Here is a 72,089-nt window from a genome sequence, read left to right on the forward strand (position 1 = left end):
ACGTCGGAGCTCGACGGTCTTTCGCTCGGAAGGTTTATAGACGCCGGCTAGCGGAACGTAGAGTCGTCGACGGTCTTGGCCGAACTTATAGGACGCTTGCGCCTCGATATTTAACATCGGAGCTCGACGGTCTTCCGCTCGGAAGGTTTATAGACGCTGGCTCGTCTCTCGATATTTAACGTCGGAGCTCGACGGTCTTGGGCTAATCTTTAACATAGCCGCTCGGCAAACACATTAGCCATCCTTTAATTTCATTTCTGCTTCCTGCATTACAAGGACATGGGCGACTAGAATATACACAAAAATGAGTTACACCAGTGCACCTTTCATCCGGCACGATAAGGCTGGAGATGATTCGCACTCCATGGCCGATCCAGCTGTCGCCTGTCTTCATCCTCCAAATAGTAAGCGCCCGAGCGGAGCTTTTCAATGATTTTGAAGGGGCCTGCCCAAGGAGCTTCTAGCTTGCCGATGTCGCCGACCGGCTTGACTTTCTTCCAGACAAGGTCATCGACCTGGAACGATCTGGGGATTACGCGCTTGTTATAGTTTTGCTCCATCCGTTGGCGGTACGCCATCAGCCGGACGGACGCCTTGGCTCTCTCTTCATCAACCAAATCCAGCTCCATGTTCCTCCGCTCGGCGTTGCCTTCATCATAACTCTGGATCCGGACGGATTCGACACCGACTTCGACGAGAATCACCGCTTCGCCGCCATATACCAGATGAAAAGGCGTGACGCCCGTTCCTTCCTTTGGAGTCGTTCGGATGGCCCATAGGATGCCCGGCACTTCATCCACCCAACTTCCTCCCAAATGGTCGAGCCGAGCGCGCAGAATACGATTGACCGTTGCTTTGGGGGTAGGCTACAGATGTGAAGTGTTGCTCAATGCCAAAGCTTTTGCACCAATCTTCAAGCAATTTTCCTGTGAACTGTCGCCCGTTGTCGGAAATAAGTCGACGGGGGATGCCGAACCGACAGATGATGTTCTGCCAAATAAATTTCTTGACCATCTGCTCGGTGATTTTGGCTAGCGGCTCGGCCTCCACCCATTTGGAAAAATAATCAACTGCCACAAGTAAAAATTTCCGCTGTCCGGTCGCCATAGGAAATGGACCCACAATATCCATTCCCCATTGGTCGAACGGACAAGAGACAGTAGCGGCCTTCATTTCCTCCGCCGGTCGGTGGGAGACATTGTGATACTTCTGGCAGGATAGGCACGTCGACACGGTCCGAGCGGCGTCTGCTTGTAAGGTTGGCCAGAAGTATCCGGCCAGCAGGATCTTCTTAGCTAGTGATCGTCCGCCCGGATGCCCACCACATGACCCTTTATGCACTTCTTGGAGGATGTAAGCCGAGTCTTCCGAGCTCACGCATTTCAGCAGTGGGCGAGAGAAAGCCTTCTTGTAGAGTTGATCCCCAATGAGTGTGAACCGACCGGCTCTCCTCCTTAACAGCTCGGCTTCATTCCGGTCGGACGGGGTGGCGCCCAAGCGCAAAAACTCCGTGATAGGTGTCCTCCAGTCGCTTGGCCACATGAGGCCCTCCATCCGGTCGACGTGCGCCACCAAAGATACTTGTTCAACTGGCTGCTGGATGGCGATCGACGTTATTGAGCTTGCAAGTTTGGCTAACTCATCAGCCGCTTGGTTCTCCGCTCGGGGTATCTTCTGGATAATAACCTCTCTGAAGTCGGCTTTGAGTTTCTCGAAGGCTTGAGCGTAAAGCTTGAGCCGAGTGTTGTTGATTTCAAAAGTACCTGTGAGCTGCTGAGCGGCCAATTGGGAGTCTGAATGTAGCGTTACTCGTCCGGCCCCTACATGCCGGGCGGCCTGTAAGCCAGCTATTAGGGCTTCATATTCTGCCTCGTTATTCGTAGCTCTATAATCCAGCCGGACGGATAAGTGCATCTTCTCTTCTTGGGGAGACAGCAATAAGACACCAATATCGCTCCCGAGCCGAGTGGAGGATCCGTCTACAAATACCTTCCACATGGCTTCGGGCTCTGGCCTTTGTACCTCGGTGACGAAATCCGCCAAGGACTGCGCTTTTATCGCCGACCGGGGCTGGTATTGAATGTCGAACTCGCTTAACTCGGTTGTCCATTTGATGAGCCATCCGGACTCTTCGGGATTCGACAGCACTCTTCCCAACGGGCTATTCGTCCGGACGATGATAGTATGAGCCAAGAAATACAGACGGAGGCGCCGAGCGGCGAGGACCAAAGCGAAAGCAAGTTTCTCGAGCCCGGTGTAGCGAGATTCAGCATCTTTTAAAATATGGCTCAGAAAATACACTGGCTCTTCTCCGCTCGGCATTACTAATGCTGAGTCGACGGCTTGTTCAGTAGAAGATAAGTAGATACAAAGTGGCTCACCCGCAGCTGGCTTGGCTAGTATCGGAAGAGAATTCAAATATGTCTTCAGCTCTTCGAACGCCCGATCGCATTCTTCGTCCCATTGAAACTTGGCGGCTTTGCGCAAGATTTTGAAGAAAGGCAGGCTCCGGTCGGCGGTTTTGGAGATGAACCTAGACAGGGCAGTTATCCGACCGGTCAAACGCTGCACTTCCCTCAGATTTCTTGGAGGCGGCATGTCTTGTAGAGCTTTCACCTTGCTAGGATTTGCTTCAATACCCCGCTCGGTCACTATGTAACCTAAGAAGCGTCCTCCTTTTGCTCCAAATAGACACTTCTGGGGATTTAGTTTAACGCCATACCTCCTCAGTGTTCGGAAGGTTTCCTCCATGTCTTTGAAGAGGTCTGCCGCTCGGACGGACTTGACGAGAATGTCATCCACATACACTTCCAGATTTCGCCCGATCTGCTCTCTGAATACTTTGTTCATCAAGCGCTGATATGTGGCCCCCGCATTCTTCAATCCGAACGGCATCACATTATAGCAATAGGTACCATCGGCCGTCACGAAGCTGACTTTTTCTTGATCTTCACGGGCGAGCGACACTTGATGATAGCCTTGGTAAGCGTCGAGCATACATATTAATTCGCAGTCGGCCGTAGAGTCCACCAGCTGATCTATCTGGGGCAGAGGATAAAAGTCTTTCGGGCAAGGTTTGTTGAGATCTCGAAAATCTATACATACTCTCCACTTGTTGCCCGGCTTGGAGACTAATACTACGTTAGCCAGCCAGCTTGGGAACTGCACCTCACGTATATGGCCGACCTCCAGAAGCTTCTCCACCTCCGCCCGGATGATGACATTCTGCTCGGCGCTGAAATCCCTTTTTCTCTGCTTCACAGGTCGAGCGTCCGGTCGGACATATAGCTCGTGCTGCGCTATGCTCGGCGAAATTCCGGGCAGCTCATGCGTTGACCAGACGAAGACATCACAATTTCTCTTGAGACATTTGATAACTTCCTCCTTCTGGTTGGCCTTCAGATCAGACGCAATAAAGGTCGTGGCCTCCGATCGGGTTGGGTGAATCTGCACTTCCTCTTTTTCTTCATAAATTAAAGAGGGTGGCTTTTCAGTGATGGCGTTTACCTCGATCCGGGCCGTCTTCCGAGCGGAATTGGCTTCTGCTCGGACCATCTCGATGTAGCATCGCCGAGCGGCCAGTTGATCTCCCCGTACTTCTCCCACTTTGTCATCCACGGGGAACTTGATCTTCTGGTGGAAGGTGGAGACGGCCGCTCGGAATTCGCTGAGAGCTGGTCGCCCCAATATGACGTTGTAGGCCGACGGAGAGTCCACCACGACGAAGTTTGCTGTGCGCGTCCTTTTGAGCGGCTCCTCTCCCAGAGATATGGCCAGACGGATTTGTCCGACCGGCAAGACTTCATTACCCGTAAACCCATAGAGGGGGGTTGTCATGGGCAGCAGCTCGGTTCGATCAATTTGTAGTTGATCAAATGCCTTTTTGAAGATGATGTTGACCGAGCTCCCTGTGTCAATAAAGACGCGGTGGATAGTATAATTTGCTATTACCGCTTTGATGAGAAGGGCGCCGTCATGGGGGACTTCAACTCCTTCCAAGTCCCTGGGTCCGAAACTAATTTCTGGTCCACTCGCCCGTTCCTGGCTGCAGCCGACCGCATGGATCTGGAGCTGTCGGACGCTCGCCTTCCTTGCTCGGTTAGAGTCGCCTCCGGTCGGCCCGCCAGTAATGATGTTGATCTCGCCTCGGGAAGTGTTGCTTCTATTTTCTTCTTCCCAAGCGGACAGTCGAGACCGTTCTCTAGACATTCACCGATTATCCCGCCTCTGAGAGCGATGCCGATCGGGAGTCTGTTGTTGTCGCCTATCGGCTTGAGTCCGATCGGCTTCGTGAGTTCTCTGCCGCCTATCGGATGAGGGAGATCGCCGACCGCCATTCCAGGGCACGGGCTGAGCAATCAAGGGAAGACTTCGACAATCCCTTGTGTTGTGCGTATCCGTCCGGTGGAAAGAGCAGAACATCGGGGTCCATTTTTTCTTTGGTTTGGGTCGGGCGGCCGCTACTTCTTGTACGTGGGACCTCACATGGGGGGAGCGGATTGCTTCGGCCCTCGATCCTCTGGGTGGCTGAGCAGCATGCTGTTTCCGCTCGGCAGGAGGAGCCCGTTCGGTTGGAGATTCTTTTTTCCGGGCCGCTTGGGCTTCCTCCACGTTGATGTATTCATTGGCCCGATGAAGCATGTGGTCGTAGTCTTGGGGCAGCTTTCGAATGAGCGATCGGAAAAAATCCTCATCCACTAGGCCTTGTGTGAAGGCATTCATCATGGTCTCCGAGGTGGCCGTTGGAATGTCCATGACCACTTTGTTGAACCGCTGGATGTAAGCTCGGAGTGATTCACGGGCTTCTTGTTTGATGGCGAACAGGCTCACGCTCGTTTTCTGGTAGCGCCGACTGCTTGCAAAATGATGGAGGAAGACCGTTCGGAAATCCTTGAAGTTTGTGATGGACCCGTCCGGCAGCCTCCGAAACCATCGTTGAGCCGATCCAGAGAGGGTGGTTAGAAAAACTCGACACTTCACCCCATCCGTATATTGGTGAAGGGTAGCTGTGTTGTCGAATTTACCCAGATGATCATCTGGATCAGTGGTCCCATTGTATTTGCCGATCGTCGGGGGCACGTAGTGCTTTGGCAAAGGATCCTTCAAGATGGCTTCTGAGAACTGGCGATTAATTCGCTCGGGCGATGTATCCGCTCGGGGAGCTTTCCCTTTTCTGTCGTCTCGTTTTGGCCTTTCATCCGAAGAAGATCCCCGATCCCGATTAGTTGCTGCGGCTTCAGGAGTGCGGAATAGGGCCCGATGAAATGCAACGGTGGCCTGCGGTGCCTCCGCTCGGCCATTGGACGCGGACGTTGCTTGCTGCTCCGGCCGCTCGGCTGCTGCTTTCTGTTTTTACTCCACAAGCTTGGCGGCCCTTAACTCGATCAAAGTGTCGAGTTCCTCCGTGGAGAGCGTCCAGTCTCGTCCATTGTTTCCATTCGGATGCAGGAGCGTTCCCACAGACGGCGCCAAATTGATCCTGTCCGAATCGCTGAACCAACGGACGCTGGGCACGTGACGCTCTCCTGGCAGCTGACGTAGATCCTCGGCCGGTCGGACGACGCTCCGGCGGACCTGCACAGAAGTCGGGCCGGGAAGGGATTCCCGGCGGTGACCCTCCGACGCTCAAGTCAGGCAAGCAAGCAGTGAAAAATTAGCTCTCCAAATATCAGAACGCGTACCTCCGGCGAAGGGTGAGGGCCTTTATATAGGGCAGCGGAGAAGCGAGTGTACACATACCGAGGTGTACACGTGTCCGCGGCCCATACCCCAGTAAGGGCTTGTCAGTGAGCTTACCTGACCCATACTGCTACAGTCCAAGCATGTCCTTGATGGGACAGCGGAACCCCCTGTCATAAGATTTGAAGTATGGCCTACACGTGGAACATACCCGCTGTCAGAAAAAGATGTCACTTGTCCTCTTGCCATTACTCCCCGGAGAGAGTCCAGACGGCCAGCTTCTGCGACATCCGGCCGGACGTATGCGGTGGTTTACTTAGGGAGGTTCTCAATCACGTGTTTTGTGGAGACTATTAGCAGTATGCTACCTGATCGTTTTGGCCGAGCGTGCAATCCGATCGGCTCTGCGATCTCGTCCGCTGAGCACCGGAACCCTGACTTTCGACGAGACGCCTTTAACCATCAACTAGACACCGGCCGGCCGCTCGGCCGGTCGAACTCGCCCCTCGCCGCCCGGCCACCTGCCACTTTGCCTTACACGTGGCGTTGACCCCACCGGACGGGGGGCCCCTGTTCTTACAACCGGATCAACAAGTAATAAATGCATCATGCATATGATGCCAATGATGCGTCCTGGTCACCCCTGACGCCAGTCAGCCATCTCACACAAAAGTGAGGCCGAGTGGGTAGGGTTGTGACAACCATGCACTCTGTCGTCACTACTCCTGATGAGTGACCGAGTGGACGGGATGCTGTCGGAGTACACCTATCCTCCTACCCCAAATCATAAATGGGGGAGCGCAATGCTCTCAACTCCCGGTACACAATGACGGGGAGGAATCCCGCCGGATAACACTTGTAGGACCGTTAGATTCGATAGAGGGGGGGGGTGAATATCGATTCGAAAAAACAAGAGTTTAAACGCAGCGGAAAAGTAAAATAGACACAGTGGTTTTACTTCGTTCGGAGCCTGTGACGACTCCTACTCGAAGGCCCGTGGTCATTGACCACTTTCGTTGGGCAATCACTAGCAATTCGGAATAATAATTACAAAAGAACCGTACAGGGAATGCTAATGAAACTGAAAAACAAATACCTACAAAAGGGAAAAGACGAAGCATAGTGTCGATCGGAGCTTTGTTGGCGTCGCACTGAGCGTCGAGCAGCAAGACCAGCAGTAGAAGAGTTCTCAACTTGATTGATTTCTGAAGCTCCTGCCTGGGGCTTCTTTTATATGCTGTTCCGGGCGTCTGGATTCCTTCCGGGCACTTGGAGTGTGACGTAACTGCTCAAACCAAGATGCTCCACGTGGCGACGACTTGGCTAGATAAAATTCGCCTTCCGGGCGCCCGGATCCCCTCCGGGCGCCCGGACTACCTTGTTCCAGAAAACTCCCTTTTCCTGCAAAACAAAGTTAGTCCGAGGTAAATGTATATCCTGTAAAACAGATTGTCAGCACAGTTAAAGTTCAACAGATAATTAAAAAGAGTATGACTTAGATTCCGTCTCTCCGAGACCGGAATCTAGTCACGATCTCGACTTAGACATCCGAAATGGATCTAAGCCGGATCGACGCCTAATGTCCCCTTCCCGAACGCCCTCACACCACCCTTCCAAAGGACTTACCTTTCTTACCGCCAGACGTCCGGCCAGCCACAACCTGTCTCGACTTCTCGCCAAGCGTCCGGCCAGCCCGTCCCTTGGACTTCTCGCCACCTATCCGGCCACCGTCGACCTAGCTGGACTTTTCCTGCACACTCGATCAAAGTGTCAGACAACAACAAAACTAACTTAACCTATTTGTCATTCATCAAAACCTGGGTTAAATCATTAGTGCTAACCGCACCAACAATCTCCCCCTTTTTGATGGAATGACAACCTGGTTAAGTTAGTGAAAACATATGCAAGAAACAACATGCATTTATGTGGTTTTAAGTTAGTTTGTATTTTCAAATTGGTTTAGCTAACTTAACCACCTAACCCTCCTCCCCCTTTGGCATTCATCAAAAAAAAATGAACAAAGGTAAATAACCATAGTGAAGAGTTGCTGTAACAGGTAATCAAATTTTGAAAGATAGCTAAGTTTGGTTCAAAATTTGAAAAAATGCAATTTTTAACACCAAGTTAAAAAAAATTGTCAAGTTGACTTGGGGTAGACAAGTTGAGTTTTGAAAAGTTAAAGTTAATCAAGTTTAACTTTTCAAGGGTGTAGAAATTTTCAAGACAGGTTTTTCAAATTTAAGTAACATTTAATTTTCAAAAGGTAAATTTTTCAACTTCGATTTAAAACAAAGCAAAATTTAAACTTTTCAAGAAATAAAATTTTGTCAAAATTAATTTTTAAGGCTAATTTTAGAAATAGTTAATTTTTCAAATCAGGTTTGAAAATTAGGTGGGATTAAACTTTCACATTTTTCAAATACTTAGTTAAATTTAACTTCTTTTTTTTTTGTTTTTGTAAATCAATGTTCAAACATAGGTTAGGTTTTAAAAGGCATTTTCAAACATACAAAATTTGAGTTTATTCTCCCCCTGAACTTGATACTTACTCTAACCAGCTGTCTAACCAATTAGCTACTAACTGACTATCAGAAGATAGTAGCTTTCACTTGGTTAGTCAGATTAAGTTAATTATAACCATTCAGTGTTTGACTTGACTGATTAACTTTAATCTGATTAATGTCTGAATTGTATTTAACGTCCAGACTTATGTTGATGCACTGAAATAAGCATCTTAAGTCCAGACAGTTGGCCTATGCATCTCACCCCTTTCTATGTTTGTCAAACACAAGCAAGGTAAACCTAAGGTGTTGGTGAGATGCTCAAAAACTAGTCTTATGGGTACATGCTTTCTAAGGATTCAAAGCTAGTCTAAGGCCAAAACTGTTTTTGAAAATCTAAAAATGGAAAGTTTTGAAAACAACCAAATTTGACTTATAATTTGAAAGAGTGATTTTTGAAAGCAATTTTGAAACTTAAAATTTCTAGTCTATTGAGCACATTCCTAATTTTCGGCGTAAGTTGCTAAACTCACTTTCAGGGAGTGGTTTTGTGAAAATGTCAGCTAAATTTGATTTGGACTCAATGTATTTGAGTTCAATATCACCTTTAGTAACATGATCCCTGATAAAGTGGTGCCTAACTTCAATATGTTTGGTTCTTTAATGATGCACAGGGTTCTTGGTTAAGTTAATTGAGCTTATATTGTCAATTAATACTTTTACATTTGTAATGTTTAAGTTGAAATCTTTTAGAGTATGCATCATCCATAGTAATTGTGCAACACATTCACCTATGGCTATGTATTCTGACTCAGTTGTAGATAGAGCAACACAATGTTGCTTTCTACTAAACCAGCTAACAAGTGATGAACCTAATAATTGGCATCCTCCACTTGTGCTCTTGCGGTCTAATTTACATCCAGCATAATCTGAGTCAGAATACCCTATTAGTTCAAAATTATTGGTTCTAGGATACCAAATTCCTACATTTATTGTTCCTTTAAGATATCTAAAATTTCTTTTAACTTGTGTCAAGTGGGATTCCTTAGCACAAGTTTGGTATCGTGCACACATACTAACTGCAAATAAAATATCAGGTCGGCTTGCAGTTAAGTATAGTAGGCTACCTATTGCACTCCTATAATATTTTAGGTCAACTGATTTTCCATTTGGGTCATTATCTAAGATTGTGTTTACTGCCATAGGTGTTTTTATTTCTTTTGTATTTTCCATTCCGAATTTTTTAAGTAATTCTTTAGTGTATTTGTGTTGATAAATGTAATTTCCCTCATTTGTTTGTTTGATTTGTAATCCTAAGAAATATGTTAATTTTTCTACTAGGCTCATTTCAAATTCTTTTTCCATTAGATTAATAAATTCCTCTAAAAAATCTGAATTTGTTGAACCAAATATTATATCATCTACATAAATTTGTGCAATAAATATGTTTGAATTTAATGATTTAACAAACAAGGTTGGGTCAATTTGACCTTGTTTGAACCCTTTAGATGTTAGGTAGGATGTTAGCCTTTCATACCATGCCCTGGGTGCTTGTTTAAGTCCATATAATGCTTTCTTTAACTTAAATACATAATCAGGGTGTTCTAGACTTTCAAACCCAGGAGGTTGACCTACATAAACTTCTTCTTTTATTAGTCCATTAAGAAAGGCAGACTTAACATCCATTTGGTAACATCCTAATGGATTCTAATCTGGCTACTGGGGCATATGTTTCATCATAGTCAAGTCCTTCAACTTGACTAAATCCTTTGGCAACCAGCCTAGCATTATTTCTAGTAATTTCCCCAGTTTCACTTAGTTTGTTTCTGAATACCCATTTTGTTTCTATTATTTTCTTATTCTTAGGTGGTGGAACTAGGTCCCAGACCTCATTACGCTCAAATTGGGCTAGTTCTTCTTGCATAGCTATTATCCAATCTGGGTCTAGTAGGGATTCATCCACAGAGGTTCAATTTTTGAGATTAATGAAATTTGACTTAGGTTTCTAAAGGATGATCTGGTTTGAACTCTTAAGTCTGGGTCACCGATTATTTGATCAATTGGATGATTTGGGTTAACCCTTATTGTTCTAGGAGGTTGATTCTCTTGATGTTGTTCCTCTTCTTCATGACTTAGAGTTTGGTTGGTTTCTGGAACAAACTCAGGTGTTTGTGTAGATCCTATGTCTTGTTTAGTTTCTTCAAACTTTACATTAGTAGTTTCTTCAATTTTTAAGGTAACCTTATTGTAAATTCTGTAGCCTCTACTATTTAGGGAATATCCTACAAAAATTCCATTTTCAATTTTAGAGGTGAATTTTCCTAAGTGTTCTCTTGTATTTAAGATGAAAACTGGGCACCCAAATACCTTAAAATATTTTATATTTGGTTGTTTATTATAAAACAATTCGAAGAACGTTTTGTTATGAGTTTTATTTATTGTTGTTCTGTTCTGTACATAGCAGGCTGTACTAACGGCTTCTGCCCAAAAGTATTTAGGTAGGTTATACTCATTTAACATTGTTCTAGAAGCTTCAAGTAAGGTTCTATTTTTTCTTTCTACAATTCCATTTTGTTGGGGGGTTTTAGGGCATGAGAACTCATGATGGTAACCGTTTTCTAGACAAAAACTGTTAAAGTGGTGATTTTTAAATTCTCCCCCGTTGTCACTCCTAATTCTTTTAATTTTGATATCTTTTTCGTTTTCAATCTGTTTGCAAAAATTTGAAAAAATTTCAAAAGTTTCATCTTTATGTTTTAAGAATTTGACCCAAGTAAACCTAGAATAATCATCTATAATTACTAAGCAATATAAGTTTCCATTTATAGATTTGACTCCATGGGAGTCAAAAAGGTCTAAATGTAGGAGTTCTAAGATTGAGATAGTTTGTGGTTGATTTGTTTGTTTGTGGGTTGATTTAGTTTGTTTGCCTTGTTGACAAGCATTACATATGGTTGAATCTAAGTTAGGTAACTTTGGTAATCCTTTTACAAGTCCATTTAGTTTACTTATATTTCTAAAGTTGGTGTGAGACATCCTCCTATGTCATAACCAAGTTTCTTCTTTTTGTGTTAAATAACACTTAATGGAAGAAATGGTTAAGTTGATGACATAGATGTTGTCTTTTCTAAAACCTTTTAGGCTTATGGTAGGATTATCTAGATGTTTGATTGAGCATTCTGTAGATAGAAATTTGACCTTATACCTAGTATCACACAATTGACTTATACTTAGAAGATTATATTTAAAGTTTTCAACAAGTAAGACATTTGTAATTATAAAGTCTAATTTTAATTCAATATTACCTATACCAATTACCTTGAGTTTGCCGTTGTTTCCAAAGGCAACTGTTCCTAGGCTTTTGTAAGTGAGTTGAGTGAACTTGGTGTGATCTCCAGTCATATGTTTGGAGCAACCACTGTCCAAAATCCACATTTTGAAAGTAAGTTTTAAAATTAAACTTTTGAATGTATTAATTTTTTAAATTAAGATTTTGAAATTAATTTTTAAGTTAAAATTTTGAAATTAATTTTTAAGTTAAAATTAAAATTTTGAAATTAAAATTAAAATTTTGAAATTAATTTTTAAGTTAAAATTAAAATTTTGAAATTAATTTTTAAGTTAAAATAAAAAATTTCGAAATTAATTTTTAAGTTTAAGATTAAAATTTTGAAACTAATTTTTAAAGTTAAAATTAAAATTTTGAAATTAATTTTTAAGTTAAAATTAAAATTTTGAAATTTTTTAAGTTAAAATTAAAATTTTGAAATTAAAATTAAAATTTTGAAATTAATTTTTAAGTTAAAATTAAAATTTTGAAATTAATTTTTAAGTTAAAATTAAAATTTTGAAATTAATTTTTAAGTTAAAATTAAAAATTTGAAATTAATTTTTAAGTTAAAATTAAGATTTTGAAATTAATTTTTAAGTTAAAATTAAAAATTTTGAAATTAATTTTTAAGTTTAAAATTAAAAATTTTGAAATTAATTTTTAAGTTAAAATTAAAAATTTCGAAATTAATTTTTAAGTTTAAAATTAAAAATTTTGAAACTAATTTTTAAAGTTAAAATTAAAATTTTGAAATTAATTTTTAAGTTAAAATTAAAATTTTGAAATTAATTTTTAAGTTAAAATTTTGAAATTAATTTTTAAGTTTAAAAATTTTGAAATTAATTTTTAAAGTTAAAATTAAAATTTTGAAATTAATTTTTTAAGTTAAAATTAAAATTTTGAAATTAATTTTTAAGTTAAAATTAAAAATTTTGAAATTAATTTTTAAGTTAAAATTAAAAATTTGAAATTAATTTTTAAGTTAAAATTTAAAATTTCGAAATTAAATTTTAAGTTTAAAATTAAAAATTTTGAAATTAATTTTTAAAGTTAAAATTAAAAATTTTGAAATTAAGTTTTAAGCCTTATTCATCTCACCCGAACTATGTTATCAATCAGTGAATCCTATGATTTTGTGAGATGAAATTGGTTTGATTACAGACTTTTGATTTAACTTGTGTTAGATTCAGACTTAGCTTTGGTTTCCACAAATAGGCATTCTTCGGATAAACTTCTAAGCTTGGTGAGTCACAGGGACATCATTAGAAGTAACCAACCTTTCGAGGTTTTCCGAATAGTCCTATCCACGGAACTTAGTACTAAATCTTGGTCTAACTAGTTAGGATTCGTTTAAGGGTAGCTTCGGTCAGTTCCACTTGGCCAAATGCACCAGATCGAAACCATATCTTTCTAGACATGCGATGCCCAAGTTTCCCTAACGTACTATCATCCAAAAATTTCACCAATACCATGATTCAAGTTAAACTTGGTCTCTAATTCTAATTGCCCTGCCGGGTTTGTTAGTTTTGGGTTACCCTGTCGGGTAAGTTAGTTTTGGAGGTGCCAGCTATTCCCCTGAATTATTGGCCATTAATTTAAGTTTTAATTTTAGGCTTGTGTCGATTCTTTTTATAGTTATAGTTAACTTGGTGATAATTTTGTTGTTTCTTAAACTGTTTAGATTTTGAATTTGATTTAGGTTTGTATTTTGGATTTTGGTTTGGTTTATTTAATTTTATATAATGTATTTTTTCTTTAGGTATATAATATTGATTAAGTCATACTTGCGTGGTCAGACACGCTTTCGGAACCCAAGCTAAATTGGTTGACTTGTATTGGGTTATTAATGATTTGAAGGTTTTATTTGAATTCGACTTATATCCTAGTCCGGTTTTATTATAACATGCTTTTTGATTATTTAGGATTAAGTCTAGATTTTTTAATCTTGTTGTAAATTTTTCTAGCATTTCTTTTAAATCTTTAACATCATTTTTAACGATAGATTTTCCTCTTCAAGTGTTAGATCTTGAGTTGGATTCAAATTTTTTAATTGTTCCTTGAGGTTCTGATTTTCCTCAAGAAGTGATTTGTTTTCATTTTCTAATTTAGTTAATTTACTATTTAAACAGGAAATGATTCTAAAATTTTTTTTGTTTAAATTAAAGTATACCTCATTCGGGCCTTCGGAAACGAGTACGGACTCGTGGCTTGTTTCGGGTTCAGACCCGTCTTCATCTTCTGTTTCGGCTTCGCGGGCCATCAGTGCGAGGTGGCTTTGATGTTTCTGCTCTTCTTCCTCCGATTCGTCCGAGGAGTCATCCCACGTTGCTTTGAGTGCCTTCTTTTTGGTTGGCTTTGGTTTTTCAAACTTTAGTTTTGGACATTCGTTCTTGTAATGTCCCTTTTTGTTGCAGCCGTAGCAAGTCACGTTCTTTTGTTCTGAGGGAGAGCTGATCTTTTGAAGATCCTTTTTGAAGCTCCTCTTTCTCCGGTGAACATTTTTCTTACCAAGTTCACCGGGTGTTCTTCGTCTTCAGAATTTTGATCGGAGTCTTCAAGTTCAGGCTTGCTTTTCTTCTTTGGAGGAACCCGCAAATAGAGCTATACCTTTCTCGGCTCCAACATTAGTTTGTTCGTGTAATTCTAATTCACAAAACATTCATCTATTTAAGTTGGAAAGATTCTTAGAAATTTTGTAGGCATCCACTATTGATGCCCACAAACTATTACGTGGAAAGGCGTTTAAAGCGTACCTTATTAAGTCTCTGTTCTCCATTTGGTGACCTATCGCATGAAGCCCGTTGAGGATGTCCTTGATCCTCGCGTGTAGTTGATTCGTTGTTTCGCATTTTTATATTAAAAATTCTATTTAGAAGCAGGTCTCGTTTTGTTACCTTAGCGTCGCTCGTTCCCTCGTGCAGTTCGATCAGCTTGTCCCATAGCTCTTTAGCGTTTTTGTGTGGACCGACTCTGTTCAGTTCTTCTCTTGTCAATCCGCACTGTAGAGTGTTGATCGCTTTATTTTCTGTTGATGCTTTTTTCTTGAGATCTGCTGTCCAGTCTTCAGGATCCACTAGATTCCCGGCGTTGTCCACTGGAATTTTGTAAGGTTTCGTAATGCTCATCCACTGGTCGAAGTCTGTTTTGAGGTAGACCTCCATGCGCTTCTTCCAGTAAGGGAAGTCGTCCCCGTTGAAGAGTGGAGGTCGCACTGTGCTGAATCCTTCTTGTTGGGACATTCTGTGCACAGGTAAATAACCAAAAAAAATCCCAAGACTTGGTCTTGGATTAGTAGTGCGGGAAGAGAAAAATAGAGAGAAAAAAAATCTAGATTCGTGTTGCACTAATTTAAATTGATTAGAGAAATATTAAGTTAACGAAACACCAGTTTTAAAATTAATTAAAAAAAACAAAAAAACCCCCTACTCGATTGGTGGTTGCACCAAATAGAGCGATACCTGCTCGATACCACTTGTAGGACCGTTAGATTCGATAGAGGGGGTGAATATCGATTGAAAAAATGTTTAGTTTGAAAGTGAAAAACAAGTGGACTTCGGAACTCGAGACTCCTACTCGAAGGCCCGTGGTCCTTGACCACTTTCGTTGGGCAATCACTAGCAATTCGGAATAATAATTACAAAAGAACCGTACAGGGAATGCTAATGAAACTGAAAAACAAATACCGACAAAAAGGAAAAGACGAAGCGTAGTGTCGGAGCTTTGTTGGCGTCGCACTGAGCGTCGAGCAGCAAGACCAGCAGTAGAAGAGTTCTCAACTTGATTGATTTCTGAAGCTCCTGCCTGGGGCTTCTTTTATATGCTGTTCCGGGCGCCTGGATTCCTTCCGGGCGCCTGGAGTGTGACGTAACTGCTCAAACCAAGATGCTCCACATGGCGACGACTTGGCTGGATAAAATTCGCCTTCCGGGCGCCCGGATCCCCTCCGAGTGCCCGGACTACCTTGTTCCAGAAAACTCCCTTTTCCTGCAAAACAAAGTTAGTCCGAGGCAAATGTATATCCTGTAAAACAGATTGTCAGCACAGTTAAAGTTCAACAGATAATTAAAAAGAGTATGACTTAGATTCCGTCTCTCCGAGACCGGAATCTAGTCACGATCTCGACTTAGACATCCGAAATGGATCTAAGCCGGATCGACGCCTAATGTCCCCTTCCCGGGAACGCGTCCTCACAGTCACTCCCTTCCAGTGACTTACCTTTCTTACCTGCCAGACGTCCGGTCAGCCCGTCGACCCGTCTGGACTTCTCGCCAAGCGTCCGGTCAGCCCGTCGACCCGCTTGGACTTCTCGCCAGCTATCCGGTCAGCCCGTCGACCTAGCTGGACTTCTCGCCAGCTATCCGGTCAGCCCGTCGACCTAGCTGGACTTTTCCTGCACACTCGATCAAAGTGTCAGACAACAACAAAACTAACTTAACCTATTTGTCATTCATCAAAACCTGGGTTAAATCGTTAGTGCTAACCGCACCAACAACGTTGTGTCACACTACCCATGAGCGGACCAACGGTGCCTAACAGAGTCCCTGCTGCAATACACTCTGCTTGAATCGACCACTAACCCATGAGTGGTGGTGTGTGCAGATCCATGTAACTGGCGATGTGCTCAACAATAATGGAGCGAACTATCGCACAGCATGCAATCATGCAAATGGTGCATGACACTAACCACAAAATATCCTGACCGAATCCATGTATATATATAAGTGCACTATAGGTCAACGAGTCAAATCAAATCAAAGGTACACAAAAGGTATAAAACCTAGGTCCTAAACATGGTGAAGCATGGTATATCACTACCCATACAAGTATGTATAAACAGGTAATGTACACATGAGATGCAAACCAATCAATCAATCAAGCATGTATCAAGTTTTGGGTAGTGATTAACCGAAACAGAATGAGAAACATAATTAATGCAATTTGTTATATTCACTACAATGTATATCAAATGACATAAGTCAAAAGTACCCGCCTCCGATAAAATGGTCCAAATCTGACTCCGAGATACTCGTCTCGCGTCAAAGTCCTGTGTCACCAAAATATATATATTTTATTTAGCTAATATTCAAATGAATGGCTAAATAAAATCCTTAAGGTTAAATTATGATAAAACCCTAACCAACCTAACCATCGAGTATAACCCACCTACAACAAAATAATAATACCTAACTAATATCAAGTTCGAAACATGAACTATAATTTACCATGTATCAAAACGTACCTAAATCACTTCATAACCAATTCCACAATATTCATTGATCGGATTAGTGCTCAACATGGAAACTAACCTTAGTAACCTCCTTCTTTCAATCCTCTACTGAAGCAAGATCGCTGCAATAAATCAACAAGCCCCAAAACTGAATGTCCAACTATTAGGTCACTTCCGGATAGGATCTGTTATAGAGCAAAGTGATTAACCCTAAGAGATGTTACTGCCAAAACAAATTACGCCAATTTTCACAACATCACTTACAAAAATCTAATATCAACTATGTCTTACCTAAAGCGGTGCCAATGGCTTCCTCTTTGGCAAGTTGTGCATCTAACCAATAACACCCTACTGTTGGCTCATGATCCGGAAAACCCACTGCTGAATGCTGGAGAGACTCTTGCTCTCGGAGCCGAAACCAAAGTTGAAATGGTTGCTGCGATGGGTGACGAAAGAACCCGTCAGTGGAAATCTAGTGCTCGGCAGAACCTGGTGGCCGACTGTCGTCGCTAGGGCAGAGGCTCTGCTCGACAATCGGAGGGAAGGCTCTAGGGCTGAGGAAGGCCGGCGGCAGCGCTGGGTCGGTGGCGGCGAAGCAAACTCGGTGGCGGCACAACCCAATCTAGGGCACGGCTGGCGCTGCTCCGGTCCATAGAGGGCAGCGGCGTCGGCAGGGCTCGACTAGGGCACGCGGTGGCCGCCGCTTGGGAGAAGAGAAGAAGATAAAGAAAATATCCAGCAATTTGGGCGGCACCGTGAGTCGATCCCACGACCTCGAGGTCATGGGAACACCACCGGCTGAGGAGGACAACCCGACAACCGTACCCCTGGTTGGCGGCGAAGACGCGACAGTGTGGATCGGTGCCGGCGAGTCATCCGCAAGAGAATAGAGAGAGGAAGAAGGGAGGTCGCGTCGGGGAAGAGAGGAAGAAGAGTCAGGATCGGCGTTTGGGGGAAATAAAAAGAAAAGGAAAAAGTTTTATAAATAAAACATTTCCTTCATTAAACGGGTATCCCAAACAGGCTTAATCCGAACCCGAAATTGATCCCCTCAAAACCCGTCTTACGAGCTCCGAAAAATTCCCAGAAAATTTCTAAAAATTCCGAAAAAATTCCTTATTAATATTTGCCTATTTTTTCGGTATTTTACAGTTTTTCTTTGTGCATTTCACTTCCTGTAAGGCATATTAGCCCAAATATAAAATAAACCCCACAAAATAAAGTTAGCATAATAAAATATGATTAATAAACTACTTGACAGTCTCTGGATTATCCGATTCTGATTTTCAGATTTTCCAAAAACCCTAGGTCAAATCGACACATACTGTTCCCTCAATGGGAAACACGTCCTCAACCTACTCCTCTCAGGAGAGTTTTGTTGGAGCAATCTTGCTCTAGACATTGCTCACTGTTGATGTTTGATTAAATAAGTTTAAGTTAGACATTATTTGTGATCTAACATAAATGTTGAGTAAACAGGTATGAAGAAAAGTATGAAGACTTGGCAAGGAAAGTCCAAGAAGATAGTCTTGGCGGATGAAGTCTCGGAGGTGCGATCTCCTGGCAAAAGAAGACTTAGCATGACAAAGCCGAAGGTAGCACTTGAAGGCAAGCGCAAGAATGAGGAGCCGTGGAAATGGAAGCATCCTAAGGGCGCAAGACTTTTGAAAGATGCTTGGAGGTATAAAGTCTAAGCTAAAGGAATGGTTTAAGTGTAAAAAAGAAATATGTAAAGTGTTGTAAATCTAAGGTTGTTAAATGCTATAAATCTCAAGCTATAAGGTACCAGTCAACTGGTACCTATATCAGTCAACTGGTACCAGGTAACAAAATGAACAAAGAGTAGTCAGATGGATTGAAGCTCAGTACTAGTCGACTGGTACCGGTACTAGTCGACTGGTACCGGTACTAGTCGATTGGTAAGTGACCATTATGGAATAACGGCAGAAAATCTTACCAAATCTTAAGTACCATTGAAACCCATCAGTCGACTAATTTGTACATCAGTTGACTGATGTCGGAAAAAACTATAAAAACAATTCTTGAAGCTTGGAGAAACTAGTTACTTTTCTAATCGAAAGTGCTCTCCAAGTGATTCCTAAGCTGAGAAAATCTCAATCTCCTCCTCCCAAGCTTAGCTCTAATCTTGTAAGAGGAAGGTATAATCATGTAAAGGTTTCTCCACTTTCGTTCTTGGTTCAAAAAGGAGAAAGTCTTAGTGAAGCTTGACTGTGTGGGTGTGTGTCTTGAATTAGTCACCTCATGGAGGTGGAGGCCAAGTAAATCGAGGAGTTAGCATTGTTTTCTTAGTATTTCGCTATTTCTATTATATTTACTCCCGCTAACAAGTTGTAGGTGAAAATCGAAGAAAATCTATTCACCCCCCTCTAGCCAGATGCAAAGGTCCTATCAAGTTTACCTTTTACCAAACCGATCCTCCAGACCGTCTGGACTTTTGCTTAACATTCAAGACATCAGGATTTTCTGCTAAACGTCTAATCACTGACCCGTCTAGTCTTCCGCCTGGTGTCCGCGACTCCAGGTCTTTCACCTAGCATACTTGATCATAGGATTTCATCTAACATCCTTGACCAGCCAATAGTTTGCCCAATCCCCTGGACCAGGACTTCGTTGTCTAACCGTAGCTAGAACTTTCCATCTGCCTAGTCTCAACTAGGGTTGTTTTCTACCTAATATCACTTAGGACTTTCCTATGCACTCAGTTCAACTTGTTAGAATAACAATAACCCTTAACTTAGAACTCTTTCCTATTATCAAAACTCAGGTTCAATCATCTGGTACTTTTTGCACAAACAATATGTTCTTCGCTAATCGAGATTTGAGCCTAAGGTTGAGTATTCAATTGAAACCAAATCGGCCAAACTGAACAAATCAAAAAAAATTTGAACCAATCGAACCGACCAAATTTCCTATAAAAACTGAATTGATCAAACCCATAAAAAATAGATTAATTTAGTTTTAACCTAATTAATTGAAATTTTAAAACCTTATTCGATTTTAACTTTAAAAAATAAAATTTTATTTAATTAATTATATTTTTAAATAAAAATAATTAAATTAACATTCAATTAATTTAACTAAATTATAAAATTTAAAATCGAACCGAATTAATCGAAAATTAAACAAATTTTTTTTAATAAAAATTAAATTAACTAAACCAACTAAAATTCTAAATTCGATTAGTTTGGTTTGATTAATTTATCTTTTTTATTAAAATTGTATTCACCCCTATTTGAGGCAGTTGAAGTTGGTTGAGTTTCTTGTGTTGAGTTGAGCGAATCAAGTTTGTTCAACCATGCAAGATTGAGTTAGGTCACCTTGACTTTTCAAGGCCCTAGTAGTGGGCCAGATAAGCCCAATTTGGATTGGCCCAAATTTCTATCTTGTCATTGTTAAAATTTGCTTTAATTAGAATTTAATTTTATGGTATAATTATAATATAATATTTTTGAAAATGATGTTCCATTCAATTGCATCCTTCTGTCGCAACATCTAGCAAAGTGTTGAAACATCAGCATTATACTACACTAAGTTTTCGGTGATCACATATTCAAATAATGATAAAATTATTATTATGTGATCTTTGTGATTAAAAACTCGGACCGGAAAGATACCTCTTACTATATAGAACAAAATTATATATAATAAATTCAATATGATTTGATCCTTCTCCAACATCTTCTAGTATGGAAACTTCTTGTATCGGACTATCATTTAAACTTTTCATGATCATGACTATAAATCATAATCTATTATTGGATGTTGAAGAAAGGAGCTAATCATTTGGATAGTGCCCGAGATGACTATCAAAATTATTGTTGCTCTACTGAAATAGTTCGATGAGGACTATAATTGGATTTGGACTATACCATTCTCGGCATGATCCAACATTGCAAGCTTGTGTTGTATCTCGTGTGGCCCGATAGTTTGGACAAGTCTAATTAATGTTACATTTGTTTAATAATTGATCCAGTCTAAAATCTAGAATAGAATGCCTAAGTAAAGTAGCTACTATCAAGTACTTTTGACTTACAAGATGCAAGCCAGATCCATCTTTGTCAAATAAATCTTTTGTCAAGTTAGGCTTCTCAGGAGGTTGGTTTCCTTTCAGTTAGGCTTCAATAGTCTGCCTTCCTTCGGGTTGTACTTTTAAATAAATTGACTTTCTTCAAGTTGACTTTCAGGATGTCGAGTAACCAAGAGATCCTTGGCTATGTCCTTCTCCTTCTGACATTCAAGTTAAACCTTTGAGAAAAGGGGAAGAAAATAATAAGGAAAAGTAAAAAGAGTAAAGAGTTATAAGATGGTGCTGCAATTGATTATCTGTGAAAAGATGACCTTAATTTTCAAAGGACACATCCTTTCTTTTGTTACCTCCTAGTCCTTTATTGGACCACAAATCCACAATCAGATGTCATTTGGACTGAATTGACTTGAGGTCTTTGTTTTAGGCTGCTTTGATTTGAACTCGGTTTGATTTGACCTAGACTCAGTCTAAACTGATAGCTTGGTCTCACTCAATTTGAGTTTGGTTGACTTTGACCCTAATCAGTTTGACTTGAGCGGAGCTCTACTTTGATTTGTTTGTCCAGCGATGGTTAACTATCGAAATAGCTCGATGAGGACAACAATTGGACTATACCATTCTCGACATGATCCGACATGGTCCAGCTTGGGTTGGGTCTTGTGTGGCCCAATAGTACCGACGGGTATAGTTAATGGTGCATTTTGTCTAATGGTGAAGGGCTAATTGAGAATGATTGAAAATCATGGGAGCGAAATGAAATTTTCGGATTTTTTTTAATAATATACAATTAATTTACAGTGCGAAGAAAAAAAAAATACACAGATAATTTAAGGGCCCCACATCTCCTGAAAACTAGACTGGAAGTACACCATGACGAGCAGCAGGACGACGACGAGGGCGATCGTCCACGGCGAGCCTCCTCCCTCATCCGACTGGCCGCCGTAGTCGTAGTACCCTCTCCGGCGGTGGTGGCCTGGAAAGAACGCCCCGTAGAAGGCCTCATCCAGGCTCTCCATGGAGGACACCCAGCGGATGAGGAAGACGAGGAGGACGGGGAGGAGCAGGAGGAGCCAACTCATCTGCTCCTCCGCCTCCTCCACGAAGGTCTCGTAGTCGAAGAACCAGGAGAGGCCGAGGAGCAGGAGCACCATGAGCAGGACGAGCAGGACGGGGTAGGGGAGAGGCGACAGCGTGAAGCCCTCCACGAGAGCAGAGGAGGAGTAGCCTCTTCTCGGATCGTACGCCATGAGAGAAAGCAGAGGAAAAACAGAGGAGAGGGCGGCGCGCGCTCCCCTTCCCCTTCCTTCCCCGACGATTAATCGATTATTGGAGGCGGAGACGATGGAGAGAGGTCGAGACAGATGGAAGGCCGTCATTCGCGAGGCATTTAATGGTGATTGACGATGAGTTCGGCGTGGGACATGGATTTTGCTCACTGAACACAGACGAGCCACGAGGCCTGCGGCCATTGAAGAACAGCGAGAGCTTCCTTGACCGTAAACAAGCTGTTCATATTTTTTTAAAAATATAATTGAAATTTAATTATTTCTCTCTGCATCAAAGTGCCACGTCCTAAACCCAGTCACAAGCATCGGCCACGTGGCGGATAGAAAATGATGTCCGACCAAGGTCGGTTGTGGGTCCCGCACACAAATAATTTCAAAAGAAAGAGATATTATAAATTAAAGTTAAAAAATAAAATGTTTTTTAATTAATAAAAAAAAAAGGTGCGCTTTTTAATTTTTACCCAATAAGAGTTTTAAAACCTAAAGATAGGACTTTTATGTGAATTAGTATAAATGATGGATCTTTGTGAGAAAAGGTTTCTCGTTTTGGTGGAGTTGTACGCTGCCTTCCATTATGTTGTGCCCCCTCCCCAAAAGAGGAGGTTCTCGTCCTCGCTTTTCTTCCCCCACAAGAAATCCCCAAATTGCCGTCCAAATTGTTCCCAAGATCTCGTCTTGGTGTCGTCGGGAGACGCCTCTGTTGGATCCCGGCGAGTCCTCCAGATTTCTCCGCCGGATTCCGGTCGTACAGCGTATGGGGAACGCCGGGAGCAGCGGTAATGGCGTCGGCGGCGGTCGGAGGAGGGCCTCGGGTCCTCACCACCATCACCATCACCACCAGACTCCCTTCGGCCCCGCCCCTTCTCCGCCCCAGCCTCCGCCGCCGACACAGCAGCAGCAGCCGATGGAGGTGACTGCTAATCGCTACGTGTTCGCCGCCGCGACTCCTTACCCGCCGCAGTACCCTAATCCGAACCCGCCGCAGTACTACCAGTACGGGTACTACCCGCCTCCGCCGATGGCGACGCCGGTGCCTCTCCCTGCGCCGTTCGATCACCACCACCGCGGAGTCGTTGGGCCTCACGGGGAGCACCCACCCCACCATCTGGGGTGGGTGGGTGGCGGGAGGTATCCGGCGCCCTGTGGTCCTCCTCCCCTTCCTCCTCCTTATGTTGAACATCAGAAGGCCGTTACCATCAGGAACGATGTTAATGTCAATAAAGAGACCATCAAAGTTGAGCCCGATGAGCAGAATCCTGATTGTTTCCTTGTTGCATTTTCCTTCGACGCCACCGTAGCTGGCAGGTGATCCTTTTCTTGCCCATTTATAAGAGGATTTCTTTCTAGAACATATATATGCATTTATTTCTGCTTCTGTCTTCCTCATGTGATTCAAAAATTTCCACTTTGCTCTGACTTCTTGTTCTCCTTTTATTATTCTTATTTCTACGTCTCACATGATAGATTGACTAGTTCAAAGTAAACTCTTTTCTGCGGAGGTCGTTGGACAAAGAAAATTTCTTAGCGTAAGTTCATTTTATTTGTCAGGTGCTGCTAGATAACTGATAATCATAATAAATGCTCGTTAATCGTTTTCTTGCTCTGACTTGTGTTTGTTCATCTTGAATTCTCCAATATGAGTTCCAACTCCGCACTATTTCGACAAACTGTCTCTCTGCAGCAGTAATCTTTTTATGCCAAAGTTGCTATCATATCAAATATGAACTGGTCTAAGAAACATTGAAGCTCGTATACATTTATAGATTAATGAACTACTATTTTTTGTAATGGATATTTATGTGTTTAAGTGCAACATGGACATGTTTTTGGATGATTATCATACAGTATGCCATTCTAAAAGTCATTGCTAGTTATTTTCCATGTCCAAGCAAACAAGGAATGCTTACAACTCAGTGACGTAGGAAAATGTATACATTAGAAAATATTGTCTCAATGTTTTTTTGCTCTTTATTACTTTTAGTATTTTCACAATTTCCACTAAACGTAGGAAACATTATTTGATATTATCTAGTCAAAATCAATTATAGAATGGTGGTTTTATGTCAAGTAATGTTTAATGTTAAGAAAGTTTTGTTCCATTGTGGCAAAGTTTTTTATGTTTTCCTCCATAAAACATTTATCATAGACCGCGCTAGTTTTTGACGTGATGCCTTTGTATTTAGTTACACACATATTTATTTGATTCATATATAAAAATTCTTCAATTCTAGGTTTTGATCGTAGATTTTATGGTGTACTGATTAGTGGTGGATGTGTTGTCTTATTGCCCTATTGCGTTCCCATGACAGAGAATATTGTGACCTCATATTAATCTACATGGTTGATATGACTTCTGTCCGAGTCCGAGGAAGATGAGGCCATGATTAGTTGGGGAAATGTGGAATTGAAATAGTCAAACATTTAACAATAAAAGCCGTTAAGAGTGGCTGAAAGATAATCCGTTTTAAGTTGTTTCTTTCAGTTTTCTAGGTTTATAGTTGTTACAATTTGTAAGGGAGCTTGTTTTAACTCTATTTTGATGATTCTATTATTTCATCCAAAACAGGTGGATGCCTTGTGGTTCTCTTATAGAGTTGGCTATGGATTTTAAATTTTTATGTCTCATTTAAATTCATTTAATAACTTAATGTACTTTATCTGTAGAGGCTTAAGTGCTAATTTATATTGATCGTGAAAAGTTATGTTAAGAATCTGGAACATTAAAAACCATACAAGCAAACATGGACCTGTTTACCTTAGTTATCAAAATGATTATTTGACTATAGTTTGAGTTATTGGATTTAAGCCTAGTGTACAAATTGAGCCCTTCAAGTCATTTGTTATTTTGATACTTGGACACTTGATCTATCCCCATGTACACCAACCTGTTCAACACTAACACTTAGAGTGGACACTCGACAAACATTTGATTGATTAGTTGGAAATGATTTTTGGAAAGTACTCAGAGCCAGATTGATCCAGAGGATAATTAGTGGGCGCTATGTTGATAAGAGAAGATTGGTGACCGTGCTGAGATGGTTCTAGCAAAGGGGAAACCGAGTCAACCCCTGGCTTCTTAGCACTCCGATTTCTTGGGTGCACCCCGACTTCTCAGGCACCCTCGACTCCTCAATGCCCTGATTCTTGGCCTCATGACTCCTCAGCATCTCGTCTCCTTGGCAACTCAACTCAGAATTCATGACTATTTCAGGAAAAGGATAATTATTATGTAAATCTCAGATTAATTCAGGAAAAGGATAATCATTGCATAAATCTTGGATTATTTCGGGAAAAAGGCAATGATATGAATAAGTCTTGGATTATTTAAGAAATTAAATAATAATAACATGGAAATCGGAATGGGAGGAAAAATACCCTTTCCAGCATCCAAGGTACATGCACACATACACATCAAAACCTTAATTTTGCTCTTTTTCTTCTTCATTATCTAACTTGAGTGCCAGAGTGGCTGAGTCGGGAAACCTTGGCTGTCATTCTAACCATTTTCTTCTTGTTTGCCTTCATCCAGGCTCGTAGAACCGCATCATCATCCTCTTTGTCATTTAGCAATTGATGATTAAGTTGGCAACAAAGCCAACTCACCGGTGATTCACTCGTCGACGTTTGTGGGCAGGATCAAATTGGCGCTGTCGATGGGAAAATTAAGTTAAAGACCTAAACTGGGACATTACGATGCATGATGCCAGAAGACCTAACGTCATCGCCATGACAACATAGGATTTCGACAAATTGGTAGCGGTGATGGTGCAAGCAGTATTAACGGGGCAATCCTTGCATCCTCTACCAATGCTCAATTCCTTAACCGAACCTCCACCCCGTCGGTTGAAGCAACATCGACACACCAAAATGTACCTTGGCCTACGGGAACGTTGTAGATTGCTTCTCCCATAGCAATCGGTAAGTCCATCGCGAGAGAACATTTTGGTGAAACCCCTCAAAGAGATTTTCTAAGGGAAAAAGACCATGGAACGAAAGCTCTTCGAGGCCCTCATTTTCAAGGGACATCCTCCCAGATGAGTTGTCAAGACACTTTCAGGTGTTGTAGATCGAGAAATATAATGGTACTACAGATCCTGAAGATCACATTTGCAAATTTGAGAATGCTTCTTTATTACATCAATATATGAATGACGTCAAGTGTCGAGTTTTCTTGATCACGCTTTCGGGCTCAACACAGAGATGGTTTAGTCAACTCCGTGCTTCTTCTATTAAAACTTTTGAGGAGTTTAAAGCTGTCTTCATGCAACACTTTGTAACTCGACTACCAAAAAAACGCTGCATGATTTGTTCACCCTCGGGCAGAAATTCAAAGAACCCCTGAAAGAATATTTGCAACAATTTAATTGGGAATTCCCTACTTAGCTTGCTAATGCGGTGTTGGTGTCCAAACCGGGGGGCAAATGGAGAATCTGTATCAATTTTCGGATCTCAATAAACTTGTCCAAAAAATTGCTACCCTTTGCCTCGCATGGTAGATTTTATTCCGGTTGTGAATTCATATGTATGTTGTATGCATATCAAGGTTATCATCAGATTCTCTTTGTGTTTGAAGATCAAGAAAAGGTCAGTTTCATAACCACTAATGGAATCTTTTATTGTACTGCCATGTCGTTTGGTTTGAAGAATGTAGGGGCAATCTATCGACTCATGGATCAAGTCTTTAAGCATTAAATCGGAAGAAATATCTAGGTGTATGTTAACGACATTTTAATCAAGTTTGTCCAAATTGGATCTTGATCTCAAATATCGAGGAAACATGTCGTACGCTTAGGGGCTTAAACTTAACCCCAATACATGTTTGTTTCGAGTCAAAAGCTGTAAATTTCTTGGATACATAGTGACCAAGTGAGAAATTGAGGCAAACTTCGAGAAAATCTAGACGCTTGAGAACATGCCTCCCTTCACAACCTCAGGAAGGCACAGCGATTGGTTGGGCATATTATAACAGTTTCGTTATTCATCTCCCGCTCAGTTGATCGTAGTTTACCCTTTTTTAAGGTATTGAGGCAAACTTCTAGGTTCGAGTGGGACGTAAAATGCAATAAAGCTTTCGTCAAATTGAAAGAGTATTTATCTCGACTACCTTTACTCTCCAAACCGGTGGTGGGAGAAATACTATGGGTATACCTATTAGCTTCCGAAGGAACAGTCGCCATAGTCCTACGCCGATAGGAATATGTTATACAATACCCCATCTATTTTCTAGGCCACTTGTTGAAAGATGCCGAAAATAGATACACTAATTTAGAGAAATTAGCTCTCAGGTTAGCCCTCGCTGCCCACTAGGGGTGTCAAAAATGAACCCGACCCGACGACCCAACCCGAGTCGACCCGAAAAAAATCAGGTTCGGGTTGGGAATTTTCGGGTTCGGGTTGGAGGGTTGGAGAGTAAAAAAGTTTCGGGTTGGGTCGGGTCGGGTTCGGGTTCGGGTTGACTCGGGTTGACCCGGGTTGACTTAAATATAGGGTTTTGTGAGTTTTTTTGGGGTTAAATCAAATTTTATTTTAAAAATTTAGATGTTTTTATGTATATTAATATCATGTTTGTATGATAATGATGGAGTATTGAGATAAAAGTGAAGAATTATAGGGAAAATAACCCAAAAAAATCATTTTGAATCGGATTTTCGGGTTATATGGGTCGGGTTCGGGTTGGTCGGGTTCGGGTTGAGGTGTTTTGGGTTGAACTCGGGTTCGGGTTGGGTTAAAAAAAAAAAAAAACTCAACCCGACCCAACCCGACTCGACCCACCCGAATTGACACCCCTACTGCCCACCGACTAGGCCATATTTTCTCGCTCGCCTGATCACAGTCCTCACCAATAGTACTTTGGGCCCGGTGCTAATGAATCCTCAAGCCTCTGGGAGGCTGATCAAGTGGACCACCAAGTTGAGTGGATATGAGTGAGTACCGTATCACCTTGTCCTTTTAGGCCCTAACTCCCTCGACTTGGACATAGTTGGGGTTGAGAACTTCCAGGCCGTGGTAGCGGACTTCCCTTTGCATAAGGGTCGAGCGAGTATTGTATTGCCTTGGACTTTAAGTGCCCAAATTGCTTCGACTCAGATATAGTCGAGGTCGAGATCCTCTAGGCTGCGGTAACAGACTTCTCTTTGTACAAGGGTTAAGCGAGTATCATATCGCCTTTTACTTTTCGAGGCTCAAACTCTCCTGACTTGGACAAAGTCAGGGTCGAGATCCGCACACTCCCCTTTGCACAAAGGTTGAGTAGACAAAATGTCCTCGCCCCTACTATGGTAATGGTGAGGAACAAATTTTTCAATCTTTCATCATGTTCAAAAGAAAAACTGTTACAAAGGATAAGTTCTCAATCAATACATCTAAAAAAATCCATGGTATCTTCATTAGGGATGCTCTCATTGATTTTCAGCAACTCGATGTCTGGGAGGGGAAGTCGGCAGGAAGCTTTCCATTCTCCACCAGCTGCTTGAGGGTGCCATCAATTTCATACTGCACTATTGATACAAAAAGGGTGTTGACCATATTATAGAACTCCTATAATCGCTGGAATTCTTTCTTTTCGGTGGTTCAACGCTCGTCCTCTCCTGCGTGATGCTCCTTAAGCTTAGACACCGGGTCCTTCTGGGCTTCCAGCTTCAGCATGGCATAGCACGACACGAAGGCTTGTAGTTTCGTTAGGGAGACCTCCTGGCTGTCTCCAACTCACATCATTGAGCTTCTGTCAGGGCTTGGCCGACTTGGTCTCCTCTCAAGTGGCTCCAAGTTCCACTTTCAGGATACCGAGATCCTTCTGGTTGGCCTCCAAATTAGCCTGGACGACCATCGCCTTAGTATTGCAGCCTCTAATTTTATTTGATGTTTGTCATTATGTCTATCTCCACTTGCAGTTGACTTACCTTATGTGCTGCACTAATCCTTTCCGTCGTTGCCTCCGATATTTCCCTCTTTAGTCGGATGATCGTCACCTTATCAGAAGTAGGGTCAGTTGTCGCTTCAGGCCGTCGATCTTCGACTGTGCGAAGGCCATCTCCTCCTAAGCCACGATTAGAACTTCCTAAGAAGCGGCCGTGGTTAACTGGTTTCCAGTTCAACTATGCGGACCTACAACTCTCGCTTGACCTACCAGATCTTAGGGTATCACTTATCGAATACCATTATTTAGGACATATGCTTAGCCGTATTTAGCAAAAGTTCCTTTGCTAAAACTCGGATGGGCATGTCCTTAGCCGCTTCTTCGGCGTCCCTCCAACTGATGGCTGCTGGACCATAATGGTGAGGTTTAGCCTATGCTCTTCTTGAACTAGCTCTTGGGATAGCTCCACGGCGACTAGGATGCCCTCTTCAGCCGACAAATCCCCCTGACGATCTGCAAAACCTGGATCCATGGGAATGCGCGAATGATCCACCCCCATACAAGAATCTCCTGACTCTATAGGGGCATAAAAGTTGCGATCCTAGGAGATGGTAGGATGTGCACTAAGGGAAGATTGATCAGACGATTGTCCAACTCGATTGGCGTGCTTGATGATTGAATTGGCTAACGGATGAATGGACCTGGGGATTCAATTGGGACTCGTGTGGGGGCGGATGGAGTTGAATGGCCAGCTAAGGGTCTAGACGGGCGACGCCTCTTCCTTGAAATTCTATGGGTGAGCCTTTGACTCCGTAGATGAAGTCGGTCTCGATGCACTAGATCGATGAACTGGAGACCTCCTTGACTCCTCGTCGGGCTTGGTGCTCTCGCCACCGATTGGGAAATCACATCCGTTGGAGCTGTAGCCGGAGTCGGAGGTGCTCTTTCCTTGGGTGCTACCTCGGTGAGATCAACAATGATTGCCCTGTGCCCCTCCAGCTAGGCCGCAGTAAGTTTCATCACTTTATTCAGTGATGCCCTCATTGTCGTGTTAGCCGCAAAAAAAAAAATAATGACTTTAGTTAGATATCAAAACTCATGATGATGAGAAGTCTTACCAAATGAAGCATTGAGGGGAGTTGGTTTAGAGCTCAACCTGAATCATTCCTTCCTCGATTAGGACATTGTTGCTAAATTGCAAGCCCAATAGCTTCTGGGACACATTGAAGTAGCCTCGCTCCAAGTGGTAGTCCTTCAAAGCGGGAGGTAGGGACAGTTCTTGCTGCCATCGAGTTAGCCAAGATATGAGACCCAGGGGTTTGTGCACCCCTTGTGTGATGAAGGGAGCTCCTTGATCAAGTTAATAACGGCTCGGGAGAAAAAGAAGAAGACTCTATCTTCCATCTTCTTCGGGTAAAAGAAGAAATGGAAGATGTGAGGAACGGAAAAGGATCACCACCCTAGATAAGATGTGGAAGGCATTGGGTGATAATGGGATACGAAAATATTGTGATACTTTGATAAAGAAAATTGGGATAGTGAAACGCAGACCACTCAACATGTGACTTCAGAAGGTCACAAAACCCGGAGGAGGACGATCTGACCGATTGTTACCATTCGGAAGCCCTAACAGATGATCGGTCGGAATCCCATAGGTAGTCCTTAATCGAAAGGATACATCGGTAAAGCTTGAAGTGGTGGATCTATACCAAAGAACAAAAGAAGATTCCTTGGCCATGGAGTGCGCTTCTAGACTACCGAAGATGGGCGAAAAGAAAAATCACAGAGACAAACTAAAACTTATTGAGTAGGAAGCAGAGTTCAGAGACAGAAAACGAAGAAGACGAAGGACGACGAATGCAAAATCAGTTATTGTATGTAGGGACATTCTTATTTGATCTTATATAGCCCGACTCGCTTAATAGAGACCATTGGATCTTTGCTGTTACATGAGTTGGACAAATTTTCAATTGTAGAATTAAGCGCATGGAATAAATCAAATCCAAGTATTCATTACCTGGTAAAAGTTACTTAGTCTTCTTTGTTGCAGGTCCAATCACATTAATGTGATGTAAACCTGGAGACACACGGGTGCATTCTCGAGAACTGAAGCGAATAATGCATTTAAATACATAGTGACCTAGCCGTGCTGACATTTAAGGCGTAAGCTCTCTTCAAAAATACACAAGGAATCTGCAACGTGACTTAAGTAGTCCAGGCAATTGGAATTATTTCGATCGCACAACAGTCTAGTCAGTTGGACTCTCGATTTCTTCACAGTCTAGTCAGTTGGATTCTCGACTTCTTCGACTAGACTTGAAAGGAAGACTTGTAATTTAGAGGATAATTAGTGGGCGCTATGTGGATAAGAGAAAATTGGTGACCCTGTTGAGATGGTTCCAACAAAGGGGAAATTGAGTCGACCCTGACTCCTTAGCAACCCGACCTCTTGGGCGCACCACGGCTTCTCAGGCACCCTGACTCCTCAACGTCCCGACTCCTTGGCCTCTTTACTACTCGACATCCCGTCTCCTTGGCAACTCGACTTGGAATTCAGGATTATTTCATGAAAAGGATAATCATTGCACAAATCTTTAGATTAATTCAGGAAAAGGATAATCATTGCGCAAATCTTAGATTAATTCAAGAAAAGGATAATCATCGTGGGATTATTTTGGTAAAAAGACAACGGGATGAATAAATTATTTAAAGAATTAAATAATGATAGCATGAAAATCGGAATGGAAGGAAAATAAATGTCGTTTCCAAATAAAAGGTAGTCTTTTCCGGCATCCAAGGTACACATGTACACATACACATCAAAACTCTAATATTGCTCTTCTTCGTTCTTTGACTTGAATGTCCGAGCGGCTACGTTGGGGAAGCTTGACTGTCATTCTAACCCTTTTCTTCTTGTTTGCCTTCGTCTAGGCCTCGTCATTTAGCGATTGACGATTAAGTTGACAACAAAGCCAACTAACCGGTGATTTACCCGTCGACGTTCGCAGATGGATCACATACTCATGTTAGATACTCATATTTGAATCCATAAAACATAGATTTGCTGTATATCTCATTTATTATATATGCTAGATTTTTGTCCTCAACTTCTTCTCCTTGATGAAAGGAGTCAGACAACAAGGGTGAGTTGGAGGCAACTTCATCTTTCCATCTCCCTTATTAACTTCGACTTTAAGCAAAGTGAACGAGGAGATTCTATGTTGTCCTATTTGATCAAGGGTTCAGAGTATGCTGCCTTAGAGGCTATATGAAGGTTGATGCTTGTAGTCAACAGAGAAAGTTGACATATGGTTTACTACAACCTTTCTACTTGATGCCAATAATAAGCTATGAACGTTAGTTAAAGACGGGGTGATGTTGACATAGGTTTAAAAATTTAATAGAAATCTAGGTTAATCCAAATTCTTAGGTTTTTCAAGGTAATTATTAAATAGATAAGTAAATATTTCATTAATTAGCAGTACTAATACTTTGATTGTATTTAATACTTGTTAATTTTATAATTCAATTAGTAATACTGTTGATTATTATTTGATTTTGTATTATTCATTAATAATATCATAGTATTTACATAAACTTGTATTAGTATTGTAGTAAAAAATTATAGTAGTAACACTGTATAATGTTGATCATATTATGCTCTTAATAGATATTACATTTTGTTTAATATATTAATTATTATGTAATTTGATATTGTTCATTAATAATAACATGATAGTATTTATTATAAATTGGTATTATTATTATAGTGAAATATTATATTAATATTAACCTATTTAACATAAAGCATATTATGCCTTGACGGATATTACATTATATTCTATATTCTAAGACAGTTTTTGGAGAGGATTGTTGAAAGCTAATGTACATTTGTTTTTTAACCTAAATCTTAAAGCACACGATTAGATGTGATTCACGGATTTACAAATTTGCTAAATTGATTCTTGTTATGATTTCATATAATGTAAGTGGACAACCTTTTTCTCAGAAGCTTTTTACTTGGAATTGGAATTGGAATTGGAGTTATTTAATTTTTGCCAATGGTGCTCATGTTTGTATTTGTTTCATTGGATGCAGTGCGTGTTTGATGATTTGTGCAATTTTTTGTTGCCTTCTTCAATCATGTGAATTTCTGATTCATTGATTATCTTTCTTGGAGTTATTTAGGAATGGGGACTCAGAATTTCTGTGTATGTAAATTATTCAATTACTTGATAATAGATGGAGATTATCACATATGAAATTGTCTAGGATTTACAATGATCATAGATGCAATTTCTTAATAGATTGAAAAATGCCAAAACAATTAGAATCGGGCATAAATCAGTAAAAGATTGTGTGAGATTTCTTGAAATTGTTCATAGTTGCTTGGAATTCAATTAGAACTTGTCAAGACGACCTATGGCTCTCAAAATTCAAATTGGCTTGATTTTTCACTTGGCCTCAATGTTAAATAGCAACTAGATATCTGGTTTGTTTTATTTGGAACCAAACACAATTTCTTGAGACCGAACTCTAACCGATGGATCCTGCTGAGACATGCATAATTTGCTATTCCTCTATCAGAATATGAATCTGTCCCTGCCAACCCCAGCCAGCTATTCGGAATTGGATGCACACTTATAGTGATCTTAGTGATGCTTCATTATGCATGGTCTCTTGGTTCTACACTCTACCCACAAAATGCATATCCTGTTGTTTGGTTTCAGTTGAAAGTTTCTATGTTACTACATCTAACTGAATCTGATGTTTTTTTGCATTCTTCAAACAGCATCACTGTGGTCTTCTTTGCAAAAGAAGGTACAGAATGTAACCTGACTCCGACAAAGGATTTCCTTCAACCGGTAACCGTATCTTTCAAGGAAGGTTTGGGTCAGAAGTTCAGGCAACCGTGTGGGACAGGAATCAATTTCTCAATGTTCAATGAGGCTGAGTTGATGAAGGGTGGAGAACTAGACATTTATCCGCTGGCAGTAAAAGCAGAAGCTTGTCCATTCAACAATCAAGAGCCAGTTGGTGAGGACCAGCAGCTAGAAACTCCTAACTCACAGATCACTCAGGCTTTCTTTGAGAAGAAAGAGAATGGTGAGTATCATGTTCGTGTGGCCAAGCAGATACTTTGGGTGAATCAGACCAGATACGAGCTGCAGGAGATTTATGGCATAGGGAACTCGGTTGAGAATGATGTTGACGGCAATGATCCAGGAAAAGAATGTGTGATTTGTCTTTCTGAGCCACGTGATACCACTGTTCTCCCTTGCAGACACATGGTAAGCAATATCTCATTTCTTATATTTATCCATTCTTCTTTACAATTTTCTGAAAAATAAACATGAAAATGATTTAAGGTAACTCTCAATTTTGAATGTTTTGTTTAATCTTCTTCTTGATGATAGGATTAGTTTCAAACTATTCCAAATTCTGAGTTTACTTGTAATTAATTGATGCTATTTTCTTTAATTTATCCTAATTGTAGATCTCACCACCAAAATGTTGAGCAATTAGAGAACCACACACGTAAAAGTTAGTGTAATAGAAATGAAAAGACTGAGATGAATGTCAGAATGTATGATATTTACAAGAAAAACATAAAACAAAATAAAAAGCACTATTATATTGGGCCCATTTCATATCATTGCAAACCCTAGTTAATAGTCTAAATCGACTTAAAAGATTTGGTAGTAGTAATGTAGCCTTTCATAGAGTTCAATTAATAGAATAAGACACGGTACTCCAGCGTGTTAAAATGAGTCAAGTTGAAAACACCATATGCCTTTTCAACCAAACCGATCTCAACTATTAACCTGCAGTGTTGATTCAACAGTTAATCCAGATGCCAAAACCAAGTCCATCCTGTTAGGTCAGGAGAGAGAGGCTGAATTAGATTTTGATCTCACCTACTGGAAAACTTGGAACTTGCAGCATTACTGCTTCACCTGCAGCGAGTTCTTAAAAACACTACTGACCTAAACCATGTTGCTCTATGTATCAAAACTCAGCTCAGCCCTAACAGTTGCTCCAATACCTCCGATAAGAAAACTCGGATCAAAATGGACTGTATTGGTGGGGCTCCCTGCTTGGTCAGTTAGTGTCCGTAGTCCAATTTTACATGAACATGTAATAGGGCTGCCTTGTAACCATTTCAAGCCCAAGTCTGAGTCCGCCATGTCTTTACATTTTGGTTTCCTGACCTGCTCCCTACAGTAGTGCTAGTGTGGTTGTATCACGACCACTTGATCAACAGTACTGCTATTGTAGAAAGGATTTGATCAACATGGCCCAATCTGTAGTCCTTTGAATGGAGGGTAAATTTACTCACATCATGATATTGCTTAGTTTATTGAAAAAAAGCAGCTTTTTGTGTAAAATACTTTCTTGCTTGCTCATATCATAAATTTGATCAACATGATCCACAGAATTCTCTTTGTTTTGTGTAAAATACTTTCGTGAGAACCACCAAAGCAGCTTTTTTTCCTATGTTGATGCATGTTCCAGAATCCTGCAATTTATTATTGGCCTTTGGTTCCGAGGTTAGCTGGTTGTACTGGCTGGTCTGATTTCATCCAATCGATACATTAATTCGGTTGCCGTCTATCAAACAAAACCCTAATCCTGAAGCTTAACAAAATGTTTGTTGTTCATGGCTTTGTTGCAGTGCATGTGCAGTGAATGTGCAAAGATTCTTAGGTTCCAAACCAATCGTTGCCCGATCTGCAGGCAGCCAGTGGAGCGGCTGCTAGAGATCAAGATCAATAACAGCGCCGAGCAGCAACAGCAGCTGGAATCACAGGGCGTTTACTAGAGGGTGTTCACGAACTGGCCATCAACTTCTTTGAGGCATTGCATGCCTAGGGAGCCATTTCAGATGTATATTCTTTCAATCTGCAGCTCGAACGAGGGACCCTGTTCCGGATATTATAAAGATGTATCTTTCATCCCATTTTAATGTTGTTTCTTTTCTGATGTTTAGTTGGGTTGAAATTCATGCATGCAAACACGAAAAGAGAAGACAATTATTGTCTCTGTTTGTTCCTAATGGTGGATGAGACTGGACTGAGGTGCAGTGCCTCCACCATTTTCGATCATAAAGCCAAATATTTATCACTTGTGATGTACAGGTAGGGGTCATGGTTATGCGGGAAGAGTTATCATTTTCATATCGCACTTGTAGGCCTGCTAGTTTTTATTTTGATAATTCATGACTAATTGTGAAAATGACTGTAGGAATTTTTTATCGATCGTCAAGATAAATCGAGGAGCACAGATAATTTTTAATAGATGATTTAAATTCATGTAACGCAGATGGTTTTTAATAGATGATTTAAATTCGTGTACGTGTCCTGTTTTGTAAGTTTCATTTCCATTAAGATATCTAGCAAGATATTATATAAGATCTAGGGAGACTAGCCCTCTCGAAATGATCTAGTGGTTAGCACATGAAGTTTGGAATTCAAATTTTTGATAAAGTCGAGGTAAATGTCTCTTTTATGTGCTAGTCACTATTTCAAAGGCTAATAGTCGTTCGTGATTTACCTCCTCTGTGTTGGTCCTAGGATGGGTTGATGGAGGTATTATGGGTAAATGTATTTGCCTTTTACTATCAAGATCTAGGAAGACTAGTCATGTGGTAATGGTGTCATGGTTAGATATTCAACAGATAATTAATCTTAGCGGATTGAAAAAAAATACTGACAAATTGAATGAGTCTTAGGGTGTCTGCAATGGTGGATTTACAAAATCCAAGAAGTTGGATTTTGTAAACCCAATTGCATTGCACCACTTTAAAAAGCTGAGAACTAAAGAAGCCAACATCCAATTTTGGATGCTGGTTTCATGGTGCTTTTAAGAATAAAATATTTAATACACATGGGTCCCATGCTAGTTGTCAAGCAAATGTTTAATTTTTTTTGCAAAATGAACGTTATTTGGCAACGTTTATTTTTTTGACAACGGTAAAAAAAACGACTATTTAATATTTTTTTTATTTTAATAATAACTTTTTTTTACTTATAAATAGAGAAGTATTTTTTATTTCTCTACTCACTATCTAAAACTTTTTCCATAATTTCTTTACCACGATATTTCTATCTTCTTATTCCAAATGGGTGAAAGATTCAGTAGTTCATTCAACAATTTATTTGGTTCTCCAAATACAGAGGGAAATTCAAGCTCTCAAAATTCTCAATCGCATTCTCTTCTCAATCTTCATCCATCGCAATTTGCTTATGCAACTCAATTTTCACAAAATACTCTCACTGGTTCGAATTTTGTTCCTCATGCTCCGTTTTTCATGTTTCCATCTGATTATGCTTTAATAGGTGGCCAGTTTATGATGCAACCTCCTTCTCAAGTGTTTACTACTCCATCTCCATCAAGCATGCCGTTGAATGAATCTCGACGGGTGAGTCTAGGAGGATCTGGATCTGATAGAGAGCTCCCAACACCAATTTCAATGCTACGCTCTCAATTTCCACCACATTCGACGACACCTGGGATAGAAAATATTAACATCGAGGATGATGAGGAGGATGACAAAGAAATGAATGCCTCTCGTAATAGAGCTAAGGTGATGTGGTCAACCGCCGAGGAGAAGTGTCTTGCAAGAGCTTGGGGAACTATTACCAATGACCCAAAAGTTGGTAATGCATATAAAAGAATAAGCATTTTTGGCAACGTACCTCCACATACTATAATGATAATCGGCCTACGGGTACGACAGCAAGAGAATGAACATCGATAAAGTCACATTACTATCGAGTTATGCCTGATATTGGTAAGTTCTCAGGATGGTACAATAATTTCTTCAACAATCGGGCTAGTGGTGAAAGTGACGCTGATGTTTTAGCCGCTACACATGATATGTGAAAAAATGTACACAAGAATAAAGCTTTCAAGTATGAACACGTATGGAAGATTATAACAGAGTACGAGAAATGGGCTCCCCAATCTCTTGGTCGTCATGCTGACAAGAAGGCGAGGGCTTCCGAATCAGGAGCACATACTTCTTCAACCAATCCGGATACTGATGGTGACTCTGAAATTCGCTCACATCCAATAGGGCAACAGAAGGCGAAAAGAAAGAATAAAACTAAAGTTACAGAAGACGAAGACTTCAACGTGAAATGGGAACAAATGCAACAATATCAAAAAGAAAAATTGGCACTTAAGGAACTCGAGCTAAAGCAAAAGGATTATAATATGATTATGAAAGATACGAGTGGAATGACATAGACACAACTTCATTGGCATATGAAAATAGTTGAAGAAATTACAAAGAGACGTGACCTACAATAGATTTGTCATTTGTAGACATTTATGTTTTTTAATTTATGTTGGTCTTTGTAGTTTGTGGACGTTTATATTTTTTTAAATTTATGTTGTACTTTATAGTTCGTTGATTTGTAATTTTTTTTATTTATGTTGTACTTTATAGTTCGTTTGTATTTTAATTCTATTTTAATTATGTACTATGTTTTATTTTATGATCTCATTGTAATGATTTATTTGTTAATGTTGTAAATTATTAAATTTTCAATAATATTTTTATGAAATTATTTTGTCCGTAAATAAATTTAGTGAACAAAAAATATAGTTAATTATTATATATTAATTATTAAATTAATAATTTATTTAAAACTATTAAATAAAACTAATATATATTATTAATAAATTAATTAACATGTATATTATAAATATATATTTATGATAATATATAAATAAATAGTAAATAAGATAGTAAATAAAAAATATAGATAATGATGTGGTGAGTCAAATATAAAATTGTTTGTTGAGTTTATGATTGTAGGAAGAGGTTTATAAAAATTGTAGAGTTTTTACTTTTGATGTGATAGTACTGTAACATAGTAGGTCCCACGATAAAATTGAGTTTATAAGTTTAGGTTTACGATTACTCTTATAGGTTAAATAGCGTTGAGGAGAAATAACTGAATTTCTTATCCTTCTTTCCTTGGGTTGAAAACAAAATTTTAGCAAATACAAATTACGAAGATCAATCAACTTTATTCTACGGTGTCATTTTATTTGATTTTATATTTTTTTAATGAAATAAGGATGATTATAAAAATACCAAATAACTAAAAATCCATAAATAAAATACCTTTTCAAAAAAAAATATGAATTAATTTTGTACCGACAAACCAATGCAATCATGCCACACACACTAAAACTAAAGAATCTCTTCTAGCTGAAGCTCTTTTAGAAAAGTTATCTTTTGCAAATCATGAATAATAATAATTCTAAGAGTGGACATCCACAACTTGAAATACTAAACCGGATAAATTTCTCTCACGGATGCTTATTTGATTAGTTAATTGGTGATAATTTTACTAATAGAGTAGAAATTAAATTTTAACGGTACTTAAAAAAAACTCCTCCTCATTTGGCAATCAATTATAAATTATGAATTTTAAGAAAGAATATAATTATCTTCTACTTACGACCCAATTGAATAAATTAAATTAAATTGAGTTAAAATAAAGAAAAAATAACTTATCAATTGTTTTATTTTATTTATAAAACAAAGAAAAATCGAACTATTAGATATGGCACCAGATGGACGGTCAGATCGCGTCGACGGCATCATCCAATACCTAATTGATCTTCTATTTAAGTCGCTCACGGACAGTCACTGAAGGGCTCATCCTTTCTCGCCCACAAACACAAAGTCGCCTGCTCGCCTTCTGCTCTGTTGTTCGCCTCCTCTCGCCGCCCTCTCAATGGCCAAGGATCCTGTTCGAGTTCTCGTCACCGGCGCTGCAGGTATCGAACTCTATTCCAGATTGTGTTGTTGGTGGATCTTCATGTTTGCTACGTTTTCGATGTCGGGGATACCCTGTGCGTCTTTGATCTTTGTTTCCGCGCTTTTATGATTTTCGTAATGAAGCGAATCAAGGTCTTATTTCACGCATAGGATTTAGTTAATTGATCTTTTTTTTTTTTTTTTTTATCATAAGTATCAGATTCCTTGTTTGATAGGTTCCCGATCTCTCATCCGTGAGCATAGGGGGTTTTGACCTTATTTCTTGTTTTTGTTTTCTTTGGTGATCTTGTGAATGCGACGAATTAGGTTTCTTGATAGTTTTTATGTGGTAGATCGGGGTGTTAGATGGATTTCTGATTCTCTGTCTGTGAATCTGATTTGATCGATCTTCCTCTATATTTTTATTGATTTGTTACAGGCTATTCTAATATCTCGGTCAATTTTGAGGTACCGTTCAATTCTTTCTGTCTGTCCAGGGACATTTCGTAGAAGGTAATCTCAATTAGATCGAGTTGGGGAGCCTCTTAGGGCCCTAGTTCCCTTCCTGTCCTTTTGAGTTCTGACTCCAGATCCAATCTTTGTCTAAGATAGATTAGTAGGGGTGAAGGAGGATATAGTAAAGGAGGTTTTTTTTTTTTTTTTTTGTAACTTGAGGAACTGGTAGTTTTTCCTTAGGAGTGAGATTTGGTTGAATTGCTTTCGATAGTTCTGTTTTGCACCTTGTGATTCAACTTCCGCTTTCAATGTGGAAGAATGCGTTGTTATAGCATCAATCTGAAATCCTCCTGCTGGGTGAGATCTTCTAGCTTTGCTATGCTACTCTTCAATTAATAAGTCATTTCTAGAGTGACCAATTCCATCTCCACTTCCTACAACTTCTGTATCCTCTCTAGGTTAGATTAGATTTATCCTTAGGCCTCTCCATTTTGGCATGAGAAAGCTGAACTCTTAGGATTTGTGAATTTGTTGGTTGCGAGACCAGTCCCAATTGAGTGATAGCTTTCATGTTCTGGTTTTTCTTCAATCTTTTATTGTCAGTTGCACTTGATACAGCTGCTCCCATTTTTGAAATACTTGTTTGATTGTACAATGTCTGATTGCAACATGCAATCAATTATATGTGAGCATAGCTGGTACTGAGAAAATGAGAAAAAAATCTTGGTGTCCTGCCTTTCATCCTTTGACTTAGATGGGATATCACCCCCGTAAGAGACTGATGACTTGCATTTTTTTCATTGCCGTGCAGTTAGATCTGTGAATTAATACATGATGATGGCGATTACGTTGCACAAGTTTATCAAAAAAGAATTGCATGGTTATGCTGTCAGCATTCTAGTTTTTTGTTTTACTAAGTAGACCTTTCTAGGTTGTCTTCTCAATAAAATTTCAATTCTGATCTTTAGTTGGAAACTAATCTGGCCTATACAAAGTAATTTGGTTGGAAACTGAGATTATGATCGGCTTGAATGAACATGTTTTAGAGCTTATATGTGGTTATTAGATTCTTTGATACTGTCATGAAAATTTTCCTTTTTCTCGAATACAAAAAGCATTCTCCACATTTGCAAAATTTACTTCCTGCTTGACTTTGTGCTAAGAATGCACTCAACTATGGTTTGCTGTCTTACTCATATTTGTTCCTCATATTTTCTAAGAATCATAACTGCTTATCAACTTGGTTGTATTTCCTGTGTTGTTTGTCTTTCTTTTAAAAATAAGCTTTTGATGGTAATTTTGTTCCAATTAAATGCTTGCAAATGTTAAAATGAGTTCAAGAGCATTCAAATGGAGACAGAGAAATAAATCAGTTACCTTTTATACCTGCTCTTGTAGCAGAGCTGGAATTATATTTTTGAAGATTTTGTTATCAATTATCCAAATGGTCTTGTTGCATGGCCAACATGAATGATCTGTCTTCTAGTATGTTGGCATCGGATATTCTTATTTTTAATACTACTGGTCTTTTCCTTCATTTATTTGAACATTTCAATTGAAACTCAAAGTCAAAGAAGGATAAATTTTCTGTGCTTGCAGGCCAAATTGGATATGCACTCGTGCCTATGATTGCTAGGGGAGTGATGCTTGGCTCAGACCAGCCTGTTATCTTGCACATGCTTGACATTCCTCCTGCTGCAGAAGCTCTTAATGGAGTAAAGATGGAGCTAGTTGATGCTGCATTTCCTCTTCTCAAGGGTATTTTCAATAGTTCTCTCAGCAATTCCTGTGTATATCCTTAGTTCATTTGCTAAACATTCTAGCAACAACATTTTAGGTGTCGTTGCCACAACTGATGTTGTGGAGGCTTGCACTGGAGTCAACATAGCTGTTATGGTTGGTGGTTTCCCGCGGAAAGAAGGAATGGAGAGAAAGGATGTGATGTCAAAAAATGTTTCCATCTATAAGTCTCAAGCTTCAGCATTAGAATCACATGCTGCTCCCAATTGCAAGGTTGGATTTAGTACAACTCTTGTCCTATTTCATTTCTTGTATGACCAATTAGAAATCATCAGGTTGATATCCAACTAATGTAGTTTTTCCCCACTAATTTGACAACAATGCTTGATGCTGTTTTAGGTGCTTGTTGTTGCCAATCCTGCAAACACTAATGCTCTTATACTGAAAGAGTTTGCTCCATCTATTCCAGCAAAGAATATCACTTGTCTGACAAGACTAGATCATAACAGGGCACTAGGACAGATTTCTGAACGATTAAATGTTCAAGTTAGTGATATTAAGAATGTTATCATTTGGGGAAATCATTCTTCTACTCAGTATCCTGATGTAAGTCATGCAACTGTTAAGACATCAAGTGGAGAAAAATCTGCCCGTGAGCTTGTTTCTGATGATGAATGGTAGGGAAATAATATGCAATTTATTTTTGTGTTTCTAAGTTTGATTACTCTACACTTTTGAAGTTAAACTTGCTTATCATTCACATCCTGTTGTCACAGGCTCAAGGGAGAATTCATCACAACAGTGCAACAACGTGGTGCTGCAATCATCAAAGCAAGAAAGCTTTCTAGTGCTCTATCTGCTGCCAGCTCTGCCTGTGATCACATTCGTGATTGGGTTCTTGGGACACCTGAGGTTATTTTTCTGTTCTCTATTTAAAACTCATGCTACTTGTGCTAAACTGTCTCAAATCTTTCCCATTCTTGTGCAGGGAACATGGGTTTCTATGGGTGTCTATTCCGATGGTTCATACAATGTACCAGCCGGTTTGATATATTCTTTCCCTGTCGCATGCAAAGATGGCGAATGGACCATTGTCCAAGGTATGTAACCTTGTGAGAACAATTTATACAAATATGTGCCAAGACTGATTGAAAGAATGATCAATTAGTTCATTGTACTAGTGCTGGTTTCCATAACCTATGACATGAGCTACTATCAATTCAATCTTCAATACATTGTTTCCTGGCATGCCCTCTGATCTATCCATCCAGTTGCTATTAGACGATCATTTTGAAATAATAATAGTAAATTTTTGCAAACATCCCTTTTCTTTTTTGTTTGAAGAGGTGACAAGCTTCACAGATGCTATTTCTACAATAGTTGAGGTATAACAATGAAAAATGCTTGCAGAATAAATGTTTTACTGCTTAGACTGAAGTGATCTACATATCTTGAGTATATTTTTCTCTCTTAAAGAGATCTTACGTTCTTGGCCTTTTTAGTGGACCATTGTTCTGTTATATCTAATAGTCATTCATGGTTAGATTAAAGGAATATTTGCGCAATCTATAATTATCCAATGTATAGCAATTCCTTATGAGTTATGACATATTGATTAGACTTACAATTGAACAATTCACTGTGGGCATGGGCACGTTAGTAAGGTCAAAATACAGAAGAAAATTAGTGTCTCTTCACCCTTCAAATATATACAAGGGATGAACATGCAATTAGCAGAAGCAGATGCAAATTTAATATTGAATTAGTGACGATAATGTTTCGAAACTACTTCAAGTAATCAATTTGAGAAGTAACTTTTGATTGATGTATCTGCTTGCAATTTTCACAGGACTTTCCATAGATGAATTTTCAAGGAAGAAGCTGGATGCAACTGCAGAGGAGTTGACCGAAGAGAAGGCTCTCGCATATTCGTGTCTTTCCTAAGTTAACTGCCAGATTGGGTTTGTTTAAATAAATTCACTCAGTTGGGTAGCCCCCAATGAATTTTGTCTTATTTCATCGTAACATCGCCGCTGTGTTGGGCAACGCTTGTCATCTAAATCTGCTTCTCGTATCGTATTCAGTGAGAATAAGACTTTGAACTCATTTCCTGAGCTATGGATTACATTACTTACTCTACTGATTCTCTGTCGTATTTATGCGTTAATTTCTCTTTGAGTCGCAGTGACAGTATTATCTGGGGATTATGATTCAACTACTGCACCTGTTCTGAGGACAATACATTAATACATTCGTCATGGTTGACATTTATAGGAATTTAAATGGATTTAGTACTATATTATGATCTAGTGTCCCCTTGCACGAGCGCTGTAGACACCTTCGTCGGCAGTCCTATCTTCTCTGTCGAGCAGGTAACTTCTCACACAATTGTAGCAACCATACATTTGTCCACCTTTATTTATATTCATACATATCTTAAGCTTTTGGGATGATCTATATAAGCACGTCTTAACGCACTGCATTATTTAAACACGTCGTTGAGGCGACCTGGCCACGGGTTTGAATCCGATTATTATAGCTTCCAAGGTAAGATTATTATACCTTTTAACTCGTTTAATTTATTAATCTAACTATTTTAATTAGTTATTTATTGATCTTATTCTAGTTTTTTATGAGTATATTTGATTGGTATCATGTAACTAATAATAATAAATATACTATACTGTATGAGCATTTAAAATTTTTAATCTTGAATATTATAATTTAAGAGGGAAATTTAAATCTTAAAGAAAAATTTTTATTAACTTAAATTCATTATAACCAAACTCCTAAATTCTAAAATCTTAAATCCTAAATCTATATATACATACTCCATAAATATTTAAAATTATTAATCTTAAACATTATAAATGATGAGGGAAGCTTGAACTCTAGTGAGAAAATTTTATTGACTTAAAATTATTATAATTCTACTTCTAAATTTTAAAATCGTGATCCCTAAATACATATAATATATCCTAAAAAATAAAAAATTAAAAATTAAAAAAATAAAGAATTGAGATGCCTGAATTTATTATATCCTAAAAAATAAAAAATTTAAAAAATAAAGAATTGAGATGCCTGAATTTAGTGTAGGTACCTCAACGATATTAAAAAAAAAATAAAATAAAATAAAATATCTGAAGGCTCAATTTTATAAGTTTGAATAATAATAATAATAATAATAATATTAGATCTGTTTTACTGATCTATTTTGGCTCAGTTTTTTGCAATCATCTTTCCCATTATTTCAACCCTGCTACGAATAAGATGTTCACGTTTTAAAATATCTCATAAGTCATATTTAATAATTGATCCATTGGTATAAATTCAATTAGCCGGCCCATGGAAATTTTTCAATAGTTATCCAGGTAAATTAGAAAGCGTGTGCAACGGTCAACCCTCCGACAAATTCAATGGGATGAAGTTTAAAACACTAATACACTAATTGAAGGTTGAACTAAAATTATAAAAACAATAAAACGTCAGATAAGGAAGTAGAGGATTTTAACACGGAATCAATGAATTAAGTAACTTTAATTCATAGACAGAAATAAATATATATTTTTAATTTTTAATTTTTAATTTTTTTCATATTTATAAATTTATAAATATTAAAAAAATAAAATATAAATAATAATTTTAAACCGTCATACATTATGAAAGAATTGTACCGTCTAGAAAGATCATGGGTCAAAATTTTATGAATATTAATTCACTCAGATATTATATATAATTTTATAATTAAATATATTTATATGTCACACTGCCAGAGTGCCTTGACAAAGGTAATTAATGACAGACGTTTTCCACTGGTTGGAATATCACTCTCAGCCATAAGAATTAATATTTCTGAAAGAAACTTTCTTTCTTTTCTTTTCTTTTCTCTCTCACACATTATCAATCTTGATTAACTGCACAAGCTCTTAATGTTTGCACCAATATTTTTAATTTCAGAAAAATTATATATAAAGTAATTAAAATTTGTAGACAAATAAATGGTCAAATAAATACACTGATTTAATCTGTCTTAATGATATACAACTAGGACCATTTCTTTCCTCAGAAAAATCAAAATCCAACTTTTTTTTTCTTCTTTTCTTTTATTTTTTTAAGAGAGAAAAATATATTTGTTCAGTTCAAAAGATAAGTTCTGATAGATCCCCTTCAGCTCTCACAAATAATGCTCTCCAAAACTCCATATCGTCGTCGTCGCCATTATCGCACAAGTCGAACAGGTGACTTGCATCTTGAGACATTCCTTTCGCTGAAAATTCTAGAGTGTCCTCCATCTCTGACTCACTGACACGATCTCCATTGTCGTTGCTGCTCGAGTAGTGTTCATGCGATACACCACTGTCCACCTTTTCCATCTTGTCTTCTGACTTCTCTGGTTGCATGTTTGGGCTCATGAAGAAGCTCTTCTTCTTCTTCATATGGGTGTGCCAAACATTCTTGATCTCGTTGTCCGTCCTTCCAGGCAACTTCTTTGCTATAGCAGACCACCTGTTGCCGAGAATCTGATGCAGTCGAAGGATGGTCTCCTCTTCTTCCTCGCTGAAGCTTCCTCGTTTGATGTCAGGCCGCAGGTAGTTCACCCATCGGAGCCTGCAGCTCTTCCCGCACCTCAGCAGCCCTGATCGATCATGCAACAACCAAAAAATTAAAGAGAGAAATCAGAAATGAAACTAATGATTAAGGAATATGATTCTCACCGGCTTGTTTAGGCAGAGCTCGCCAGTTGCCATGGCCAAACCTCATGATGTGCTCCACTAAAACCCGGTCCTCCTCTGGAGTCCATTGCCCCTTATTCAGACCTGCCTTCGCGCAGCAAGGAGCTCTCACCATCTTGTTAAAGATTGAATTAATTAATTAATTCAGTTCTCAGTCTCCTCTGTGCCACTGCATATATATATATATATATATATATATAGGGATTTGTGGTTTCACTGAGCAAGAAGGTGCTTCTGAGAACTTTCATATATTGAGATTGGAAGAGGCCAAAGGAAGGAGTTGAAATTTCCTTCGAGTTTGTGATTAAACGTCTCTTGTCATATCATAATGGTTGCTCACATTAATGATACAGTTGAGTTGGTCAGGACTAAGACCATGACAATCCAAGAACTTGTATAATAAGACCATGTCAGTCAAAGGTGCAGGGCTGTGAAATGATTCAATAACGAAGTTAACATTTTTTTTATCAATAAATATAAAAACAAGCATGCAAAAAATAATATACATTTTGTATGTATACTACAAGCATGTATCACATGCCAACTATGTATAATACAATATTGGTCCAATAAAAGTATACATATAAACAAGCATGCAAAATATAATATACATTTTGTACGTATACTACAAGCATGTATCACATGCCAACTATGTATATATAACATATCACATGCAAACTATATATAATATATTGAAACTAATAGGTGATGAAAAAAAATAGAATAAAAAATAATTATTTAATTGATATTTATTAAAGTTAATAGAATTATTTATATAAATTGTCTAAATATAACATATAATTTATAAGCATAGCAATAAATATAATAGATTTGGAAGTATTATTTTTGCTATTTGATTCATGTCGATCTTGATTATGATGCTTATTTTTATTGTGATGCCAAATATAATAAATCTCAATTGATTGAAATCAATTTGAGATTATTTTCCATTATCGTTATTACCCTCTGCAAACTCAACGGGAGTGTTTGAACGTTGAGTTTGAGTGCTAACTTGATGAAACGTTGTCTGGATAATGACTTGATAAATATATCAGTAATTTGATCTTTAGTAGAGATGTAAGAAATTGAAAGTTATTGAGTCGTCACACACTCACAAATAAAATGAAAACAAATCTCTACATACTTGGTATGAGCATAAAAAACAAGATTTACCGCAAGATAAGTTAGCTCCAATATTATCACACCAGATATTAGGTGTAGCAGTTGGAGAAAAGTATAATTTAGAAAGAAGAGATTGTAGCTAAATAATATCTGACGTCGCGTTAGCTATAACTTTATATTCCGCTTCAGTACTTGAGCGAGAGACTGTAGGTTGCTTCTTTGAAAGCCAGAAAATAAGATTTTGCCTAAAAAATATGACATATCCACTTGTAGAATGTCTATCTTCAGGAGATCCAGCCCAATCTATATCTCTGTATGCAATCAACTATCATAAAGACTGATGATATAAAAGAAGATCATGTAGAATAGTGCCTTTGAGATATCGAAGAATTCTCTTAACACCTTCCCAATGGTATTTAGTAGGAGCATGCATAAATTGACAGACACAATTCACAGCGAAAGTAGTATCAAGTCGTGTAATGGTGACATATTGTAGGGTACCAATAATTCTTCGGTAGATCTGAGGGTCATACATCGAAGAGGAGGATGAAGATGCAGTGAAACCACCTTCAATGATTGGTGTGGAGATAGGACGTGCACCATCTATTTTAGCTCGTTGTAGAAGTCCAGTAATATATTTGCTTTGAGAGAGAAGACAACCTTCAAAATGTGAGAGAAACTTTATGCTAAGGAAAAAATGAGCATTGCTAAGATCCCGAATAGGAAACTCTAGATGAAAAAGATGGAGTAAAGTAGTAATGCCATTTGATCACTACTAGTTATTAATATATCATCCACATAAATTAGAATAAATATTAAAAATTCCTCATTACATTTGTAGAATAGGAAAGAGTCAATTTTTGAACCAAAAATTCCCTGAGTATGAAGCCAGGTAGATAGACGATGAAACCATGCACGAGGTGCTTGTTGAAAACTATATATAGTTTTTTGAAGTTGATACACATGTATTGGAAGTTGCGGGTGGATGAATTCAGGTGGTTGCTCCATATAAATAATTTCTTCAAGGTGTCCATGAAGGAAAGCATTAGAAACATCTAATTGTCGTATTGGTCAATTGGAGCTAACAACTATAGATAGTAGCAATCCGATAGTTGTAATTTTGATGACTGGAGTAAAAGTATCATTGAAGTCAATACCTGGTTGTTGATTAAAGCCTTTAACAACAAGGCAAGCTTTGTAACATTCAATAGATCCATCTGCACGATGCTTAATTCAGTAAACCCATTTAGAGCTCACAATATTCATAAATGGAGTACAAGAAACTAAGCTCCAGGTTGCATTGTGAAGAAGAGTATCAAATTTTGTAGTCGTCGCAGCACGCCAATTTGGATCTTTGACTGCCTGTTTAAACCTAGAAGGTTCAATAAAATTTGAAGAAGCAATAAGAGCACGTGGAAGAGGATAACGAGTGGAAACTGATTGACATCGTGTATAAATATCGTTTAGAGGGAGTATTCGCTGAAGAGTATCATCATCAGAGCTATTCGGAGATGAGTGGTCAGGCGGATGAGAATCAAAACTAGAGAGTGGATCACAACTAGCCGCTGAGTCTATAGGAATATGTGGAGATGGAGTAGGACCCATGATACCATCCCCCCTTGTACTTTCAATATGTCGGGATTCTAGTATATTACTCGGTGATATTAGATAGGTGCCTTGATTATTTGAAGGAGGATTCGAGGTAGCAACTGCAAACGAAAAAAGACATTCATCAAAAGTAACATGTTGAGAAATATATATCCGCCCAGTCAAAATATGGAGGCAACGATACCCATGATGCAAATTACTATAACCAAGGAAAATATATTGTAGAGAAAGAGGGGGTTTAACTTGTGTTTAGAGTAAGGTTGTAGCCAAGGATAGCATGCGCGACCAAAGATATGAAAGAAAGAGTAATCTGACAGACGATTATAAAGTCTTTCCAATTGACACTTATTTTGAAGTAGTAGAGTGGGTAAATGATTGACAAAGTAGATTATAGTTTGGGCAATATTATCCAAAAATTTAAGTGGAACTGAGGCATGATTAAGAAGAGCTAAGGCAGTTTCAACCACATGATGATATTTTCTCTCGGTGGATCCATTTTGTTTAGGAGTTTGGAGACAAGAGACTCGTTGGAGGATGCTAGAGGAAGTAAGATGACGATGAAATGCTTGATACTCTTTACCCCAATCAGAATGAAGGGAGAGTATTTTATGATCAAAATAACGCTCAACATGCTTTTGAAAATGATAAAAAATATCGAAGAGATCATATTTTCTTTTCATAGGAAAAATCTAAGTAAACTTGCTAAAGTTATCAATAAAAATAACATAGTAAAGAAAACCCTAATTAGAAAGAATAGGCCCATACATCAAAGTGAATAATTTCCAAAGGAAATGTAGAGTTGCGAGTAAAGGATACAAAAAGTAGTATATGAGATTTTACTTTCATACAAGCTTCACATAAATGAGATGATGACGTTAAAGAAGTTGGTAAACCAAAACGATTAATAATGTCCTGAACAAGACGTAGAGACGGATGACCAAGACATGCATGCCAAGAGAATTTGCCCGTGCGTTTTCTAAGAAAGGTTTTGAGAGAGGTGGGTTGAAGATGATAAAGACTGTTTTTAGTGTCCCCTTGGAGTAGAATAGTTTCTGTTGCGGGATCCTTCACAAGACAATGATGAGGATGAAATTCAAAAAATACATTATTATCAAGAGCAAATTGATGTACAGAAAGTAAATTTTTAGTGATAGAAGGAACATGAAGAGTGTTGCACATGTGAAAAGTATGACTATATGAATGAAAGAATGTATTTCCAATATGAGCAATTTGCAAACCTGAGCCATTGTCTATTTGTACCACGTATGGTCCATGATAAGGCGAAGCTTCTGTAACAATATCATACTCCGATGTAACATGATGAGTTGTTCCAGAATCCGGATGTCATCCTGGGGTTTCAGGAACCAATGACGTTACATTAGGAGGGATGGAGAGTGAGAATGCTCCAGAATGAGATATACTAAATTGCCTAGATGAGGAGGGGGTCGATTTGATGATACAAGTCCTACTAAAAAATTTGAATAATATCTTTTATAACAATTTTGAGCATAATCACAATAGTTGAAGCAAATTTGACAGCGTCCTTTACCTCGACCTCAACCTTTGAAACCTCCAATCTGATTTTGATGATCATGTTGGGGAGGAGATTGATTATGTTGATCAAATTATGGAGCTTTGCTAATCATGTATGCCTATAAAGACAAAGAATCTAACATCCTTTGAGATTGTATTTGTAGAAGCCTTTCATGAGAGGATAGCATATAATGAAGAGTTTCGAGTGATACTTGATCCATGTGAGTCATCACACTAGGAACAAAGCTATCATATTGAGAACCCAAACCTACAAGAACATGCATTAATAGTTCTGGATCAGAGACCGAATGTCCAATTGCAGCTAGATTGTTGGCAATGATCTTGACTGATTACATATAGCAACTGATAGAGGCACCCCCTCGTTGCACAGGCTGTAATTGTAGACGAAGTTGGAGAACCCGTGCTTGAGAGTGGGATGCAAAAAAATGATCAAGAGCTTCCCAAATCTGATGAGAGGTGTTGAGGCCAACGAGCATTGAAAGTATAGACTCAGTGATTGATGAGATTAGCCAAGACAAGACTAATTGATCCTTCTTAAATCAAATAGCATAAGATGGATCTTCTTTTTGAGGTGAGGATGAAGTACCATCAACAGATCAAGTAAGTCATGAACACAAAGTAAAGTAAAAAATTGTAATTTTCAAAGTAAATAGTTATCATGGTCAAGCTTAACGGGAAAAAAGGAACTATATGAAAAGGGAAAGATGTATTCTATGATGACACAGGGATCTCAGTAGAACTGATAAAAGATATTTTTTTCTCAATTTTTTTCTCTGTTTTTTCCTCTACTGCTCTATTTTTTTTTGCATTTTTTTCTTGCTCGTTTTTTTTACTTTTTGTTTTTTTTCTAACAGAAATGGATAAAAATAAAGAAGGAAAAAAACACAGAGAAATAAAACGAACAAATAATAACTTTACCTTACTACAATTGGCGTTGTCGAACTTACTGTCGTCGATGGAAAAGAGTTGTTGATGAAAGGAGAAGAAAAGCTGCTGCTGTCGAAGTTGCCGAGGTTGCCGTACTGTAGACGATTATATCAAACCTCAATATAGAAACTCCTGTAGCTATTGTAACAAAAATTCAGAAGAGGAGAAAGTGAAGTTGATTCTGATATCGTGTTGAAACTAATAGATGAATAAAAAAATAAAATAGAGAATAATTCTTTGATTGATATTTATTAAAGTCAATAAATTTATTTATCTAAATTATATATATATATATATATATATATATATATATATATATATATATATATATATATATATATATGTGGATGTATAGATTATTGACAAAATCAAAACCTAAGTCAACATTGAACAGCATATATATATATATAGCTATATATAAATAAAAGACAACTAGAAAAGGATGTATAGATTATGAGTTGTTGACAAATCAAAACCTAAGTCAACATTGAACAGCATTAATTTTCATTAGTAAACTATTTAATGGCTACTAGAAAAGTTATTAATGTATGATTACTACAAGCTAATTGGGTTGCATTAATTTTCATTAGTAAACTGTTTTTGAAGAATGGGTGGCATAATTGTAGAAGAAGAATGTATGATTACTAGAAAAGTTATAATCACGTTTGATACATGAGGAGATCAGTTCAGCATAAGGCTAGCTGATAAGGTTTGACGTGGCCGCCAAGTAAAGCCTTAGCATATATAGGAATATTATCGTTCGAAAATATCTTCTATCGGGCTCATACACGTTTTGAAAAGAGAAATGATATTCTTAAAAAAAAATCTCAAGGAAAACTCTTAAAGATAGACACATAAATGATGTGACCCACAAAAAAATGAAATGATGGGTCCCATCATTTATGTGTCTATCCTTAAAAATTTTCCTTGAGATTTTTCCTTAAGAATATCATAGCTCTTTTGAAAATATCCCGATTCATAATATCTTCGGTTTTTGCTTATGCTCTTTGAGAACATTATTGATAAAAAAAAAAAACATACCCATTCTACTAGTTCATATCCATTATATGGGACACTTTATGTTTGGGAACATCTCCGACCGTGGAGATATACTCATACGATCTATGAAAACATATTCTACCTAGAACATTCTCACTTTGCTCACACCCTTGCTATACACTCGTTAGGAATAATTTCGACCGAGAACATCTCCGCTACACTCATACAGTCTTTAATGTAGCGGATAATTATCGGTTCCATTAATTTCCGCACGAATATAAAAAATAACTATCGAATCCATTGATTAACCCACGAATAATGAAAGATGATCTTCTACAATCTATTGATTTGAAGGAGAATATCAGGAAATAGGAAAAACACAACGTTCCAAAAAGATGACGATGACTAAAAATAACATTAAGAACAAGCATGACTCGTTGCCACTAAAAATCTAATAAAATTTATTAGATTTTTTTTTTTAGATTTTAAAAAGGTTATTTTAGATTTTATAGGGATAAACGGAGAGGATTTAAAGTTTGTTTAAGAATACCTATTTAAACGAGGAGTTGATTAATATGGAATCCAGGTTTATTTAATTAAAAACCTAAGTTTGATTAATGTGGACGCCACTTCTCCTCGCTCGCACGTCGCCGCTGCGCTTGCTCGCACAGCACTGCCGCGGGACGACGCAGGCCATGGCCGACCGCCAGCTCTTCACCGCCAGCATCTGGCTTCTCCTTCTCACGAGTCGCTGCCTATCCCCTCACCGTGCGCATGCTGCGATCTCGCCACAGTGCCGCCTCCCTCCTCACGCATGAATTTGAAACAGCCGGAACCCAGCCGCTGCCTCGACCAGCCGTCGCCACCGTTGCAACCCGACGACCACCAGATCTCTTTTTCCCATCACAGAGGGCATGCCATCACTGGTCACTGTATCACCGAACGGGCCGCAGACCTTCTCACCGCCGACTGGGATCTGTAGGTAACACATAATTGGAGTTTTAGAATTCAGTAATTTGCTATAGTAGGTTGATTAATTCGTGGACTAATGAATTAGTAATTGATTAACAGATAGATTAATTGATAGATCGATTGATAAATTTAATTTATTTAGATATTAATCAGTTGATTTAGAAATTGATAATTAATGATTAGCTAACTCACTCACATGGAAAATTGATTAGATATTAATAAAGAGTTAACTATGTTAGGTTAATTAACTCGATGGTTAACTGAACTGTTAATGAGATTACTGTGGTACTTAGACTAATTGTATTTTATATTTGTAGGATTTGAGTTTGAGATAGACCTTTAACTCGAAGATGGTTATGACGATCTACATTTGAGGTGGGTAGATTCTGCTCGTCTTTTGCGAGCTTTGATTATAGTACATGCATGATTGTTTACTGTCATGTTTTGATTGGGTCGCAGATACTGGCTTACCGTAATTATGCGCTATATTCCTTTTGAGTTTGATACCTTATTGTTGTCCTTATATCCTTATATGTTGACCTATTGTTGATAGCTATATAGTCTTGTTTATTATTCATGATTGTGTTTATGGATATGCATGTTATTACCTTACCGTAGTGTAGGACGACATTAGATATTCTGCTAGACCCTTTGCAGATGATTTGACTCTGTGCTTGTTGCTAGGATGATCATACCTTAGTATAGGATATGGGGCATCTTGCTAAACCCTTGTTTATTATTTCATACTGTAGTGTAGGATATTGAATATCCTAATAGACCTTTGTTATTATTTAGGCCTATAACTCATGTTCGTGAATTTATGCTATAGTATGGTTATATACTTAGGTTGTGCCTATAAGTCAATGATCCTATAGGTAGTATAGTTGGGTGTAAGAACATATATGTTAGTGAGATTATACTGACCAATAGTTGATGAGAATCACTCCCTAGTAGAAGGGTAGCATATCCCACTAGGTTTTTCCCTTCGAATCAGCCCCTATGATTACTTGATCTTGACCCCGTTGTATATTATATATGTGATGATATGATGGACTTAGTTGGGATATTAATACTAGGTGACTAATAACTTGGGGACGAGATTGTCTATTTTCTGTCTATATATTAGTAGGATGATATCGTAATATGGGGTACCAAGTACCATAGTAGACCCCTATTGTTATATAGGCTTATGCCTATACATTAGTAGAATTATACCATAGTGTAGGTTTTCGAGGATCCTACTAGACCCCTTAGTTGCTATACCATGTCGATCATTGTTTCTCATTCGTGGTTGAGAGAGTCATCAGCAACCGTTGGTATATCCTGTCGACCATTGTCTCCCATTCATTGTTGAGAGAGTCGTCAGCGACTGTTAGTATATCCTGTCTCCCATGCGTGGGTGAGAGGGTCGTTAGTGACCATTGGTATATACCCTGTCTGTCCACGGGATCATCCATAGTAGAGCGTTCTCTCGTAGACAGTGACTAGTTATTTACCCTGTCAGTTCATGGGACCATCCATGGTAGAGCGTTCTCTCGCGGATAGTGACTAGTCATTTATCCTGGCTGCCCACGGGATCATCCGTGGTAGAGCGTTCTCCTACAACCAGTGTTTGTTATATACTTGCTATATGTCGGTCATGTATTTGTTCGTGCAGATTTGAACGTATTGTATGTACTCCCGATTTATTGGTTATACTTAGTTGAGTAGGTTAGTAAAGTGCTATGTTATTGATTATGCTTTTGGTTAGCCGGTGATTATGTTGGGACACCTGCGTGATTAGTAAGTATTTTATCTGAGACTACATCCTTTGATCTTCTGTCAGTATATTATTATGCACTATTTTCTTCTATCCACTGAGTATATTTTTTTTATACTCACTACCCGTTGTTCTTCTTTGATCCTCCAGGTTAGCAGATAAAGGATGTGTGTCGCTCAAAGGTCCTAGCTGCCTGTCCCACTCGAGTTCGGATTTCTGAGTTTGGATTTCTATATGAGTGTTACTTTACATTCCACTGCTTATAGTTTGGGTTTCCTCTTTGTATCGAATGTTTATGTCGTTGGTTATATTTTTGGTTAATTTAATATGTTCACATGTGCATGCATACATACACGCATTATCATTATTGCTATTTGTGACTTGGTGTTATTATATTTCATTGGTGTTTTATGTGGGCTCGAATTGGTTTGATATCATATTTCCTATATTGTCACTAGGGAATACCGTTCGATTTGGCGGACAAGTATACCCTCGGGGCGTGACATCCACACCTGCGTGAACTACCCTTGGACACACCCTTTATATGAGAATTATTCTAGAGATAAAAGGGACTTTTTCCCTTAAGAGTAGTGGGCAACGTGGGCTTCCCCACATTCCCATTTCCTACATCTCCTATTCGTCCAAGGTAAGTCACTAACACTAGTTCATCCAGGTAAGTCACTAAGACTAGTTAGTCGCAAAGACTAAATAAGTCACATAGATTATATCAGAGTTTAGTCACAGAGACTATATTAGAACATCCAATTCATACTTAGAGAGAATGATTCGTGCAACAACAAACACACTGAGCGATAGTTGCTAAGAAAATTGTTACATCTTACATAGTCGCTCTTCCAAATAAATTAGAGACATACTCATAATGACACATAGCCTCTATCTCCTGGTGGCACATAGCATTTATCTAGGATTCATCCAATCTCTCAATGTCACACAACTATTATCTTGGAGATATCCATGTCTTGATATCTACTCAGATTAAATAATTTTTATTTACATCAATATGAACATCTCTAATTCCTTATAATGACTATTATGTCAAGAACATGTTCCATATTCAATATTCACAATCATTTCTATACATAACAGAAATGGGTCGACCAGTGAATAACATCAAAAGATGTAAATCTATTTAATCTTTCTTTTTAGCTAGAATCTATTCATCCTAATCAGTTGCTTTCCTAGTTATACTTCATAGACCGAATCATCTATAACCATAGGATACTTGCTAAAGTAGCAAACATTGATTAAGACTTCAAATAAATAACTAAATAGTCACTAAGGGTAAAAACTGAGATTAACTTATAATCTTAAAGGTCTCACATAGTAGAGAAACAGGGATCCATTCTTCTATTACCTTTATTGTCGCAATAGTACATGTGGTATGAATCATATGCTATAATATTATTCTCTTTACTAAAAAGAGTGCATGTTTTCCTCAAATTTAACATCGTACAGATTTTGATCTAGACATACCTAATGTCTAACTCTGAATTCAATATATGAATTCCAATCTAGCTTTCAACAAGTTTAGTAAATGGTGGGTTCATTTACTTCGATCATTATTAACACATAAATGATCTCAACTTGATATAATTATCAAAGCGACCTTAACTTATGGATTTATCTTTGTTCACAGCTACATAAGTTGATCCATAAGCAACGGTCTTATCTCTATTTGTACTCAACAAACATAGATGATTGTCTATGTGAATGGACCAATCTCAACCTGCCAACATGCTCACCGAGATCTTATATGAATGTAACAAAATCATATACACTGAATAAATTATGGTAAATTATACAATCAAATCATAATATCTTATTGTAATTATAATATTGTTACAATCTACGAAGTCCCAAAGACTTTACATTTTCTTTAAATTACTCTTTAGTCATTGGCTTAGTAAAAAGATCTACAAACATAACACATGTAGGGACATACTCAAGAATTATTTTTCTTTTAGCCACAATATCCCTTACAGAGTTATATTTTATAGCTATATGCTTGTCTTTGCTGTGATATTTGGGATTCTTGGAAAAAACTATTGCAGCTTGACTGTCATAGTAGACAATTACTGTACTCCTACTGTCCTCAGTAATCTTCAAATACTTCAAAAACCTTCTCAACTAGACTGCTTCTTGGACAACCGCTGAACATGCCACATATTCAGTTTCCATAGTTGACAAAGCTACACAAGCTTATTTCTTGCTGTTCCATGAGATGACGCCGCCATTCAACAAGAACGTATAGCATGATGTGAATTTTCTATCATCCAGGTCCTCAACCCAATCTGCATCTAAATAACCTTTCAGACTCATATCTGATCCTTGAAAACAGAGACAATAATCTATTATCGCCTTCAGATATCTGAATATCCTTTTTACTGTCTTTTAGTGTCTTGGTTCTAGTTTTAATTGAAAGTGACTGACTAAGCCAACAACATAGCTGATATCAGGACATGTAATATAGTGTACATCAAACTACCAATAACACCGGCATATGATTTTTTATTCATTTTAACTATTTCCTCTAGAGTTTTGTGTTGGAACCCCAAGGTTGTTTTGGTGTGATCAACAAGTTAAGTTAAGTTCTGAGTTCGTTCTAAAGCTTTTGGACCAAGGCTATATTTATAGTCTTGGTCGGGCCGGGGCACCCTGAAGGGTTCCGGACGCCCTGGGGGGGGATAAACTTTATCCCCCAATGATCAGATTGAATCAAATCTCTGGTCAAAAGTCGGGTCCGGGCGTCCGGAATGGTTCCGGGCGCCCCAGAGCAAAAAGTCAACAGTAGTTGACTTTTTGTCCGGGACCTCTTCTCTGGTTCAGTCCCGCCTCGGTCCGGGTCTTCTGCTCCGGATCCGCTCGCTTGGGTGATCTCTGCTATACGGAATAGAGCTCACCCGAACCCAAGTTCCAGTCTTCTCGAGCAGGCTTCCCTCCGGCTTCTCGTCCCTCGGAATCGTCGCGTGCTTCCTTCTCGTCCACCAGCGTACTCATCTACAGTCTTCGTCCCTCAGTCGCACCCCGTGCCGACCTTCTCGCTAGCTGCATCTCTTGCTCCCCGAGCAATCTTCCGCTTCGGCTTTCGTCCCTCGGAACCATCACACACTTCCTTTTCATCCGCCGGTGTACTCATCTGCAGCACCTCGTCCCTCGGACGCACCGCGTGCTGTCCTTCTCGCTAGCTGTGTCTTCCGCTCGAGTACCTGTGCTCCTAAGCTCCTGCACACTTAGACACAAGGTTAAAACAACACAGGACCTAACTTAACTTGTTGATCACACCAAAACAACCTTGGGATTCCAACAATCTCCCCCTTTTTGATGTGATCAACCCAAGTTAAGCTAGGGTCAAAAATAGACATGAATAATGAAATAATTTATATTGCTATAACATGCAACAAGATAGAAAAAATTAAATTTCAAAAAATTCTAATTTTCTACCTCCCCCTAGACTTATACTTTTTCTTCTCCCCCTTTGATCACATAAAAAATTGGGGTTGCAAATCTAAGGGTTGACACTTGAAAAATTATAGAAGTCTATTTCAATGATTTTCTAGAAAAAATATTTTCAAGTCAAGGAAAAAATTTCTAAGTATTCATCATAAAGAATCTTTCTAAGCCCAAAACTTTATGCAAGAAAATTTAAGAAAATTGATAACATTAAAAAAAATTTCTCATGCATTTATTTTATTCTAATACTTTTATCAAAAAGTTTTAAATTTCCATTTTAATTTATCATAATTTCTTAAATTTGAAGCAAGAAAATTTGAACATGTAAAAATTTGTACAAATTGTAACATGTTATTTTCTATTGTATTTTGAATTCCTAATTAGCAAAAATATTTTGATAGTATAAATTCTAACTTAATAAAAATTTTCGACAATATAATTTGTAAAAATTCTTTCGGCATTGTCTTTACTTTGCAAAATTGTTTTAGAAAAATATTTTCTAATTTGCAGAATCCATTCGACAAAATGTTTTGTAATTCAAAAAAAAATTTTGACAACAAAAATTCTGATTTGTAAAAATCTTTTGATGATTCTTTTAACAGTAGATTTCTTAATCCGAAAAACTTTTTCGACGATTCAATTTCTAATAACAGTTTGTCGAGATACTTTAATCGACAAGTTATTTCTTTTATAGACTTTATTTCACAAAATTCTTTCGATAACATAATTTGTAATTCAAAAGAATATTCGAAATTTTTTTTTGGCAATATTTCTAACTTGCCAAATTCTTTTATCAAAATATTTTGTAATTCATAAGAATCTTTCGTCGAAACATTTTGCAATTCGAAGAATTCTTTTGATAATATTTCTAATTTGCATAATTCTCTCGAAAAAATGTTTTGTAATTCACAAAAGTCTTTCGACAAAATTTCTAACTTGCAAAATTCTTTTGTCAAAATATTTTTTAATTTGCAAAATTATTTCAAAATGATTGGTAAACCGAAGCACTCTTTCGATAATTCAATTTTTAAATCGCAAAAATCTTCAGGCAACTTTTCTATTAAATTAACCAGTTGTTCAGAGGGTAGAGGTCATACCTTACTTATCTCATCGGTCGTTGGTTCTCCCCCTGTTGAATTACTTTCTTCCGAAGATTCTCCCCCTTCATCGATGCTCATTGAGGAAGGGCTTTCTGTGTCCTTGGGATGAACTTCGGCAGTTTCGCCAGTTTCTTCATTCTCGGACTATTCTATCGGTGGTTTGGTGTCCATTGAGTTGTTGGCTTCCAAAGGTTCTTTGTAGAGCTTTAAGAACTTCTCCCACAGTTCTTTTGCGCTTTTGTATTCTCCGACTCTGTTGATATCTTCATTTGGTATTACGGTTAGAATGTGAAATTCTACCCGACCGTTTGCCATATACTCGTTACGTTGCTTCTCGTTCTAGAGGCGTTTATCGAGTCCTTCTCCATTTGTTGTCTTTGGTGCTTCGAAACCAGATTTCAATATTAAAGAAATAACAAAAATCTAAATTTAAATATACCTCCATTTTTTGTTTCCAAACAAAAAACTCCCCCTCGAATGTAGGTGGGTAGACGCTATCTCCGGCCATCGTTTTGTTGCTTCAGAAGGCGGTTAGTCCTTCTTGAAGCGTCTCAACTCTGATACCACTTGTAGTACCGTTGCGGCCGGTTAGGAGGCGGTTGTTGGATAGCCCTGTAAAATAAAAACAAACAACCCTTCCTCGAACTCTTTAAGCTAACACTTGCATAATAAACAGAGTAGATAAATAAAACATTAAAAGAACGAGGCACAAGATATTTACTTGGTTACAACCGATGTAGTTGTTAATCCAAGGAAGATTAAGCGCTAAAAAAACTCCTTCAGACGGAGAAGCCTCTTACAACGTTTAGGCACAGAAAATAGAAGCTCAACTACAACTAGAATCATTCAAGCGTTGGAATTACAAGTTCTGAGTTCGTTCTAAAGCTTCTAGACCAAGGCTATATTTATAGCCTTGGTCGGGGCGCCCCGAAGGGTTCCGGGGTCGGAGATTTGACTTGATCTGATCGTTGGGGGATAAAGTTTATCCCCCCCAGGGCACCCGGAACCCTTCCAGGCACCCCGACCAAGGCTATAAATATAGCCTTGGTCTAGAAGCTTTTGAACGAACTCATTACTTGTAATTCCAACGCTTGTGCGCTTCTAGTTGTAGTTAAGCTTCTATTTTCTATGCCTAAACGCTGTAAGAGGCTTCTCCGCCTGAAGGAGTTTTTAGTGCTTCAACTTCCTTGGATTAACAACCACATCGGTTGTAACCAAGTAAACACTCGTGCCTCTTCCTTTATGTTTTATTTCTTTTATATTCTAATGCAAGTGTTAGCTTAAAGAGTTCGAGGAAGGGCTGTTTGTTTTTATTTTACAGGGCTATCCAACAACCCCCTCCTAGCCGGCCCCAACGGTCCAACATTTTGGGACACATACTCTTGCTCAAAATAGTATCTTTCACAATAGGTGTATATTCTATCTTCCAATTAGACATGCTAAAATGATGTAACATCTTATTTATATAAGACTCTTGTGACATACCCAAAAGTGTCACGCCCCAGGTAGTCTCTGTCAGAAGAAATTTCGGCAGCATCTCCCCTGTATGGGTGACAATATGAAATTTCCTACAATGCCCTCAGGGCCACATATACCTCACCCAACACGGTCGGAACAATAACAATAAATATTAAGCAAGCACCCACACAGTTTAATAGTATAAACCAAACATAAGCAACGATAAGGAAAATATCTCAAATATCCTACTCAACTACACCCATAAAACTCAAATCATAAGTCCTACTCAACTACACCCATAAAACTAAAATCACCAGCATACATCCAAACGAAAACTCATCGACAACAAGGGATCCTACAAGATCCAAGTGCCAAAAGATACAAGTCTAAAAACATATACGATAACATAATAAGAAAACCAATGAGAAGATCCAAAACAGAAATCCTCGCAACCTGGAGGGAAAACTAGCGACTGGAACTCCTCCGGACAGCCTCAACCTGAAATGGTAATAATTGGGGGGAGGTGAGTCTAACACTTAGCGGATACCTAGTTGACATGTATAGTAAATAATAACCAGCAATGATAAATATGCATACAGTCTCCAGAAGTAATGAGACAATGCACAATTGAAGATAAGGGAGAAACTGTACTCACCAGGACCTCCTATCAGGATAACAAGGTCGTCAGACCGAAAATACATGTCCTTGTATGCATGTCAATCATATGCATCCATCCAATATGTAGCAAATAAAGTGCAGTAAATACAAGCAATAAATGCATCATGCATATATGCCAATGACATGTCCTGGTCACCCCTGATACCAGTTAGCCATCTCACACATGATGGTGAGACCGAGTGGGTAGGGCTGTGACAACCGTGCACTCTGCCATCACTGCTCCTGATGAGTGACCGAGTGGACGGGATGCTGTCGGAGTACACCTATTCTCTTACCCCAAATCATAAGTGGGGGAGCACAATGCTCTCATCTCCCTGAGACAATCCAGAGGAGGGATCCCTACCGGCTACCACGCTGCGTCACACTACCCATAAGAGGACCAACGGAGCCAAACAGAGCAAATCTGTCTACCGGCTACCACGCTGCGTCACACTACCCAAAAGTGGACTAGCGGAGCCTAACAGAGCATAAATGCCACACACCCTGCCTGATATACCATTAACCCATGAGTGGTTGTGTGTGCAGATCCATGTAACTGGTGATGCACTCAACAATAATGGAGTCGACTATCGCACAACATGCAATCATGCGAGATGATTCATAACACTAAGCATAGAAATATCATGATCATATCTACCTCCATAAAAACATGTACCAAATACGTGGATCAAATAATATGATCTAGGTACACAGGTCAAGTATGGTATCTAACCAGTTCGGTATATCATAAGGCATGTAATGTCACTACCTCTATAACATAAATAATAAACAGGACATGATTGCTAAACAAGTAACAAACAAAACATGCTCGGAAACAAATAGTGACATGTCGATGCAGATATAAAAATAATTATTACTACTTGTTAAAATCTACTAAGTATATCAATATGACATATCAAAATAGATAAGTCAAGGTACCCGCCTCCAATAGAAAGGTCCAATTCGAAATAGATCCCTCGCCGAGACATCGTCTCGAATCAAAGTCCTGTACCAATCAATGTGTATATTTTATTTAGCTAAATTCAAATAAGTAGCTAAATAAAATCTCTAACACTAATTAGGAGAAAATCCTAATCAACACATAAATATAAACCTAATTCACATTTAACGAATTTGTATCAAATTCCCCTACACCTTACCTCAATACCTAGCCACTGTTAACGCTGGAACAAGATGGTTGTTGATCCACATCACACAACACTTGGTTGGAATCCACCCTTACTGCTCTAATTAAGAACAGAAGGTCCAGATTCATCAAGGCAACATAAAGAAAACGTAATTTGAGAAACTTACTGGTAGCACTGACCTTGACACCTTCTCCGTGATCAAACCATCCAAAACCTAACCAATATAGGTGTGCCAATCTGCTATGAAAAGGGATCTCGCTGCCACATTACCGGATCAAGAAAGAAATCAACAACTCCAGACACTAATCAATCCTATAGAGATCAGCTACCCAATCATAAACAGTGTTAGGGCACAGGGCCAGAGAGGATCAAAAGAAAATGACTCAAGAACCTACCCTTGTCATCGGCGCACTCTCCCGATCCCCGTCGATCTTGGGCACGGCAACTGCGGCTAGGGCACAGTGAGATGAGGGCTGGCGTTGGCCCTTCCTTCCGGCGATCGGGCGGTGGCTCGAGGTCTAGGGATCCACGTTGGTGCAAGGAGGATTGGGGCAGAGGCGAAGAGGAGCTTCGGCATCACGGGAGCCAAAGGGGAAAAGAAAGAGAAAGGGTTGCCACTGCTCGGGCTGAGGAGAGGGGTTTTGTACGCTCGGGGAGAAGAGGAATAGACGTGAGCGGTGGCTGCGCGTCAGTTGGAGAAGAAGAAACCGACGACGAGGTGCGGGTCAAGGAAGGAAAATGGGGGAAGAGAAATAAAAGAAAAAGAAACCAAAACTTTTCCTCGTTCAATGGGGTAGCCTAAACAGGCTTTCCCGTGACCCATATTTATCCCCGTAACCTAAGATATACGAGCTCCGAAAATTTTTCGAAAAATTTCTAAAAATTTTGAAAAATTCCCTTATGATTATTTGCCCTTTTCGGTATTTTACATTCTCCCCCACTAATAAAAATTTGGTCCCCTAATTTCGTTATCTGCCATCAGCAAGTACTAGCAACAGATAAAGAGTATAAATGTTGTACGATAAATTAATCCACATACCTCAAGTGAAAAGATGGGGGTATCGAGCTCGGATCGTATCCTCGAGCTCCCAATTATCCACCTTGTCCAAATGATGCTGCCATCTGACTTTAACCATCCGGATAGTCTTGTTCCGCAACTGACGCTCTTTCTGGTCCAGAATCCGTACCAGAACCTCCTCATAGGTAACGTCAGGCTGAATAGGAACTGGTATATCTGACAGCACATGTGCTGGGTCGGCTACGTATCTCCTCAACATAGATATATGAAATACATCGTGCAGGCTTGCCAGAGCCGGTGGTAGCGTCAAGCGATAAGCTACTGCTCTAATCCTCTCTAAGATCTGGAAAGACCCAATATATCGTGGAGCTAGCTTATCTCGGAGGTCAAATCTCTTCACCCCTTTCGTGGGTGAAACTCTCAGAAATACATTGTCGCCAGTAGAGAACTCCAGAGGTCTGCGCCTCCGATCAGCATAACTCTTCTGGCGGTCCTGTGCCTCTAACATCCTCCGTCTGATAGTACGGACCAACTTTGCCTCTTGCTGAGCTCTATGAGGCCCTAGTAGTTGGGCTTCCCCAACCTCGACCCAGAGGGTGGATGTCTGACAAGGCCTACCATACAACACTTCAAACGGTGCCATCTGGATAGCCGAATGAAAGCTGTTGTTGTAGGTGAACTCTACCAATGGAAAATGATTCTTCCAACTGCCTCCAAAATCCAATACACAAGATCTCAGCAAGTCCTCTAGAGTTTAAATGGTCTGCGCTGACTGTCCATCTGTCTGCGGATAGAAAGCTGTACTGAAACGGAGCTAAGTGCCCAAGGCCTGCTGCAGACTCTGCCAGAATCGGGACGTGAACCGAGGGTCTCTATTTGAAATAATACTCAAAGGAACTCCATGTAATCTGATGATCTCTCGGCAATATAGATCTGCCAATCGATCTAGGGAATCAGTCTTTCGGATCGCTAAGAAGTGCGCCAATTTGGTTAATCGATAACGATTACCCAAATCACGTCATGACCTTGTCTGTCCTAGGCAAACCCACCACAAAATCCATGGTAATATGTTCCCATTTGCACTCAGGAATAGGAATCCACTGAAGTAATCCGGTAGGTCTCTGGTGTTCAGCCTTCACCTGCTGACAGATTAGACATCTAGCTACAAATTCCGCGATGTCTTTCTTCATGCCGTTCCACCAATAAGAATGTCTCAAATCTCGATACATGCGGGTCCCACCTGGGTGGATCATCTGCAGCGATGAGCCTCCTGAAGTAGCTCTTGCAAGATCGGATAAGACTAAGGTACGCATAATCTGTCTCGGAAATATATAATACCCTCCTCATCTCGAGTGAACTCCGTCTGCTGCCCGGAAGCCATCTGGCTGCTAATGGACTGTAAGTGCTGATCATCGGCCTGGGCCTCTCGGATCCTCGTCCTGATTGACGACTGAGTAACCATGGTAACCAACATACCCTGCTCTGTCCGTCCCTACTCGTAAAGGCCCAACTCGGAAAAACCCTGAATCAAGTCCGTGACTGAAGCTCGGTGGCAAGCCAAAGTCCCTCTGGACTTCCTGCTGAGCGCATCGGCAACTACATTAGCTTTCCCCAGGTGGTAGCTAATGGTACAATCGTAATCCTTCAGGAACTCCATCAATTTCCTCTGTCGGAGATTAAGCTCCTTCTGAGTGAACAGATATTTGAGACTCTTATGATCTATGAGAATCTCAAATGTAATGTCGTACAGATGATGCCGCCAAATCTTCAAAGCAAATATAATGACGACCAACTCCAGATCATGAACTGGGTAATCCTTCTCATGCTCCTTCAACTGACGAGAAGCATAGGAGACTACTCTGCCGTGCTACATCAGAATAACGCCCAAACCCTGAAGAGATGCGTTACTGTAAAGTACGAATCCATCCTCTCCAGCGGGCAAAACCAAAACTGGAGCCGACACTAATCTCCGCTTTATCTCCTGGAAGCTGGTCTCGCAGGCCTCGGACCACGTGAACTTCACGCCTTTCCTGGTCAGGTGTGTCAGTGGCATAGCTATGCGGGAGAAACCCTCGACAAAATGTCTGTAATATCCAGCCAGCCCCAAGAAATTGTCGATCTCCTGTACTGATTTCGGCTGCTCCCAACTGGTGACAGCCTCAATCTTCTGAGAGTCTACTGAAATACCTCGTCTAGAAACCACATGACCCAGAAAACCGACTGAGGGTAGCCAAAACACACACTTGTTGAACTTCGCATATAGTCGATGTCGTCGAAGAGTCTCCAAGACTATACGAAGATGTTGTGCATGCTTCTCCTCAGAACGCGATTAGATTAAAATGTCATCGATGAAAATGACAACGAACTGATCCAAATACTCCAGAAAGATGCGGTTTATCAAATCCATAAATACCGCTGGAGCATTGGTAAGCCCAAATGGCATTACCAAGAATTCATAGTGTCTATATCTGGTACGGAATGCTGTCTTATGAATATCATATTCTTTAACTCTCAGCTGATGATATCCAGACTGCAGATCAATCTTAGAATACACTGATGTACCTCTAAGCTAATCAAATAAATCCTCAATCTGAGGAAAGGGGTACTTATTTATGAGGGTTATTGCATTCTGCTGTCTGTAATCGATGCACAACCTCAGAGTACCATCTTTCTTCTTGACAAATAATACCAGAGAACCCCATGGAGAAGTACTAGGGCATATAAATCCCCTGTTTAAAAGCTTCTGGAGTTGAACCTTCAGTTCGTTCAACTCTTTTGGTACTATACGGTAATGAGCTTTCGATGTCGGCGCGGTTCCCGTAATCAACTCAATAGAAAACTCTACTTGCCTTCTGGGAGGCAACCCTGGTAGCTCCTCTGGAAATACATCCGGATACTCTCGGACTACTGGAACATCAGAGAGTTGAGAACTACTGTCATCTTCAGTATGAATCAAAGATAACAGAAAAACCCTGACAACCATGTGACAGCAGTTTTTGTGTCTGAATCGCTGAAATGATCGATATGCCATCGTTCCTAATGCTAGTGAAATCCCACGAGGGTTAGTTCGGAGGACGGAATGTGACCACCCTCGTCTGACAATCAACAGTGGCATGATATGCTGTCAACCAATCCATGCCAAGAATAATATCAAACTCGACCATTTCCAACACTAATAAATCAACCACGAGTATCATGTTGCCAAAATCTAACGAGCAACCTTTGACCTCCTGAGTGACATCCAATGTATCACCGGACGGTAGGGAGATGGTCAGTCACTGCGGTCTATGAGTAGGTAGTCTACCTATGTCCCTCATGAAGGCATGGGAAATAAAAGAATGCGAGCTACCAGTATCTATCAGCATATTAGCGGATAATGAATAAAGTAAAACCATACCTCGGAAAACGGATCCGTCGGCCCGCTGTGCATCCTCTCTGGTAACCGCATGAATACGTCCAGTCTCTGGCGGTGGTGGAGGTGGTAGTGCTGCCAAAGGGTGCTGCGCCTGAGTCTGAGCCTGCCACTATCACGGTACCGGGTATTGAGCTAGAGACGGATATGTAGGCTGCGACTGATAATGTACTGGTAGCTGGGACTGCGTCTAGTACTGAACCAGCGGCTGGGGCTGCAGATACTGGACTAGGGACTGAGGCTGTGATTGGTACTAAACCAGTGGCTAGGGCTACAACTGATACTTAGGTCCCACATTAGAACCCTGTGGTACCATAAGGGCACTGGAGTGCTCCTGTCCATGCATGCCATATGCAGCTGCTGCCGGACGAGCTATCCTTTGCTGGCTATGCCAAGATTGGGCTCTCTGCCCTCCTCGATAAGTCCTTGTCTGATTGGGGTATCCTCCATGACCAAACACTCCGGAAGTCATATGCTGAGCCTTCAACGAACAATCTCAGCTCAGGTTCCCGGGCAGTTTGCAATAATAGAAAACTGACAGTTCCAGGGAGCAGGCTGTAGTGAGGTGGTCTCTAGACCCACATCTAGTGCAGTGAGTGTGTAAAGCCCGAAAAATTCCCGAATTTATTTTAGAATTATTCTATGATTTTTGTGGAATTTTTAGATATTTTTCCGGAATTTTCCGAGTAGCGGAAGTAGCAAAAATAATTAGAACCGCAAAATAGCTTAGGCGGGAATCGAACCCGAGACCTATGGTGTAAGGGATAATGCTAGTAACCAGTTGAACCCAGCAGGGCCGTGCTGAAAGAAGAGGGAATCAATTATATTTATAATTGATTTTGGATGGATTAATTAGTAAATATAAATAAGGATTTAAGTGAGAAGTTTTAGATTATTTCTCACCGTAGCTTTTCCTCACCCGAAACCTAAACCGCCGCACCTCTCCTTCTTCCCCTCTTCCTCACGCACGGCACACCAAGCCAAGGGTCAAGGGAACATCTTCCGGCGATGACTCCAACACGAAAAAGGTTCTTCTCCGCGAGAGGAACACAAGGACATAAGCGGTTCGTCGAACGGAGCAGTTTTCCGGAAAACCTAGCGGTTAGAATCGTAAGAAAACCTTGCGATTGAGGTAAGAAACCCCTCACCTGCAGTATAATTGCTCTCGCTTGTTAGTTTTGGCGTTAGTTTAGTAGTTTTACAGTTTTCAGTTATAGGGTGTGCTCTCAGTGCACACCAAGCATTCGGTAGAATGCCTAGTTCAGAAGGATGCACCAGTAGGCGTCCTAATAGCATGTAAAACGTATTAGAAACATTTTACTCAGTTTATTATCAGTTATTACAGCTATATGGATCAGATATCCATTGGGTGGGCTCCCACAGTAGCCTCTAGGTTCAGATAACCTAGCTCTAGGTGCAGATAACCTAGAAAATAAAGTAAAAAAAACAAGATTGATTTTACTTTTATTCAGTTGGCACTATATTTGGATCAGATATCCATGGCTGGACTCCCATCGTCCCTAGGTTCAGATAACCTAGTAACCCTGGATTCGGAACTTGCAATCCCGGTCTCGTAGGGATGTTGCAAGTACAGTTGCTGGGCCCAAACAGGATGTTTAGTATTTTCATCTATTATTATATATAGTTTTCCAAATATGTAATCAGTGATGGAAACACTAACTTAGTTTCAGTTTCAGTTAATTATCTCAGTTAAGTTTCATGATTTGAGTTCATGACCAGTTAGATGTATATGCATTACCAGTTCAGTATTCATGCTTAGTTTCAGATACAGTATGCTATGCTCAGCTTGGTTGTATGCCATGAACAGTTCAGTACATGTTTGTATGCCATGCCATGTTGCCATGCTCAGTTCAGTTTTCAAACAGCATGTTTTAAAAACATAATCGCATCGTTGCATGTTTTTGTGAGGTAGATAGTTTCTTACTAAGCTTATTAGCTTACAGGTACTACTTTTCTTATACTGCAGATACAGGTAAAAGAAAAGTGGACTAGCGGAGGCTGGAGGACAATGCTATGGAGGTGTGTGTGTGCAAGGGGTTTGGAATAAAGATCCTTGGGGATCTATACGCTTTTATTCAGTTTTAATACTTAACATGTCTAGTTTTGTGACTTAGACTTGTTACTAGGTGTTATAGCTTAGTAAACTATGTCTTGTTTAGTTTATCATGTTTAGAATGTTAGTATTTACATGCTAGAGTGTGTTTCATGTATCTGGAGTTGGTGTATGTGATTTTTGGCAAGAATCAGTGTTGGAAATCAGAAGTTCTGATTTCGTATCAGACTATCAGAGCCTGGATCGGTCAGCATACCGATCCAGTGGCATTCCTTCTCCTGGATCAGTCAGCCGACCGATCCAGATGGATACAGTAGCCTGCTGTATCTCCCTGGATCGGTCAGCCGACCGACCCAACATCGAACAGAAGGCATCCCAGCGATTCCAGGTGCCTGGATCGGTCTGCGGATCGATCCAGACACACCTGGATCGGTCTGCCGACCGATCCAGCAGGGTACAGAATCGCGGCAGGTTTGATCGGTCCGTGAATCGAACAGCAGCTAGCTGGGAAGTTAGTTTTGAGTTCTAGCTCAGATGGGAGGTCAAGTATCCTCCTTATTACGTATACCCCAACCGGAAAGGTCTTGAACCCTTCCTTATAACAGCATGGGTGTACCAGTTGTCAGTGTAACAGAGCCAGTTAGTGAAATTTTTATTCTACCAGTTTCCGCACAGTACGACATAGTAGCTTCAGTAGTTAATGTAGCAATCCGGCTCACAGCCTAGTACCCAGGAGTTGGGTCGTTACAGAGTGTCGCTGGCGGGCTATTTCCGGTTCTGCTGAGAAGACCGGGAACGTCCTGATGAAGATCACCCTGACTTCTGAGGCTACCTAGAAACCCCAGAAGTACCCTGACCTAGCCGACTGCGACCACTCTACTGCTGTCCAATAGCTTGTGGCTGCTGGATCTGTCCTGATGTTTGATGCAGCTGCTTCCTTTTCTTGTCCGGAAATGCTCTCTGCTGAGCTGACTCAATCATGAGGGCTCTGTCCTGTTGGAGTGTATACTAAAAGCCTAGCTTTTGTTTAAACATTTATAAGAATCACATTGATCAAGTGTCTACATTTATATATACCAAATGTAGATGTTCAATTAATTTATATTGTAGATAACATAGTGTGTGGTGTCACACACAGAAGATCGTGTTATCGGTTCTTTATAAATTATAAATAGTAGCTCACGACCAAGATGGAAAGGAACAAACCATTGGAAGGTCATAGTGTAATTAGGTATTAGTTTATCTTAACTATATAATTACATTAGTACACTTAGAGTGTATTGAGTAGGACCATTAGAGGTCGTTTCTTTTTATACTGACTTTATAAAGGAACAAAGACCTCAGTTATTATGGAAGTGTATGCTCTTAATCCTAATATAATAGCAAGCACATATATTTGATATTTATTTCTTTAATTTATCAATGGGTGAGATTTAGTTTGATAAATCAATAAGCCTGATAAGTTGGGAAATGATATCACTTATAGTGTGTCTTGTTGATTATAGAAGGAAACTGTGTCCTAGTGATCTAGGTTGATAATGTCCCCAAGAGGAGCTCATAAGGATTGTCATGTTAAACCCTGCAGGTGAACTTAGTCCGACATGACGATAAGGTTGAGTGGTACTACTCTTGGAACTAAGATATTAATTAAGTGGGTTGTCAGTGACTCATTTAATTAGTGGGCATTCGACATCTTAAACACAGGGAGATTAACACACTCATAATAAGAAGGAGCCCAAAATGTAATTTGGGATTGGTGCGGTAGTTCAATAATAATTCTTTAGTGGTATGAATTATTATTGATGAAGTTAAGTTGTGTGTTCGGGGCGAACACGGGAAGCTTAATTTCATCGGGAGACCAAAACCAATTCCTCCTCTCGGTCCCTATCGTAGCCTCTTGTATATAGAGATTTATACCCACCACATACCCACTTCTTACCCACCTTTATACCCATCCTATTGGGGCCGGCCAAGCAAGCTTGGAACCCAAGCTTGGGCCGGCCAAGTAAATAGGGTGAGTTGAGTTGCTGTGGCCGGCCCTAGCTTGAACCCAAGCTTGGTGTGGTCGGCCACATCACATTAAAAGGGTTTTTATTTTTAATCTTTTCTTAATGTGGATATCATGGTTTTAAAAGAGAGTTTAAAATTTAAATCTTTCCTTTTATAGCTTTCT

At 39.4% G+C, this 72,089-nt stretch overlaps 4 protein-coding genes across 4 annotated transcripts; 2 read left to right on the top strand and 2 right to left on the bottom strand.

The window, feature by feature from the left end:
* Positions 1 to 21,531: 21,531 nt before the first annotated feature.
* Positions 21,532 to 22,215, bottom strand: LOC121989953. Its single transcript, XM_042544251.1, has one exon. It carries the CDS (start codon positions 22,160 to 22,162, stop codon positions 21,614 to 21,616), a length of 549 nt encoding a protein of 182 aa, XP_042400185.1. The 5' UTR covers positions 22,163 to 22,215; the 3' UTR covers positions 21,532 to 21,613.
* A 401-nt stretch (positions 22,216 to 22,616) lies between these two features.
* On the top strand, positions 22,617 to 36,055 carry LOC121992037 (probable E3 ubiquitin-protein ligase LUL2). Its single transcript, XM_042546155.1, has 3 exons — positions 22,617 to 23,377; positions 33,721 to 34,219; positions 35,605 to 36,055. Exons 1-3 carry the CDS (start codon positions 22,647 to 22,649, stop codon positions 35,749 to 35,751), a joined length of 1,377 nt encoding a protein of 458 aa, XP_042402089.1. The 5' UTR covers positions 22,617 to 22,646; the 3' UTR covers positions 35,752 to 36,055.
* A 3,528-nt stretch (positions 36,056 to 39,583) lies between these two features.
* LOC121992038 (malate dehydrogenase) lies at positions 39,584 to 44,043 on the top strand. Its single transcript, XM_042546156.1, has 7 exons — positions 39,584 to 39,728; positions 41,764 to 41,922; positions 42,002 to 42,177; positions 42,304 to 42,581; positions 42,681 to 42,816; positions 42,893 to 43,004; positions 43,754 to 44,043. The coding sequence occupies exons 1-7, from the start codon at positions 39,686 to 39,688 to the stop codon at positions 43,846 to 43,848; spliced, it is 999 nt and encodes a 332-aa protein (XP_042402090.1). The 5' UTR covers positions 39,584 to 39,685; the 3' UTR covers positions 43,849 to 44,043.
* A 1,881-nt stretch (positions 44,044 to 45,924) lies between these two features.
* On the bottom strand, positions 45,925 to 46,863 carry LOC121992039 (transcription factor MYB4-like). The gene is made up of 2 exons (XM_042546158.1): positions 46,620 to 46,863; positions 45,925 to 46,540 (listed from the first exon to the last, which is right to left on the bottom strand). Exons 1-2 carry the CDS (start codon positions 46,750 to 46,752, stop codon positions 46,044 to 46,046), a joined length of 630 nt encoding a protein of 209 aa, XP_042402092.1. The 5' UTR covers positions 46,753 to 46,863; the 3' UTR covers positions 45,925 to 46,043.
* Between the last annotated feature and the right edge of the window lie 25,226 nt (positions 46,864 to 72,089).

This window comes from Zingiber officinale, chromosome 6B, assembly GCF_018446385.1.
Source record: "Zingiber officinale cultivar Zhangliang chromosome 6B, Zo_v1.1, whole genome shotgun sequence".
Taxonomy (NCBI): Eukaryota; Viridiplantae; Streptophyta; class Magnoliopsida; order Zingiberales; family Zingiberaceae; genus Zingiber; species Zingiber officinale.

What these genes read in the sequence shown, in the direction of transcription:
- LOC121989953 (XM_042544251.1), bottom strand. Translation starts at nt 22,162, where the DNA reads ATGACGGCCTTCCATCTGTCTCGACCTCTCTCCATCGTCTCCGCCTCC.
- LOC121992037 (XM_042546155.1), top strand. Translation starts at nt 22,647, where the DNA reads ATGTTGTGCCCCCTCCCCAAAAGAGGAGGTTCTCGTCCTCGCTTTTCT. An exon ending in GACGCCACCGTAGCTGGCAG is followed by an intron (nt 23,378 to 33,720) that starts GTGATCCTTTTC and finishes TTCTTCAAACAG; the next exon opens with CATCACTGTGGTCTTCTTTG. An exon ending in TTCTCCCTTGCAGACACATG is followed by an intron (nt 34,220 to 35,604) that starts GTAAGCAATATC and finishes GCTTTGTTGCAG; the next exon opens with TGCATGTGCAGTGAATGTGC.
- LOC121992038 (XM_042546156.1), top strand. Translation starts at nt 39,686, where the DNA reads ATGGCCAAGGATCCTGTTCGAGTTCTCGTCACCGGCGCTGCAG. An exon ending in TGCATTTCCTCTTCTCAAGG is followed by an intron (nt 41,923 to 42,001) that starts GTATTTTCAATA and finishes ACAACATTTTAG; the next exon opens with GTGTCGTTGCCACAACTGAT. An exon ending in CGAATGGACCATTGTCCAAG is followed by an intron (nt 43,005 to 43,753) that starts GTATGTAACCTT and finishes CAATTTTCACAG; the next exon opens with GACTTTCCATAGATGAATTT.
- LOC121992039 (XM_042546158.1), bottom strand. Translation starts at nt 46,752, where the DNA reads ATGGTGAGAGCTCCTTGCTGCGCGAAGGCAGGTCTGAATAAGGGGCAA. An exon ending in AGCTCTGCCTAAACAAGCCG is followed by an intron (nt 46,541 to 46,619) that starts GTGAGAATCATA and finishes ATGATCGATCAG; the next exon opens with GGCTGCTGAGGTGCGGGAAG.